Genomic DNA, 72089 nt, shown 5'->3' on the forward strand with positions numbered 1-72089 from the left:
TTCCAAGAGACAACATCTTTTGGATATGTCGTCAAATACTCCAAGAGCAATGTCTATATCACCACATTTAGAGTACATTTCAACTAGTGAATTCTTCAAACTTGTAGAATGCTCTAGTCTAACCATCTTGATATATTCATGGATCCAACTCCCTAAATCTAAATCACCAAGTTGGGCACAAGCTGAATGTGCTGCCAAAATGTCGATATGAGGCGTATTTGAAAACAATGTAGATCTGAGTGCATGTGTGAATGTGGTAACTATGCATCTATCTCTCCAACAAGGCTTAGAAGTGGATGGAAATATAGATCTATACCTCCCACAAGGGATAGAAAAATATGTTGATGGTTTTTAGACCCCTTAAAACACAATTGATTTAACCTAGGTAATTAGCCAAGTTGTTACTTAGTCCAATTTAACAAATCTAGGTTATCACAATTACAAAGATCATATCATGCAAAGTAGTGGAAAAATAAATAACACAAGATATGATCACCTAGGAAACCAAACTGGTAAAAAACTGGGGAGGATTTGACCTAGCTATTCTCAAGGTAAACTTGAATCCACTATCTTGAAAGAATCGAAGTTCATACAATAAGACTTACAAGCACCCACGCTCGACTTCTTATTGCTACCAATCAGTAGAACTTACTGACACGACCACGTGTAAGCTCCGAATCCACGGACTCCTTCTTTCTTGGATTCACCATCAGATACAAGCACACTCGCTTGTATTTTCTTTAAGCTTCAATGGCAGCAATCGAGTTGATCATCAAGGTGTAGATAAAATCTCCTCCTTGAAAACCCTAAGTTTGTGTATAGGAAAGCTCCTCTATATCTCACAAGAGATTTACACAAACCGCAATATGAGCAACAATAAAACGTGGCTAGGATTTGCCTTTTATACTTAGGACAAATTAGAAAACCCTAAAACGTTTTAAACAACTAGGGCTGAGTTGGAAATTTGCAAAAAAAACATTCTGCCCGAGCTTCGATCGATCGAGCCAGGCCGAAATGCATAATGCTTTTTGCATTAGCTCGATTCCAACTTTACACAAAATGTACAACTTTGAGCAAGATTAAAACACTTCTAAACACATTGTTTTGATCATGGTTTGCCAACAATACACATTAGAGTTCTAAATATATAAATACCTAAGTCTTTAGAACCTAACATATGTGAATGTGAGAACTTACATTAAAAAAAAAAAAAAAAAAAAGGTTGTTGAGTATGCAGGAATTTACATCAAGAAAGGGAACTCACTACGTGAGAATTTACACTAGATGGAACTACTTGCGATCAGAGAAATTATGTCATGGAAAATGCTACTTGAATAAATTTTCACCACCACCACCACCCATGATTATCTACACAAAAAAGACCAACCAGAGGAATATACAGTATGAAAAAGGTGCTTAAGAGCATTCAAATTAGTTTTTGGCATGTCAACCTCAAAAAACTCACACATCAGTTTATATATCCATTGTGTAGAAGGAGATTTTTTACAGTGCTTGTGTAAATATACTTAAGCATAGTAGCTTATTCAAAAAAAAAAAAAAAAAATTCTTTGCGTTTCCCTATTGTGACGGAAGATATAGTTGATGTGTGAAGAGAGATAAACATTTAAAAAAATAAAGAAAAATCAACATTTTAATAAAATATAGTATTTAATAAATAATCATGTGTGAGTATTTTGTAAAATAATTAATCAAATCTTTTTTTTTTTTAAGTTTTTATTCTAAAATAGACCATTATTTTTGCATAAGCAGATGTAAAAGTAAAATGCATTTTCATCCACTCAAAAAAAAAAAAAAAAAAAAAAAAAAAAAAGAGTACTCTAGAGAGTTGTCATTTCTATATATAGGTGAGCTTAAAATCCCATACCACCGAGCTTATCAGCACGACAATTCACAGAAAGAAAGAACCATGGCTCCGCTCAATTCTACCAAACCCAACGACCTTCAGCTCTCTCTCTCTCTCTCTCTCTCTCTCTCTCTCTCTCTCTCTCTCTTGTATAAATCATTTCCATTTCCACTTCCATCCTTTGTTTGGTTGCTGAGAAAATATACAATAATTGAGGAGTAGGACTTTAGAAACTTCTCTTACGAGTCAAAGTCTTGGCAACTAAATAGAGTCTTAGCTGTTGAATATTATAGAAAACATGGGGTTTTTTTTTTTTTTTTACCTTAATAATTGTGGTGTTGGAGATGTCTTAGAGGGCATTTTGATTGTTAAGTTTGCATGTTTTCGATTCTTATATCTGTTTTTTGATTGATTGTTTGACAGGTTCTGGTTGAAGAGAAGTTTTTTGCAAGAATATTGACATTGAACAGGCCTAGCAATTGAATGCCCTTTCTTTTCAAATGGTATCATGCCTAACTTACTTTTCGATTATGTGTTTTTATTTCATTATCATATTTATTATGCTTTTTAATTGAAATATATGTATCAATGTATGTATATATATAAGTTTGGTTCTACGTAGTCTCTTTTTGGTCTGTGTACTCTAAATTGTTGTATCCTAATGCAACTCTAGAAATTTGGGGATAACCATTCTATAACATTTCCATGTGGGAGAAGTTGCGAGATTACGCTCAAGTTTAAATGGTGAATCAATAGATCATGTAGAATGCAAGGGCTGACCTGTAGAGGGGGCATCCGAATTTTTAGGAGATCAAATAGGCACCTTGAGTTTCTTATTTGAAGACACTTCTGCACACAAAAGAGCACTGTTTCGCCTTAACCTTGCGTTTCTAAGTTTTGGAATGCACTCATGACATATTCTTCAAGAATTCACCACTCATCCACCGAAAAGGACATTGCCTTGTCTCCAACTGTTTCCTTAAGTTTTCTCTTTGCAAATGAGAATTTTAAATGATGGTGTCCAAAATCTTCATTCTGCTCGACAATAAGAAATTTTGCTTTAATGTTTTGAAATATTGGCAGAGATGCTTGAATAGTAAATAGAGTGTGTAAAAGTTTGACTAGCTAGATAATTTTAGCTAGATAATTTTCATTGTAATGGTCAATTGTTGCAATTTAATCTTTGCTATGGCTTAAGTTTCTGGTTTCCTTTCCCCTTTTTTTCTTCAATGCTATCAATTGAAATGTTATCATTCATTTGTTTTAAAGTGGTATGTAATTTTGGTTTGTACATTCTATAATTTGTTGATGGGTTCCATATGGATACAGGTTTGTATTTACATATAGAAATAGGATTGAGCAATATTGTTTTAATTTAGTAGTTCTAGTTGACAGTTTTTAGACCCCTTAAACAATTGATTAAACCTAGGTAATTAGCCAAGTTGTTACTTAGTCCAATTAAACAAGTCTAGGTTATCACAATAATAAAGATCAAATCATGCAAAGCAGCGGAAAATAAATAACACACGATATGATCATCTAGGAAACCAAATCGGTAAAAACCTAGGGAGGATTTAACCTAGCTATCCTCAAGGTAAAAAGCAAATCCACTAGAAAGAATCGAAGTTCATATAATAAGACTTACAAGCCCCCCCGCTCAATTTCTTATTGCTACCAACCAGTAGAACTTACTGACACGACCACGTGCAAGCTCCGAATCCACGGACTCCTTCTTTCTTTGGCCTTTGCAAAACACAAACACCCCCGTTTGTGACTTTGAGATCCCACTCAAAGGTTTAGCAACACAAACTCTCCTATTTGTGACTCCAAGACCACCCTTGAAGGTTTAGATCATCAACACCTTTGATGACAAGAGAAGGCAGCAACTTCTACAATACCGGATCTTGAGATTCAACAAGGAATAGCACCGGTAAAAGACATAAGAGAGTTTTTTAGAAACAAAACCCTAAATACTAAAGAGGCACACTCTTTTCTCTCTGAAAAGCCACACAAAAATGTGCTTAGGGTTTCCTTTATATACTGGGAGAAGTAGATTAGAAACCCTAATCCTAAATGGGCTTGGACTGCTGTTTGGGCGTAATTAAAATTCTGCAGATTCGACTTTCGATCGGTCGAGCCTGTCTTTCGATCGGTCGAACCAGACAGATTATGAAATCTTCTTCCCGCAGCTTGTATGTTCTTGAATCTTGACTTGAATCACATTGAGCATTGTCTAATAGAACCTATAGACTCTAAGATCTATATCTAGACAAGTTTGTGTTCATGATTTGCCAATCGTTCTAAACATTTAGAACCTAACACTAGTTTTCTTGAGTGTAATCATAACAGCACTAAGGGTACATTAGATTGGAAGGGTGGAAAAGTGGAGGGATAGAAAATGGTGGAAAGGTGGAAAAGTGAGAGGATAGAAAAGATTTTAATTTCCCTCATTTTTGTTTGGTTGGAAGTGGAAATATGGAGGGATAGAAAAAGTGAGTTTGTATAAATATACTCTTATACTCTTGTTAAAAAATGATGCCCAATTAAAACAAATAAGTGACCAACAACCAAAAAAAAAAAAAAAAAAAAAAAAAAGACCCAAATTTATTATTAAAAAAAAATGTCTAAACCAAAAAAAAAAAAAAACAAAAAAGCACTATTATGCCCATGACCCTAGGAAATCAAAAGAAAAAAAAGAAAAAAAGAAAAAGGAAGAGGCAACGTCCAAGAAAGCAAAAGACAAGAAAAAGAAAAAAGAAAAAAAAAAGAGCACAAAAAAGCACTTAAAATTGGAACTGGTTGCAAAGAATATAAAATAAAATAAAATAAAAAACGTACGGGACGAAGCGCATGTATCTTACCATCATTTTGGTGGTAGGGCCTAGGGAGAAAACACCCAGGCCCTACCATCATTTTCCCCTCTCATTGTCCCAACTAAACACCTTCCAAAAAGTTTTTCCTCCTCATTTTCTTTTATTTGTTTTCCATCCTCCCTAAAATCCACTATACCAAACACACCCTAAAGCATTGAATCACTTTAAAACTCCAAAAGAAGTGTGCTTGGGCAATATTAGTGTTAGAATAAGTGAGCTTTTTACTTAACCCAGAAAAAAGGTCCTAGTGTTACACACCTTCATAAGATTCCATTACGGTTTAACGAAGAGAGTAACAATAGGGGGTATTTACTTGTTTCCATAATATAAATGGTGAAATTTCTCAATTTTAAATTTAGGAGGGAAACTGTGAACTAACCTAAGCATAAAATGGAAAAGTGGTTTCTTTTAGAGAAACTATGTCGATGCACAAAAAAGACAAAATAAAAAGGCTAGCCTAAGAATATTGTGACAATCCACTCTCCTTCTTCATCCTTGAGAAATGCAAAGAAATAAGAAAAATTGAAATTCACAACAACAATCCTGATGTATATTTGCACAAGAAATATAGCTAAAATGCATTTTGCACAATAAATGCATAAGTTGATGTGGGTGACTTTTCGGGTTGATTAGAAAAATGGGCTCTTATACCATATTGCATGAGTGGATAGGAATGTTTTAAGAAACTTAAATTGTTCATAAGTTTATTACACCTAATTGTGAAAATACTATGACAACAACAAAATGTCACATTTTCACAATACCTTTATTTTAAGTTGGGCACATCCTAGTATGATATTGTGACAAGTGACAACACCAAAATTTCATAATATTTTCACAAGATTTTTATTTTTAGTTGTGGTTGGTCTTGGTATGATAGTTTATTAATATTTTATATTTTATTTTGACCTATAAAGAACTGCACCTTGACAATTGTAAAAATATTATGACAATTTATTATGTAATATAAGACTCCTCCACCAAAATACTGTATCACTGCGTGTAAATATTTAAAGAAAAAAGAAAAAAGAAAAAAAAAGAGCTCAATTGGAAATTGGTATGAATGGTGATTTGCAACCTAACTACACATAAAACATGAGTTTTTTTTTTTTTTTTTTTTTTTTTTACTTTTTCCTCACCAAACTGACTCAACCAAAAATACCATAGACATGTCGTAATACATCAAGTTTTGTTTTGGTCTATCACTGAAAATGAGAGAGTCTTGCTTTTTTGCAACAAAACACAACATGTTAAATATGTTTTGAATTATAGGCCACTTACTACCACCATGTTTAAGGACTATTCTACTGTACATGAAATTTTGGAGGCACGTAGGAATAATTCATGTGGTTGAAAAAGATCACTACCTAAGTAGTTACATTACAAAAAGCCAAAAAGGCCACCAACTATAGAGAAATTATGCCCAAAAATGGGTCACTCGCTATTGGAAATTTTAGAGGCCAGTAGGAATTAATAATTCACGTAGTTGAAAAAGGTCACTACACTTTACATCACCATGTTCTCCAACCAAAGCCTTTCATTCATCGTGTATGTCACGTTTTGGCCAAGGCTCGGCAAACTCGAACCAATGTACAGGATCAAGACTATGACAGTGACTCATCAATGCATCACTTGATCCATAGTGATGACGCCGAGGACCTTAGGGAGGGTCCCCAATGATTATCTCAATCCAAACACATCATCCATGAAGATAGTTGCCTGGAATTGTCAGGGAGCAAGAAATGAAGCTTTTTGTACCCATGCACACGAACTTTATCATCTGCATCACTCTTAAATTCTAATTATCGTTGAACCCAAGATTGCGGATGAACGTGCCCAAGCAGTCATAGACAGTCTTCCATATTCTCATTCCCAAAGAGTTTTTCCTATAGTTTTTTTGGGTGGTATCTGGATTATGTGGAATGAGGATAGTAGGCTTATTGTGGAGATTCTCACCACTAGTGAATATTCATGCACTTGTCAAGTTACCTACCAACTCTTATAATTTTCTTCTTATGGCTATATATGCTTCCCCAAATTTTAATAAACGTAAAATTTTATGGAATTATTTAAAAGATTTATCTCCATCTGTTAATATGCCTTGGGTCCTTTTAAGCGATTTTAATGATATGCTTGTTGAAGACGAAAAAATGGGGGGCTTCCTCTTAACAGAAATAGATTAAATGCATTTAGAGATTGTATTAATTCTTGTGGTCTTATGAATTTAGGTTTTCATGGTCCCAAATTTACTTGGACCAACAAGAACCCGATTTGGCATCGAAATATTAAGGAAAGATTAGACAGAGGCTTAGGCAATACAGAATGGAATATTTATTTCCTAGGTCAAAAATTCATCACCTTCCTCATACCAAATCTTATCATTGCCCCATTTTATTAAAATTTGAACCTCCCTCATATAAATTGACCAAACCTTTTAAATTTGAACAACTGTGGCTAACTGATCCTTCTTTCTCAACTTTGGTTGAGAATAGTTGGAATTCCTTGGCATTTATACCATCTTCTTCCTCCCCCATTTCTAGGTTACAACATCGTCTAAAATTTTTAACTACCAACATTATTGACTGGAATAAAAATCATTTTGGCAACCTGTTTCGGAAAAAGAATCACTTATTAGCTAGACTTAGAGGCATTTGGATAGCTTTAGCATGCAAACCCATAGCTTATCTTTATTCTCTGGAACACTAGCTCATCCTAGATTACAATCATACACTCCATCAAGAATTCCTTTTTTGGAAACTTAAATCCCGTATCACATGGTTAAACTATGGAGACACTAATACCAAATTCTTCCACTTAAAAAATTTGCAGAATCACAGTCAGTTTCGTATTATGACTCTTAAAGACTCCACTGGTTTATGGTTATCGGGAGATATGTTAGTTACCCACATCAGAGATGCATTTACCAAAATTTTTACATCCACGTCTCCTCAAACTGGAACTCTTTTCCCTTTGGTTAGATATTACCTTCTGTACAATCCCTTTATTGAACATCACCAATGGCATTCTAGTACTCCACTACCTCCACTACCTGAAGAAATTTATCGGAATGTTTTTTCAACCCTCCTTTAAAAGCACTAGGTCCAAATGGATATCACATGATTTTCTTTCAAAAAAATTGCACATCCTGGGATCTAGTATTATTCAAGCCATTCTAGAAATTTTTGAGACTACAACTATTCTTGAAGATTGGGGTGCAACAAATCTCATCCTTATTCCCAAAATAAATCACTTGGATATGATCACACAATTTTGCCCTATTAGCTTATGCAATACCCTTTATAAATTGGTGTCTCGTATTATCCTGCAAAGGCTAAAGCCTTATATCGCAGACATTATCAATCCATGCCAAGCAGGTTTTGTTTCGAGTCGCCATACGAGCGACAACATTATTATTGTCCAAGAAATTATCCATACGATGGTTAGAAAGTTTGGACCCAAAGTACACGTGGCTCTCAAACTTGATCTTGAAAAAGCATATGACCGTCTTGAATGGTCGTTTATTTAGGAAACGCTTGAATTCTTCCAAATTCCCCCTAAACTAATTCATCTTATTATGAATATGATTTCCTTAACTTGTTTTAATATTATGTGGAATGGTACACTTTATCAACTATTATTCCATCTAGGGGGATACGTCAAGGAGATCCTATATCCCCATACTTATTTATTCTTTGTTTGGAAAGATTATCCATCCTTCTAGAAGAGGTGGTTTGAGACAAAACTATTCATCTTGTTAATTTTAGGGGACAAATTAAAATTTCCCATCTTTTCTTTGCTGTGATATCTTTCTTTTCTCGAAAGCAAAAATTATGGAGTGCCAGAATCTTAAAAACATTCTCCAAATATTTTGTAAGTGTTCCGGAAAAATTATTAGCACACAAAAATCACGTCTTTGGTTTTCACCAAACACGTCTAAGCAAACAAAAGAACTGATAGCTGGCATATTTGACATCCCCACTACGAATCAACTCGGAACTTATATTGGAACTCCTATTTTCACTACTTGTCGAAAGGCATCTGCTTATCAATATATAGTGGATAATATCCAGAAAAAGATCGAAGGTTGGCAAACTAAATACCTTTCTATTGTGGGCCGGGTTACTTTAATCAATTCTACCTTGGCATCTATCCCTATTCATGCCATGCAAACCACCCTTCTCCCACAAAAAATTAGTAGGCAAGTGGATAAATTAAATTGCAAATTTTTATGGGGAGATATCGCTAATTACAAACACTGTCATACAATGAGTTGGGAAACCATCACTACTCCTAAAAATGTGAGAGGACTGGGTCTAGAAACTGCATGTCATATGAATGTGTCTTTGCTTATGAATTAGGCTTGGAGGCTTCAACAGAAGTCATCCATGCTATGGGCTCAAGTCTTAAAAGCCAAATACTTTCCTCATACAAATCTGTATGATAGTGGCATAAACCCTAGAGCGTCTCATATTTGGAAAGCATTACTAGTAGGAATAAGATGGCTTCAATGAGGTATGAATTGGGTATTAGGGGACAAACAGAACATTCGTATTTGGGAGGATCACTGGATACTTGGAGGGTCACTACGAAGTTATATTCATGGCCCTTTTCTGCCCAATGAAGAAAAGAGGTTAGTTAGTTCCTTATGGGATAATAATATTTGTAGGTTATAAAATTTACAATTTCCTATCCCAACACATATTGAACAACTTATACAAGGCATCCTTGTAGCCCAACTGACTAGGTTATCGGATACCTTTGTATGGCCTTAGAATAACGGTTTTTGTTCAGTTTGATCTGCATCAAAATTTTTATACCAACAAGCTAATGTTCCTTCTGAAGAACCTATTGGAATTGGATTTGGAAACTACAATGTCCCAAAAATAGTCAATTTTTTATTTCGATATCCATACAAAATCATTTGCCTACCTGTTTACATCTGTCATTTTCTCATCCGGAAGTAAATAACTGTTGTCCTAGGTGTAACAATCCTGAAACTACTATTCGTATTTTAAGAGATTGTCCTTGGGCTAAGAGGATATGGTATCATTCTCTAGGTATTTTACCACTATCCTTTTTTTCACCTTTCACTTCAAAACTGGCTACATACCAACACTACATCAAATTCTATTATCTTCCTCTATCAACTACCTTGGAAAATTTACTTTACCTTCCTATGTTGGAACTTATGGCTGGCAAGGAATGAACATATATTTAAAAAATCAATCTTATTCTCAAAATCAGATTATGCAGAAAGTGGTTCAGTGTGCTACTGAATTCTTCTTTTTTGTATGCCCAGCAAAGAATATTAAAATTAAAATTCCTAGGATTATTAAATGGAATGCTTAGCCAGAACCTTTTATAAAATTAAACACTGATGGTAACTCATTAGGTAATCCTAGTTTAGCTGGTGTAGGCGGATTGTTGCGCAATAGCTCAGGAGATTGGATTTCGGTTTTTTCACTACATATGGGTATTACTTCCAATAATATCGCTGAGTTGGGTGTAATTCGCCAGGGACTTTTTTGGCATGGAACTTGGGTTTTAGATTTATTCATCTTGAAATAGATTCTATGAGAGTTCTTTCCCGGTTAACTAATAATAATGATATCCCACCAATTATTAACTCAATATTATGTGATTGCAGGAACCTTATGGAGCGCGACTGGACCATCGAAGTGTATCAAATATTCTGTGAAGCTAATGGCTACGCGGATGCTCTAGTGAAGAGGGGAAATTAGCGACAATGTCTTTTGGAAACCTATGATACTTGTCCTACGTTTGTATATATGGCTTTTGTATGAAATATGGAACATATAGGAACTACTAGAATGTGTAATGTAAAGGCTGTAATGCCTGCTGTTGTTTGACATTATATATAATTAAATAATACTCATCCATTTATGCAAAAAAAAAAAAAAAAAAAAAAAAGATCACTACCTGAGAAGTTACATGAGAAAAGACAAAAAAGGCCACTGCCTATAGAGAAATTATGCTAAAAAATGGCACGTCACTCGCTATTGGAGAACTTAAATCACTCACTGCATAATAATTTACACTAGAAGTGATCCACTTGCCATGTGAGTTTTTTTTTTTTTTAGAAGAAAAAATGAGTGGATTCTTATTAAGTTAAATTGCCTATATTAGCCTGTAGTCCAGAAAAAAAATTACGGTGGAAACCTATGATACTTGTCCCACTTAGTATGAGAGTAACGTAACTAAGAAAAAGATCTAGAAATAAACCTAGCATCATTTAGTAGGTTTGCATAAGAGGCCATAGAAGAAGCATGGTCACCCAATGCCTTAATCACCATCTCATAATCATAAATTTTAAACCCGGGATCGTACAGTCTGACCCAATTAACAAGGAACCTTTCACTATTATAGTTTTTTAACCCTAGAAACCAGTCTAGGAAAGAAAAGAAGGGATCTGTTCAAACCATGGTTGAATCGCCTAGGTTTAAAAACCGTGGACAGTTTACACGGTTCAAGTTAGAGCTATTTTTATTTTGAAAAGCTAAAAACATTACAATCTCATAGCACCAAATCACCATAGTTGAAGCTTCAACCATAGATTTTGTCAAATGTTGAACTCGCATCAACGTTTCAGTTTCAACTGAAAAATTCTTTCCGGCAATGAATGCTCTTGCGAGATTTTTTTGACCCCAAAAAAAAAAAAGAAAAAAAAAAGGAGCAGCCACAACATGGTGATGATGCAAAGCTCTGCAAGATTTTTTGACAAAAAAAACAACCGTAATTGTTTTCGTAAGTGAGACTAAGAAGGAGGCAGAGGAAGAGTTTTGTGAGGAGATTTGTGAAGAAGAAAGAGAGAAGAGGGTTCATCAAAAAGAAAAAAGAGATAGAGAAGGGGAAAACCTGAAGAAATGTGTAGGCATTGGGAAAGTAAAAGAGGCATTTGGTGGATGAGAAAAATTAAAAGATAGTAATATAGAAAAGAAAAAAGAAAAAAGAAAAAAGAAAGAGATAAAGATGTAGAATTATAAATAGTTGGGGAGATAAATCAATCAATCAAATGGTGGAGAAGAAGGGAAGAAAAAAAAAAAAAGAAACGAAAAAGGAAAAACGGATTGGACTTAGCTTAGACAATTTAAAAAGTATAAGAAATTTAAAAAAGACCCCTTCTTACGTCATTTCCTCTTCAATAGTTATCATTGATTGATTTTTTTTTTTTACTAATTATAAAATGGGCTAAGTCCTAATGGATTATGTATAACTTATAATTGAGGATAAAAAAAAAAAAAAGGAATTCTTGATAATTTATAGGAATTTTTACCAAATAAATAAATTTATGTATATATGAAAATAATATATATTCTCAATGTTTTACTAATTTAATTATTTTTTTATATTTTAAATAATAATTAATTTAATTATGACATATCACGGTTCAATTTCAGTTCGACTTTGGTCTGACCTCAAAAGCCTTAAACATCTCTCTTGCCAAGTTTTTTGAACCATCTGAGTTTCAAAACCATGTCCAAAATCTCCTTCCAATATAGCATCTATTATGCCAATCTCCAGAGCAACCTCCAGTGCACAGATAGTTGCAAAAAAGGCCATCCAAATTTTTTTTTTTTGCCACAGTCAGCCATGCATGAGAATTTAACCAAAAAAAGATCAATCAAAGGAATTTAAATCATGAAACGGTTACTGAAGGAATTTACGTTTTAAGAAAAAAAAAAAAAAAAAAAAAACTATGATTTACTTTTTAATAAAATATTTAAAAAATCAAATATTTTATTTATATCATTTTTCGTGATAAGAACAGTTTGTGCTATATATCATAGAAGTCCTTACTTCTTAGCAAGACAATTGTTTGATTATTTTATTTGGTGAAAAAAAAAGGCATATGTCGGCATTCAATTCAATCCCAACAGTGAAATTTTTCGTGATACATGTGTCATGTGTGATTTTGTAATATATGTTGGCATTCGATGCATGTACGTACTTTTGCATGTTACGTGCTTATGTAGTATTCTTAGCGTTTCTCAAAAAAAAAAAATGTAGTATTCTTAGCACGTGATACACACTGTTCAGCAGGAACATCACGATCACCAATTAGCTAAGCACGTGATACACAAATATGTAATTTGTCATTACTTTTTCATGTCTTTTTATGTCCTTATAAAGAGGACCAATGTAACAGGCTTATCAGAACAGCACACAGAGAGAGAGAGAGAGAGGCATGGATGCACTCAATTCTACTAAACCCGACGACCACCAGGTAGTCTCTCCAACCAGAGTCTTGCTTCACTTATCAATCTTATCTATTAATATTGATTTCACACTTTCATGTCATTTCTTTTATAATTTTTTAAGAGGTGGCAGTGTGGCATACACATATATATTATAATACAATAAATGATTACTGTTCTTTTTTTTTTCTTTTTAAAATTTTCAAGGATAGTGTAGTTGCACGATTTCTCTGGCCCACGTTCTATTGATTGGGCTTAGGTCCAAAGCGCAACCCACAATGAATGTTCGTAGAGGATGGGTGAAAGAACTTGGCCTCAGTGAGCCTGCTCGGTCGGATGCATGGATAAGGAAATGGCGGAAGATAAAAGACACAGGAAAGATTTCTCAAGTCTCCTTCTATTCCTTATATTCCTCTTTTCTTTAGGTCTTAATACAGTTTTTCCGTCCCCTTCTTTGGGGGACTGCATTACATTATATAGCTCTCCTCTTTTCATCTCCACCTTACACCTGTTGATCATCTAAGCATCCACTTGAGCGCCTGTCCCATCAGCCGCCCACACCACTCCTATTGTGAGTTGCAGAGGCCAAGGCGGTACTGTTCAGGGGTCTTTTCCTCATTAATGCGGCCAAGAGGTTGGTTGGGGTGCAATTAATGTGGTGGTAGCTTTTCGAGGGATATTTTGGATTTTATTCATTTTATATGTCTGGAGGGTGAACTGAATTGGCTGGGGACGGCTCTTGGTCTGGGCTTCGTGATGTCCGAGGAGGAGTTTCTCCTCGGACAGGCTCATGGGTGCTGTTGGGATTGAGTAATGCTTCATGCGTGGCCTCCCCTTGGAAAGGACACTCCTCGGATGGGCCTGGATTTGGAGTGGCCCATTATTTTTGGGCCGGGCCCCACAATAGCCCCTCAAAACTCCGGTTTTTATCTCCTTCCGAGGAGAAAAGCGGGGTTTTGATGTAATGAGTGGATAGGGATAAGGAGGACCTGGGGCGCGTGTGCAGATCGTGACCTTTGACGTGCCACAATTCTCGAGGCGTGGTCATTAATTTCTGGAGGCGTTATGTTCCCTTCATCCAACGGTGCGGCACGGATCGAACGACCATCGTTCATTCGCGTATTTTTAGGCAGGAGTGATTTCTTCTCTCTCCTCTTGGCTATATAAGGCGCCAGGGGAGGTTCAGTTCCTTCTTTTATCTGCGTTCCATAAACCTCAAAGGGCTCCAAAGATCTACAGCGAAACCCAGAGACATACAAACGCTTGCGCCCCTTACGCCGCCGTAACCATTTTCTGCGAAACGTCTCGTCCACGAGAGGTTTTCAGGCGTCCCCTCGAGCATCTTGTGAAGGTATCCGTTCATTTCGTTCATCTCGTCGTTTCAATTCTCTCCTCGGACCCTTCTTTTCTGCTCAGTCTTTACTTTCGTTTCCCAGTTCAGTTCAGATGGGTAGATTCGAGAAATTAGTAAAAACTCCGGCCGCTATGGAGGCTTTTAGGGCTAAATACCACATTCCCCCGGGGGTTGGGCTGCGGTACTGTCCTCTTGAAGGAATAGTGACAGATAAACGTCTGGGAGAAGTTGTCATCCCCATGATTGCCTTCATAGAGGGAGGGATGACACTTCCCATGCGTAGGATTACCAGGGAATACCTGTTCAACCATAGGTTGGCGCCGCATCAGTGTGCCCCAAATATGTTCAAGATACTAGGCTGTGTAGATGTCTTAGACGAGCGGATGAACCTAGGCCTTACTTGGCACGATGTGGCCTACCTGTACGAGTGTCACCGCCTCAAGGAGGAGGGGTATTACCTTAAATCCCGGAACGAGGACGTTAGGTTGATCTCTTGTCTCCCGGTATCCAATAAGACCGTGAAGAATGACTTCCTCATTGCTTCCGGGGAGTGGTTCGATGGTATTCATTGTCCGACTCGGGCAGGGAACCCAGGTGCGGCGTCTTTTAGGATCGGTCCTTGTTGGGAAAGGATTTAGTGTTGAGGGTCTATTTTTACTGTTTTCCTTGTATCTGGTAAATTTCTTGAACTAACCCCACCCTTCTTGGTGGTTTGCAGATAAATCTCACGTAGCTCCTCGGCTTAGCCTTGTGAACGTGCCAGCGTTGAACTATCTTCTCAGGTCGGAGATTTACGTTTCCGAGGACGGACAGTTGCGTGCGGCCCATCTAATTTTGGGCTATCAACCTCTGAGCAGCGCTTTCCAAGCCATCGGTCACGCTATAAGGGCTGGCAGTCCGAGATTGGCTAGAATCGACGTGTCCAAAGACGGGTTCCTAGCCGCACGAGATCTGCCACCAGTTGTGTTGCCCGATGTTAGAAATCCGTATCTAGCCGAGCAGCTACCTCCGCCGAACGAGCCTGGTGTTGCTGCTCAGTTTGAAGAGGAAGCTGAATCATCTCGTCTTTCCCTTGAGGATGAGATAGACGAGTTTTATTTTGAGGAGGAAGTTCAGCAATCCCCTTTGGTGGAATTTTCCGATCCCGAAGGAGAGCGGGACCGACATTCTGCAGTTGGTTCTCCTTCCCTTGTTATTTGCTCGGACGATACTTCGGACGAAGAGACGGAGCCTATGGCAGGAAAGGGAAAGAAATCTCTGAAGAAGCTGTTAGGTTCCCGAGGCAAGGGTCAACCATCGGTGGGTCAGTCATCGAAGGGACTCCCTTCACCACCAGCCAAAGTGCTTCCTCATGCGGCCCCTCGGGGCGCTTCAGAACCGGGTCTTAAGGTTAATCCGGACCTGAAGAAGAAGAGGCCGGTTGGCACTTCTGAGGAGGGTGAGGTGGTCGCCCAGCCGACCAAACAGCAAAAAACCACCCGTGCCCCAAGGAGTAGATGGGGCAGCTCCTCGGAGAGGCGGGACGAGGAGGATACTGCTGAAGTGCGCGCCCTTCCGCGTACATGGAGCCCCAAGTTGGAGCTAGAGGGGGTTGCCATCCCCTATAATGCCTCGATCAGAGAGTACAACCACGGCCGAGCTGGGTACGTGGCCGAGGCCCTGGAGCAGCCCCTACTCCTTCCTCGGGACATGGAGGCTTACAGGCGGTTCTCTCAGTCTGAGATCTTCCTATCCCTTAAAAGGGATCTCGCGATGGTAAGTGATCCTTCTACTGTTTCATTAACTCTTTTGGTCTCGTTAGATCTTTTTAAAGCATTTTGGTTTTGTCTGTAGATTACTCAGCAGGTATTTGTGACTGAGGAATTCTGCCGAAGTGAACGTAATCGGACTGAGGCCGAGATCCAGGCTCGGACGGAGGTGGAGAAGACCTTGGGGTCCCTTAAGCACGATCACCTTATACTCACGAACGAGTTCAAGGAGTCGGAGCACCGTCGCAAGAGCGCAGAATCTGGTCTGAAGAGCGCCGAGACCCAGGCGGAGGACCAGCGCAAGGAGCTGTACTCGACGCAGCTCAACCTTGTCACCGAGAAGCAGGCAGTGCAGGATCTTAGAACTGCCCTGCAAAAGGTCGAGGATGAACTGAGAAGGGTCAAAGAGGAGGCTCAGCTGATCCGAGAGGCTACAGAGGCTGAGAAGAATGCTGCTCGCCAGCTGGGGGCTGAGGAGACGGAGGCCAGGCTATCTGAGGAGGTCCCAGAGGTGTGCAGGGATTACTGCAGTATCACATGGGCTCACGCTCTTGATGCTGCAGGAGTTCCTGCAGATTCGGCATTAAGGTTGCCCGAGAACATCTTCTATCCTCAGGAGATCCGGGCGAATCCTGATGAGGCCCAAGTGGCTCCGGAGCAGGACTTGGCGGTGCCTGATGCCGTCCTCGTACCTGGGTCGGCGGAGAATCCTGCCGCAGACTCTGCCGTTGAAGCTCCTCTTCCTCAGCCCGAGCAGTAGGAAGATCCTCCTGCCAAGGCTTAGCCTTTTAGGCTTCTGTTTTTTTTTTTGCGCTCTTTTCCTCTCTTCTTTTTTTTGTTTATGAGAGCTGTCCTATTTTCCATCCTTTTGTAAAGACCTCTCTTTCTACTGTACTCGGAACAGTGATATAAAACGTTAATTTCGCTTACTGTGTATGTATGTTAGTAGCGTTTTTCTTTAAATACATGCAATGATGCAGATATGGGTGATCGGTTAGAACAAAACGAGCTTGTGGTCCCCGCGTAAAAATGATTTTCTTTAAGTAATAACCTCCCAATGTATCATAAATAATAATTTCCTCTACGTCTGTGGTCCGAGGAACCATGCAGGACTTGGGTTTTGTTTAAAACTTATAAAATTTCTTTTTGTACTTGGTTTCCCCATAGGCTTGAGTCCGAGGACCATGCAAGACCTTGGTTCTGTCCAAGACTTACGCGATTTTGCTTTTTTGTACTTGGTTTCCCCATAGGCTTGAGTCCGAGGACCATGCAAGACCTTGGTTCTGTCCAAGACTTACGCGATTTTGCTTTTTTGTACTTGGTTTCCCCATAGGCTTGAGTCCGAGGACCATGCAAGACCTTGGTTCTGTCCAAGACTTACGCGATTTTGCTTTTTTGTACTTGGTTTCCCCATAGGCTTGAGTCCGAGGACCATGCAAGACCCTGGTTCTGTCCAAGACTTACGCGATTTTGCTTTTTTGTACTTGGTTTCCCCATAGGCTTGAGTCCGAGGACCATGCAAGACCTTGGTTCTGTCCAAGACTTACGCGATTTTACTTTTTTGTACTTGGTTTCCCCATAGGCTTGAGTCCGAGGACCATGCAAGACCTTGGTTCTGTCCAAGACTTACGCGATTTTGCTTTTTTGTACTTGGTTTCCCCATAGGCTTGAGTCCGAGGACCATGCAAGACCCTGGTTCTGTCCAAGACTTACGCGATTTTGCTTTTTTGTACTTGGTTTCCCCATAGGCTTGAGTCCGAGGACCATGCAAGACCTTGGTTCTGTCCAAGACTTACGCGATTTTGCTTTTTTGTACTTGGTTTCCCCATAGGCTTGAGTCCGAGGACCATGCAAGACCTTGGTTCTGTCCAAGACTTACGCGGTTTTGCTTTTTTGTACTTGGTTTCCCCATAGGCTTGAGTCCGAGGACCATGCAAGACCTTGGTTCTGTCCAAGACTTACGCGATTTTGCTTTTTTGTACTTGGTTTCCCCATAGGCTTGAGTCCGAGGACCATGCAAGACCTTGGTTCTGTCCAAGACTTACGCGATTTTACTTTTTTGTACTTGGTTTCCCCATAGGCTTGAGTCCGAGGACCATGCAAGACCTTGGTTCTGTCCAAGACTTACGCGATTTTGCTTTTTTGTACTTGGTTTCCCCATAGGCTTGAGTCCGAGGACCATGCAAGACCCTGGTTCTGTCCAAGACTTACGCGATTTTGCTTTTTTGTACTTGGTTTCCCCATAGGCTTGAGTCCGAGGACCATGCAAGACCTTGGTTCTGTCCAAGACTTACGCGATTTTGCTTTTTTGTACTTGGTTTTCCCATAGGCTTGAGTCCGAGGACCATGCAAGACCTTGGTTCTGTCCAAGACTTACGCGATTTTGCTTTTTTGTACTTGGTTTCCCCATAGGCTTGAGTCCGAGGACCATGCAAGACCTTGGTTCTGTCCAAGACTTATAAGAATTGTCATGCAGACCAGCAAGCGGTGGATAATCACGAAACAAAAGGTGGGCGAAGCCACTTTCATTAATAATAATATCTTCTGAGGTTATTTACATTCCATGGTCGTGGTACAGCTTTCTCATCCAAATCTTCTAGATAATAGGCGCCTATTCCAGCTACGGACGTTATACGGTATGGTCCTTCCCAGTTGGGCCCCAACTTGCCCCAAGAGGGGTTTTTTGCACTGCCAAGAACCTTCCTCATCACGAGATCGCCGGGACCGAGGGGTCGCAGCTTGACATTGGCATCGTATCCCTGTCTCAGCTTTTGATGATAATAGGCCATATGAATTGTTGCTTTTTCCCTTCTTTCCTCGGCTAAGTCTAGATTTTTCTCCAACAACTCATCGTTACCGTCCGGAGTAAACGAAATAGACCTTAGTGTGGGAAAGTTGTTCTCAATTGGGAGTACGGCCTCCGCCCCATAAGTCAACGAAAAGGGGGTCTCACCAGTCGACCGTCGTGGCGTTGTCCGATAGGTCCATAGAACGTGTGGGAGCTCCTCTATCCATCTCCCCTTTGCCTCATCCAGCCTTTTCTTTAGTCCGTTCACTATGACCTTGTTCACGGCCTCCACCTGCCCATTTCCTTGGGGATATGCAGGGGTGGAATATCGATTAATGATCCCAAACTCGCGGCAGTATTCCCTAAAGCCTTTACTGTCGAATTGAAGACCATTGTCGGATATGAGTGTGCGCGGGGTTCCGAAGCGGGTGATAATATTCTTCCAGATGAATCTCTGGGCATCTACGTCCCTAATATTGGCCAAAGGTTCGGCTTCCACCCATTTAGTGAAGTAATCGGTCCCGACTATTATGTATCGCTTGTTCCCCGCTGCTTTGGGAAAAGGTCCGACGATATCAAGACCCCACTGTGCGAACGGCCATGGGCTAGAGAGGGGGTTGAGAACCCCTCCGGGTTGGTGGATATTCGGAGCAAATCTTTGGCACTGGTCACACTTCTTGGCGTACTCCTGGGCTTCTCTTTGCATGTTCGGCCACCAGTATCCTTGGGTGAGTGCCCTATGCGCCAGCGACCTTCCTCCAGTGTGACTCCCACAAATTCCCTCGTGTAACTCTTCGAGCAGAGACTCGGACTCTTCTGGATGTACACAGAGTAGGTATGGTCCAGAATAGGAGCGCCGATATAACTGGTGGTCCTCGGATAGCCAGAATCGAGGAGCATTCCTCCGTATCTTATCAGCTTCCAGTTTTTCCTCCGGCAAGACGTCATTCTGGAGGAAGTTCTTTATGGGATCCATCCAGCAGTGATTCTTTCTGATCTGATGGACTCTGGCCGGGTTTCCGCTGATTGGGCTTGCCCGGGCTAAATCTTCAACCAGGATCATTCGCGGCAGATTGTGCGCTGAGGACGTGGCGAGAGTGGCCAGCGAATCTGCATGGGTGTTTACACTCCTAGAGATGTGCGTCAGATTGAAGGATTCAAAATTCGTCTGTAGCCGCTTGACTTGTCCCAGATACTCTTGCATCCTAGTATCTCTAGCTTCCAGCTCACCCATCACTTGTCCGACCACTAGTCTGGAGTCCGAGAATGCTTCTATTATCGTACCGCCCAATTTGTGAACCATCGTCATCCCTTGGAGTAAGGCTTCGTATTCGGCTTCATTGTTCGTGGCCGAGAACCCGAGCCTCAAAGATTTTTCAATGGCGGCACCGTCCGGGGATATTAAAACTATCCCAACTCCCGACCCTCTTTGGTTAGCCGCTCCATCCACGTAGACCTTCCATGGCCTGGTCTCGACTGCTGAAATTACGCCAACCGATTTCTCATCCATGTCTTTTTTCTCAGTCATTGTTTCTAAAGAGGGTTCAGCAAATTCCGCCACCAAGTCCGCGAGGACCTGTCCTTTGATGGAGGATCTGGGCATATATTTGATGTCAAAGGCTCCCAGGAGTGCACTCCACATGGCGATCCTGCCTGTATAGTCAGCGCTGCGAAGCACTGCTCGAAGGGGAAGCTGGGTTAAAACGATGACCGTATGCGCCTGAAAGTAATGAGGGAGCTTACGGGTCGCATGCACTATCGCCAGAATTGCCTTCTCCAAAGGAAGGTACCGTACCTCGGCTTCGTGCAAGGATTTGCTCACATAGTAAACCGGCCGCTGCACCCCATTGTCATCCCGTATCAGCACCAAGCTCACAGCATGGGGGGCTACGGCGATATATGCAAACAGCACCTCATCGGCCTCAGGACTGGACATGATGGGTGGTCGAGACAGGTAATCCTTAAGCTGCTGGAAAGCCTGAGCGCAATCCTCCGACCATTCAAACCCTTTCCATTTGTTTATCAGGAGGTAAAAAGGCCGACATCGATCCGCCGATCGTGATATGAACCAGCTTAGTGCCGCAATCATGCCAGTGAGCTTCTGCACTTCCTTCGGATTCCGAGGAACCTGTAGGCTGTTAATGGCTTTGATCTGGTCGGGACTTACTTCTATTCCCCTGTGAGTGACCATGTACCCTAGGAATTTCCCAGACCCGACCCCAAATGAGCATTTGGAAGCATTCAGCCGCAACCGGTGCTTTCTTAAGATAGCGAAGATCGCTCCGAGGTCATTCACGTGCTCGGAAACCCTTTTGCTCTTCACAACCATGTCGTCTATATAAATCTCGATGATCTTGCCCAGCTGCGGCTCGAACATCCGAGTCATCATCCTTTGGTAGGTTGAGCCTGCGTTCTTCAGCCCAAACGGCATCACCTTATAATGATAGTTTCCGATGGGAGTCATGAAAGCCGTTTTTTCTTGATCGTCAGGCGCAAGGGGTATCTGATGATAGCCTTGAAAGGCGTCCAGGAAGCTCATTCGAGGGTGGCCCACGGTTGCATCCACCAATCGGTCAATTCGGGGTAGGGGGAATGGGTCCTTCGGGCATGCCTTGTTCAGGTCCGTGAAGTCCACACAAACCCTCCACTTCCCTGTCTTCTTTCTTACCACCACTGTGTTTGCCAACCATTCGGGGTAAAAGACCTCTTTGATAGCCCCTGCCCTTTTTAATTTCGCCACCTCGTCCCTTACGGCACTGGCGTGTTCCTTCGAAGGACGTCGAGGCGGCTGTTTCTTCGGAGTTGAAGAGGGGTTGACGTTCAGGTGGTGACAAATAAAGCTGGGATCAACTCCCGGGGCGTCGTAGGCGTCCCACGCGAACACGTCGACATTCTCTCTGAGAAATCCGACCAACTCCTCTTTTTCCTGGGAAGGTAATTCAGATCCGACCTGAAAGAACTTCTCTGGGTCGTCACTAACTGCAATCCTATCCAGACTTTCGCACCTTATCTCCTCGGCCAGCCCCTCGCCTTGGCTTGCCGAGGAAGTTGGTTGCTATAAGCTCTCCGGAGCCGAGGACTCGATTGGGGGCTGACGTAAAACGGCGGCCACCATACACTTCCTGGCCACGGCTTGATCTCCTCGGAGCTCTTCCACTTGTCCTCGGGAGGGATATTTCACTTTTTGGTGAAGCGTGGAGGTCACGGCCTCCAGGGCATGGATCCACGGCCTTGCCATTATCGCAGTGTAAGGCGAATAAGCGTCGACCACAATAAAATTTACCTCCACTATCTCTGCTCCAGTCTGTACGGGTAGTCGGATCTGCCCTTTTGGCGTGACCATCCTTCCTTCAAAACTGAGAAGAGGGGAGTCATAAGCGGCCAAATCTTCTGGCTTCAGGTTCAGCCCCTTGTATAGGTCGGGGTACATTATCTCTACCGCGCTTCCCGAATCCACCATCACCCTCTTCACGTCGAAGCCCCCGATCCTCAGTGTGACCACCAAGGCGTCATCGTGGGGTTGAATAGTTCCTCTCTTATCTTCGTCTGAGAATCCCAGTATTAGAGAGCTTCCCTTTCTTGACCTTTTGGGTTCTCCTTGCCTACCCTCAGAGGGGAACCGATCAACAGCTAACACCCTGGGAGTGGGTGGCCCCGTCCTTCCTGGTGCAGCAAGGATGACATGTATCGTCCCGGTGGGGGGTCCCAAGGACACGTCCTTTCGGGGCTCTTGTGCTGTTTGGCCGGGATGGCCACTTGACGGGTGCAGTAAGTGACGTAGCTTTCCTTCTCGGACCAACTGATCTAGGTGATTCCATAGATTCCGGCAGTCCTCCGTAGTATGCCCATGATCCTGATGATAGTGGCAGTACAGGTTCCAGTTACGCCTGGAAGAGTCTCCAGCCATCTTTCCTGGCCACCTGAAGTAAGGCTCATTCCGTACCTTCTCCAACACCTGTTGTACTGGCTCCCTGAATACGGCATTCACTGCTTGCGGGTTGCTCTGGCCCGCCTGTCGCGAAAAATCTCTCCTCGGCTGACCAGGATTGTGCCGTTCCGACCTGAAATCATTTGCTTTGGGGGGGATAACTTTCTCCTTACCCCTCCCTTGCAGTTGATCTTCCTCCACTCTTTTGTACTTGTTAATCCTATCCCTCAGTTGATCGATGTTGGCAACCGGTTTACCAGTGAGGGATTTCCTTAAGCCATGGTCGGTGGGGAGCCCGCTTTTGAACGTGCTGATAGCGACCGCATCATGGTTGTCATCCAGGTCGTTGTATACTTCCCAGTATCTGTCCGAGTACGCTTTCAAAGTCTCTCCCTCGTGCATGGACAAGGACAATAGCGATCCGAGGGGCCTGGGGACTCTGGTGCTGGTGATGAAGCGGGTGCAGAAATCCCGAGTGAGCTGCTTGTATGAGCTTATGGAATTTGCCTTTAGGCCATTGAACCACCTCATCGCCATTGATCCCAGGCTGGAAGGGAAGATTTTACACATCAGGGCCTCATCTTTCGAGTAGATCGCCATCTTTTGGTTAAACTGGCTCACGTGTTCTACCGGGTCCGTTCGACCGCTATAGATGGTGAATGTCGGCTGGTTGAACCGTCGAGGCAGCTTAGCCCCTTCAATTCTATACGTGAAGGGGGATCTTGAGACCTGGTCCAACGCCTTCTTCATGGCATCGTTTCCCGAGCCCCTGCTGGATGTGCTCTCATACTTCCGCACGTGGCGCGGCTCCTTTACGTAGGAAAAGGTTTCACTTGGGGGGGTCTTTGACCTCCGTCGGTAACTCACATCCTCCGCATTAGAGGACCCGTCTGAGTCTGAAGGAGATCGTTTTCGCTGGGTTCGTCGCAACTTTCTCTTCAGATCATCTATCTCTCTCTGCATGTCCTGGTGACTCATTCGCCTCTGGGAAGCGTGGCTTCCTACCTGAGTGTGACTCTGGCTTGTCCGGATAGTTTGCACACTTCCCTCACGATCTCCCCTGTGGCCTGGGTTGACGGGGTTATTCTGCCTCTGGGACTCGACGGGTTGTGTCCGTTGGGAGTCAGCCTGGTGAGGATTCCCCTGGTGCGGATTTAGTTCTGCCATGCTTGACCGTTGTGCTTGCTGATGCCCTAGTTCTTCCCACAGACGGCGCCAATTGTAGTTGCACGATTTCTCTGGCCCACGTTCTATTGATTGGGCTTAGGTCCAAAGCGCAACCCACAATGAATGTTCGTAGAGGATGGGTGAAAGAACTTGGCCTCAGTGAGCCTGCTCGGTCGGATGCATGGATAAGGAAATGGCGGAAGATAAAAGACACAGGAAAGATTTCTCAAGTCTCCTTCTATTCCTTATATTCCTCTTTTCTTTAGGTCTTAATACAGTTTTTCCGTCCCCTTCTTTGGGGGACTGCATTACATTATATAGCTCTCCTCTTTTCATCTCCACCTTACACCTGTTGATCATCTAAGCATCCACTTAAGCGCCTGTTCCATCAGCCGCCCACACCACTCCTATTGTGAGTTGCAGAGGCCAAGGCGGTACTGTTCAGGGGTCTTTTCCTCATTAATGCGGCCAAGAGGTTGGTTGGGGTGCAATTAATGTGGTGGTAGCTTTTCGAGGGATATTTTGGATTTTATTCATTTTATATGTCTGGAGGGTGAACTGAATTGGCTGGGGACGGCTCTTGGTCTGGGCTTCGTGATGTCCGAGGAGGAGTTTCTCCTCGGACAGGCTCATGGGTGCTGTTGGGATTGAGTAATGCTTCATGCGTGGCCTCCCCTTGGAAAGGACACTCCTCGGATGGGCCTGGATTTGGAGTGGCCCATTATTTTTGGGCCGGGCCCCACAGATAGTATAGTTGCATTGATTTTTTATATATTTTTTGATGAATTCATGAAATAGTATGATGCAGTTTCAAATGATTTAGTTTTAAAAAAAATTAATTAGTTAATCGGTTTGAAATTGCTTGATTTATGATAATAAAAAAAAAAAATCTTATATGAATAAAAGTGTGCAATAATATGTTTGTTTCAGTGATAATATTTTATAAAAAATGAATTATTTTCCAAAAAGTAGTGTTTTTTATAATACTAATTTATCTTTTTTAACTTGCTGTGAGATATAATTATTTTCCAAAAAATTTAGTGGAAAACAATCTTTAAAAATAAGTTATACTTTTTATGTTGATCAAAGATAGTTTTCCTTTAACTCATTTTTTATGATGTTACCAAACATTGGAAAACTATTTTTACACAAGAATTTTCATCGAAATAATCGAAGGACAAAGTTTAGCTACAATATCTTCACACAAGATAAATAAACGAAGGACAAATTTTGTCCTTTCTCAATATCTTGTTTATCTACAATATTGAGGAAGGACAAAGTTTAATCACAAAATTGGTTGTAGTTTTAAGTTACAAGCTTACTCAATATCTTTTTATTGTGAGTGAATTTTGACAAATCCACCATTGGATTATATCTTCTTATTATATCTTTCATGTTTGCAAAATTTCTGAAAAATTAAAGATTAATAGCTATGTCGTCAATAAATTGTTTAAATTGCAAGTTTTTGTAATTTGAAATTATGCATAAAATATATGTTTATAGATCATATAGTAAATAATATTCGATTAACACAAAATTTGACATGTATATTAAGAACGTAAAGAACATGCAATTCAACTGTTAGATTTTCAAAATATGTAGTAATGTTTATTTTATTGAGTAAGGTTGTAATCTTATACTACAACTAATTTTGTAGCTAAGCTTTGTTTGCCTAGGAATTATCATTAGCAGAATTATGCAAATAAGCTACTAAAAATAAGCAATTCCAAAACAGACATTCTATTTGGATGCTTGAATAAATTACCTTTAAATTTTCAATAATGGCAAGAATTATCATTAGCAAAAGAACTAAGATCGTGGCCAATTTATGCGTAAAGTGTATTGTGTTTGGTCGTTTTCAGTAACTTATATATATTCCTTTCTTGTTTGACAGATTTTGGTTGAAGTGAAGTTGTCTGCAAGAATATTGACATTGAATAGACCTAAGCAACTAAATGCCCTTTCATTTCAAATGGTATGACACCTAACTTATTGAATACTTTTGATGTGTTTTCTTGCATTGTCTTTTTTATTATACTACCATGTTATGGATCAAATGCCTCAGTTATCTTATGTTTTTAAATTGATATATATAAATATATATATATATATATATAAATGAAATCAAATGAAATGCGATGGCAGGGTGCAAAGCTATGTCTGCTAAATGTGGTGTTGTTTCTTTGTTTCAAAATGGCTGGACTCAATAATCTATTAAGTATAATTTCTATAATATGGATGTGTTGGGTTCTAAAACTTTAGGTTTAAATATATTAGAACTTCATTTTGTAATGTTGGCAAACCATGATTAAAACGTTTAGTCTTGTTTTAGACTTGCTCAAAGTATGTTTATATGTAAAGTTGGAATCGAATGTACTGCAGGATTTATTGCGTAAATCTACCTGGCTCGATCAACCGAAAATTAGACTCGATCGATCGAACCTCCTGCAGATTATTTTTCTACAAAATTTTCCAACTCAGCCCAAGCCCGTTTGACGTGTTGGGTTTTATGTTTTGCCTTAAGTATAAAAGGAAAAACCCTAGCCATATTTTGATGTTGTTGATGCTGTGTGTATGAATCTCTTGTGAGATATAGAGGTGTTTGCCTTCATACATACTTAGGGTTTCCAATCTCAAGATTGATGTCGAGAGCTTGGTGATCGTTTCAATTGCTGCACAAAAAGCTTAAAGAAAACATAAGTGGGAATATTTGTGGTTACTGTGAATCTAAGAAAGAAGTAGTCCGTGGACTCAGAGCTGTCACGTGGTCATGGTAGTAAGTTTCCTACTTGAGATAGTAATAAGATGTTAGAGGTCTAAGTCGCTATTGTGTAAACTTCAATTCTTTCATAGTGGATCTGTTTTACTTTAAGGATAGTTAGGTTAAATCATTCCCAGGTTTTTTATTGGTTTGGTTTTCCTGGGTCATCATATCTTTGTGTTATTTATTTTCCGCTGCTTTACATGATATGATATATTTGTGTTAACCTAAATATGATTAATTTGACTAAGTAATCACTTGGATATATAACTAGGTTAATCAACTTGTGTTTTTAAGGGGTCTAAAAACGTACAGGATGATTTTGTATTTCTAGTCCTTTAAGTGGATCAACCTTATTCCGTTTCTTTGTTCTTTTGAATATACATTCCCTTTTGTTATATTTTGTAATGTCAATCACAATTTTACTTGGGGAATTTTTGCTATTTCCAGATCTTGTTATGTGGTTTCTTGCATTCCATTACCTGTCATGATATTTTGCTTTGTGTAAGATAATGATATGCATGTTGGGGATAATACACAAAATAATCAAGAAAGAGCAAAGTGAACACAAAAGATAAACAGAAAAATAGATAACTTTGAGGCACAAAATTGTTATCCTTAGACAAGATTTGCCCTCACACTATTTTTGCTAAAGAGTTATCACAAATTCGTCTCCTAGATACAACCAAGTTTGTTGGATTCTACAAACAGGAATTTTGGAGATTTTTTTTGTTTCTTAGAAACTGATTTTGGGAGAGAAAGGAATTAGTTATCAAGTGAACATGAACCACTATTTATCCCCATGAGGTTATAATCCTTTAAAAGACTCAAATGGAAAGTTTAAATGTTTCATAAAACCATTCACAAGGCTTAAAACCTTTTCAAACATTCAAAACAGTTACTAGAAAAATTCTGCAAAAATTTAGTTTTTATAAGTCTTGAAAGATCGAGAGGAATTGAGCATCAATCGAAGGTTCTTCTCAATCGATCAAACGTGAATCAAACATCAATCGAGGGAGGCAAAAACTCTAGATCAAATTTCTTGATCATTTCAATCGATCAAGAAAAATCTCGACCAATCGAAAATTCCTAGACTTGAATTTTCACATAGAAAATTCTAGAACTTGAATTTTCATTTTATCATCTTTATAAATCAATACTCTTTAATCTTAAATATCATTATTGCAACCTATTTGTTGAATTAGCGGAAGCTCTGACGCTAGAATATTGAATAAATGACTGAACAAAGAGCTTTTATTTGAAAACTTGACTCTTTGAATTACAACACTTTACAAGCACTAATGCTTTTACAAGACACACACACCAACTCTCTAGACACCTATGTATTGACACTACACAATAACTCTTACTTATTTCTTCACTTCACACTCTTCACAAGTCTCTCACACATCTCACTAATCTCATACACACTAGTCTCTCACTAGTCTCACACACTTCTTCACATACCACCACATCTATTTATACTAGGTGTATATTGGTTAGGAAACCAACTTGAATCTTCTAGCATCTTCTTTTTTAATACTTTATTTGCTAAGCTTCTAGACTATTCCATAAACATGTGGTTGAGTTTTACTTCTACATAGAAGTCTCTAGAGATATCTCATAGAGAAATCCGGAAAGAGCATCATGAAGAAATTTTCGGAATGCAAGAGAACTTTTTAGAGAATTCCGGAAAGAAGTAAATTGAGTGGAACTCTAGAAGTTTCTAAAGAGAGAGATTGTGTGAAAAGTTCTAGAAGTTTCTAGAATACTCTAGAAATTTCTAAAGACAAGAGAGTTAGTGTTGATTTCTAACACTCCCCCCTCAACACTAACTCTCTCTCAATTCATCCTTGGTCGTCATATTCTATAAGTGCCACATTTGCATACTTGGGATTGGATTTTCGTTGTCTTGATGACCTTCTAGGTTGTTACTGTGGACTTCTGTCTTCTTCCTCAACTTCTGAAATTCTTGGTCGATCCTCCTCTGGCGTCCTATGGTACACACCAGTTTGCCAAGGACTTTGAGTTATTTCTCTAGACTCTGGCTCACGATCTTCAAAAAGTTTTACTTCATCAATTGTTGTGAGCTGGTCTTTCCTTGATTGCTCCCCCGTGCTCTCAAGATTTTTATCTTTGATTTCTTTTGGTAATGTTGCTTTTTCTTCCAACCACCATGAAGATGCTTCATCAAATATCACATCCCTTGAGGTGTAGCAATGACCATTCGTTGGATTATAACAACTCCAACCTTTCCTTTGGCTATCGTAGCCCACAAAGATGCAATGAACCGCCTTCTTATCAAACTTACTACGTAGATGATTAGGCACAAATACATAGCAAACACAGCCAAAGACTTGAAAATGGCTTACCATTGGTTTGGTGTTCCATAGCTTTTGGAAAGGTGAGACAAACCCAAGTCTTGCTTGTGGAAGTCTGTTGATCACATGAGCCGCTGTCTTCATACACTCTGCCCAAAATCTACCTGGCACATTTTTTGTGTGCAACATGCTTCGGCATGTCTCTGCAAGATGTCTATTCTTCCTTTCAGCCACAACATTTTGCTGTGGAGTTGTTGGACAAGTAAATTGTCGTCGTATGTTGCACTCTTGTAGATACTTGCAGAATTCATTTGAAGTATACTCTCCCCCATTCCCATTATTCGTGCGTAGACATTTAATCTTTCTTCCAACTTCTTTTTCAATTTTCATTTGGAACTCCTTAAATTTTGACAAAGTCTCAGATTTTTCTTTCATAAAGAAAACCCATACGTACCTTGAAAAATCATCGATGAAGGTCATCATGTAGTGCATCCCACTGATAGATGCTTGCTTTACAGGTCCAAAGACATCTGAATAGATCAACTCTGAAAGTTCAATTAGTGTATAAAACACTATGAACGTCGTTTTAGACCCCCAATAAACAAATTACCAATTCAAGCTTAATATCAAACAATTAATGTGTGGAATATGAACATAAGCTAAACACAGAATTGATAAACAATCTAAACCAAATAAAATCACATCCACAGCTGAAATTAAATGGCAAAGATTAAGGGAAGAGAGATGCAAACACAAGGACAACAAAATGATGTGTTATTGAAGAGGAAACCGAAGCCCTCGGCGTAAAACCTCTCCGCTGTCTTCCAAGCAGTAAATAATCCACTAAAGAATATAGTTGGGATACATGAACAGTAAAAGACCCTCCAAGCCTAATCTACCCAATGTACCTAAGCCGTCCAAGCTCCTACTCCAACGAGGTTACGCCGAACCTATTTCTTCTTTAACTTACCGGATTCTGCTACTTGACCATAGTATCAACCAATATGAAATTAGTCCCTTCTTAACTGCTTCCCAAACACCAAATGGACTTCTCACAGATATGGGTATGATAAGACAAAGTTTTGGTAATGTACCTCTCAAGGATTTGACAATGGAGAGGAAGAGAGTAGAGGAATTTGAAGAGTCTCTATGTAAAGATTGTGGATGAATCAATCTTGTTTTTCTCTAGGGTTTCTCTCTCAAAATTCTCTCTAGAAGCTCTCATATTTCGTGGGTATAAGGGTCTATATATAGTGGGGTGAGAAAGGAATACGAAGAGTCAGTTTTTCCCAAACAGTGTGGTCTGGTGACTTGGCCTCGCGACTGGACTAAGTCGCGAGTTTAAGTTGCGAGCTAACAGCCTGGCCAGCCTGGGACTTTTGTCCTGTAGTGGAATAGCTGGCATGACTCTGTAGTTCCCCTGCATGCTTTACACGTGTGCCAGATTTGGCGACTTGCCAGTCGTGAGTCAGCCGCGAGACTCTGTATCTTTGCATAATCTTGAGCATTTCTTCACACTCTCTCACTCACTACCCTTACACGATTTCCACCTAAAAACAGGATTACTAATTGCTAAAATACAAGCAAATTTGGTACGGAATAAAGCGAACAAGATGGTTGATAAAATTCAACCTTACAAACTCTAGCGGCTCCTTTGCTCTAAACTTTGACTCTTGATACGGCAGTTGATGTGCCTTCCCGTATTGGCACCCAGCATAAACTGTGTCTTCTCGACACTCCAGTTGAGGTAGACCCTTGAGCATAGACTTGCTCATCATCACCTTCAATTTATGGTAGCTAACGTGCCCCAATCTTGCATGCCAAAGATTTGCAGTTTCATTCTTCCGAGTTTTATCCACATAGGCCAATTCGGTTGACATCACATACACGGAGTCCATTCGTTTGGCTTCCATGGTTGGTGTACCAATAACTATTAGCTCCTTGTACACCTTGACATCTTTAGGACCAAACAAAAGCCAATTACCTTCATCTACTAGTTGCGTGACTGAAAGCAGATTTTTCTTCACTCCAAGCACATGATATACCTTCTTCAAAGGTACTTGCTTATCGTTGTTGTTGTTGCGAGGGGTGTTACTGTCTCACCAATGTGTGCTATTGGCAGTCTTGTATTATCAGCCGTTACTACCACCTTCATTCCTTTATACTTGGACATGTTTTGCAATTTCTCCTTGTCGCCAGTCATATGGTTTGTGCATCTTGAGTTGACAACCCAATGCTTTTTGTAACTTGCTTGATTGTGATTGGCCACTGCAAGTGCCTTCTCTTCTTCTTCTTCCACAATGGAGGCTGCTAATTTCTCTTTTTCTTCAATAGGCTCTATCACAGCAAGAGATGCTTCAACAACCCATTCTCCTTCGCTATCATCTTCTAGGTTGCTAAACGTTGCTGTATTTCCTTGAGCTGTTCTCCACTTAAATCGACAGTCTCGTGCAAAGTGGCCCATTTTTCCACACTTGAAACACATGACATTACGTCTTTTAGGACTAGTGGATCATCGTTCATTATTGTCGCCACTTCCTCGAGCTCCTCCATCTTGAGAGCTCTCTTTATCTTCTTTATCTTTATCATTTCTATTCTTAGAACCTGCATTAAATCTTCTCTTGGGTTGGTCTTTATATTGACCGCTAAAGAGTGCCTCTTTATCACTCTTTAGTGAGACCCCAACCATTTGCTTGACCAATACTTCTTGGTCAGCTAGCAAAATTTTCAATTCTACTAATTATTGTTGGATAGGCCAACCTTGAATGGCAGCTAGAAAACTTCTATATTCAGGTCTCAACCCATGAATGACTATCCTTCTCATTCTTGCATCATAAATATTTGATGCAGGATCTAATTCAGAGATTTCGCAACAGAGAGACTTTACCTTGGTGAAGTATTGTGTGATCATCATATCTCGTTGTGCCACCGACATTAGCTCGTTTTCAAGCAACTATAGCCTTACATCATTCTTCTTTGAAAATAGTGTTGAAATGGTGTCCCACACAGCCTTTGGTGTGTTTACATGCCTGATGTGCTCTAGCATCTCTTCCTCAATGCTTGTCTTGATTGCAAACAAAGCCTTCCCGGCTTTAATCTTCCACTTTCGCAAAGCTTTGGCATTCTCAGTAGGTGTGGTTTCACCACCAGCCACGATCTCCCACAGATCTTGCCCCTGCAAGTACGACTCCATACAAGTCGACCATGTGTTGTAATTCTGGTTATTGAGCCTTCTAATGCTACTGACAGCTTGGAGGTCCACCATCTCCACTTGGTGAAATCTCTCGCTCTACCAAATAAGCTTGGTCCTAGACCACGAGCTTCACAGTCCCAAACTGTACACGAGCAGAATGAACACCTCCAAAAATACTGTTCGAGACACCACAAACACGGTCCCTGACCGCCTTGCTCTAATACCAGATTGTTGAGTTAGCGGAAGCTCTAACACTAGAATATTGAATAAATGACTGAACAAAGAGCTTTTATTTGAAAACTTGACTCTTTGAATTACAACACTTTACAAGCACTAATGCTTTTACAAAACACACACCAACTCTCTAGACACCTATGTATTGACACTACACAATAGCTCTTACTTATTTCTTCACTTCACACTCTTCACAAGTCTCTCACACATCTCACTAGTCTCTCACTAGTCTCACACACTTCTTCACATACCACCACATCTATTTACACTAGGTGTATGTTGGTTAGGAAACCAACTTGAAGCTTCTAGCATCTTCTTTTTGAATACTTTATTTTCCAAGCTTCTAGACTATTCTATAAACATGTGATTGAGTTTTACTTCTACATAAAAGTCTCTAGAGATATCTCATATTGAAATCCGGAAAGAGCATCATGAAGAAATTTCTGGAATGCAAGAGAACTTTCTAGAGAATTTCGGAAAGAAGTAAATTGAGTGGAACTCTAGAAGTTTCTAGAGAGAGAGATTGTGTGAGAAGTTCTAGAAGTTTCTAGAAGACTCTAGAAATTTCTAGAGACAAGAGAGTTAGTGTTGATTTCTAACACTATCCACGTATATACCTATATATACAACAATGCATACTAATATCAATATTGCAATACTTATGCATGCATGTCATAGTGCAAATGAAGTAACCAATTTGCTATAACATTTTACCTGGAACTTGTTTAATGCAAAATTCTAGATTTCTCGGCTATTGGAGCTTTTCGTTGCATATGAGGAGGATTCTAATGTGAAGTTGGTAATTGTCAAGGTATGTCCATTCTTAAGAGACAATCTTCATATCTTACCTTCAAATTGCATTGGAAATAAATCAAAAAGAAAGTCATATCTTTCTGACACTTTATTTTGGCTGATCCTCTCAAATGAATGTGTGGGTACATGGCAGTGGATATTACATTTAATTTTCTTAATTCAGGTAGTGCTAATGAATCATTGTGATTGCTGTTTTGTTATGCAGGTTGTAAGGATTTTGTTGTTAAATTAACCCTCAGTTATTTATGTTGGTTCTAAATGAAAAGCCAGTTTTGTGGTGAGGGCAGAAGTTATTTTATTTTGGCTAAGTAAAACAGATTATCTTCTTTAATCCTCTAAAAAAAAAGGCAACCTTCTTAAAGTTGTTAACTTGTAAACTTCATCTAGTTCAATTGTAAATTTACTTAGTATGGCTAGTAAAGGCTGTTCGTATGGAGGAGTCTCAAGACATTTTCTTGTGCATATATGATAGATAGGCATTTTCATTTGTTTAACTAAAGTTTATAAGTAAAGAATTGGGCACGTTTTCGATTGTTTCAGCCTTGCAGAGAATGCAAACTGATTGCATGTCCTCCGTGGTCATTTTTTTAGGGAAAGGGAAGAGCATTTTGCGCTGGAGCTGATGTTGCAGCAGGGATTCGGGATATTAATGAAGGTGTAGGCTCTTTTTATTACTCATTGGACCACCCTCACTGGTCCTCAACATCTAGATTATTCATGACCTACCACCACAGATAAGATTCAACTGCTATTGTGGAGTCTTTCAGTCATCTCTTCTTTACAAGATGCTCAACTTATGTGAATTTCAAGAATTTATTTTTTAAGAAGTAAAGGACATCAATGCTAATCCTGTAATACTTCCCCCCGTCCCCCCCAATATTTTTATGTATTAGGTACCTGGAGATTAGGTGCAAAATTGTATTGGACGAAGTTCACCTTAATTTACATTTTGGCAACATATCGTAAACCCCAGGTGACCCTGTTCACCATGAATTGTAAATTTTCATTATCTTTTGTTTATATTGACTTTTGACTGTGGAGGCATTCTTGGTCAAGTTAGTTTCATGAATATATTCTTTCTTACTATTAGCATGCAAATATTGTTGAAGGTTTCAATCCTTAATGGAATTGTCATGGGAGGTGGGGCAGGGGCTTCAATACATGGTAGATTCCGGGTTGCAACAGAAAATTCGGTATTTATCTCTCTTTATCTCCACTTTTTAAGTCCTACAGAATTTTACTTTCTCCTATTAGATGATTATGAATTACACACTTCCCTAAGATTTTATAGAGCAGTAACATATTTCCATTATTTTATCCCATTCAATTGATGATAGTCACTTTGAATGTCCAAAGTAGGGAATTGAATATTGTTAGAAATACTGAATGATTGTATATTGTATTTCACAGTAAAAGAATACACATGAGTGCCTTTATATAGGAGGCCTATGAGTGCAGTACAAGTAAGAGTATAGTACAAGAATGTGTATTATACAAGTAATCTAGTTGGGCCTAAAACCCATAACATTATACACATTAACAAGCCCACAACACCATACACATTAACAGCCCCTCTTAAACTTAAGGTGGATGTGAGACCAACTTGAAATTGTCAAACAAAGTACGAAGGCGTCCCTTAGGATGTGACTTGGTGAAGATATCTGCAAGTTGATCTTTAGAGGAGACTGAAATTAGCTTGAGAGCACCATGGACAAGATGATAACGGATAAAATGACAATCAATCTCGATGTGTTTAGTCTGTTCATGGAAGACATCATTGTGAGCAATATGAATGGCACTTTGGTTGTTACAATAAAGAAGAGTAGCAGAGGATGTAGACACACCTAAGTCTTTAAGAAGCCATCGTAGCCAAAGGAGCTCAGATGTGATATCAACAAGAGCACGATATTCTGTTTCAGTACTAGAGCGGGCCACATGAGTTTGTTTCTTACTTCGCAAAGAAATTAGAGAAGAACTAAGAAGAAAGCAATAACCAGTAGTGGACCTACGATTAGTGGGATCTCCTGCCTAATCAGCATCAGAAAATGCACGGAGAATAAAAGGAGACTGAGCAGAGTAGAAAAGACCATGGAAGAGAGTGCCTTTTAGGTATCGAAGAATACGCAGAACAGCAGCATAGTGAGTCGATCATGAAGTAGACAGATACTGGCTCACCTGATGAACAACATAGGAAATGTCTAGACGAGTAACAGTGAGATAAACTAGGTGGCCAACCAAGCGTTTGTAAAGAGAGGGATTAGACAATGCTTTCCCCCCTAAGGGAGTCAGATGTGCATTAAACTCAACTGGAGTGTCAACAGTCTTGCTATCAGTGAGTTCAGCTCGAGACAAGAGTTTAGAGGCATACTTGGCTTGAGTAATGTAAAGTCCATTTGTAAAATGAGTGATATTTCAAGACCTAAGAAGTAGCTAAGATGTCCAAGATCTTTCATCTCAAACTGCTAATTGAGAAAATCCTTGAGTTCTTGGATGCCACTGAGGTCATCACTAGTTATGATTGTATCATCTACATATAGGAAAAGTAAAATAGTGCCTTTGTCAGTGCGACAAAGAAATAAAGCAGAATCATAATGACTGGCCATGTAACCCAAGCGAGAGATGGTAGAGCTGAATTTGGCAAACCAAGCTCGTGGAGCTTGTTTAAGGCCATAAAGTGCACGTCGAAGGTGACAAATCTTGCTTAATTCAACAGAGAGACCAGGAGGAGGTTGCATATAAACTTCTTCACTTAAATACCCATTAAGGAATGCATTTTTGACATCCATCTGAAAAAAGGTCCCATTTACTAGCAGCAGCAACAGCTAAGAGGGCACGGACATATGAGATACGAGCAACCGAAGCAAAGGTCTCTTCGTAATGAATCCCATACTCCTGTGTAAAACCTTTTGCAACAAGACAAGTTTTGTAGGGCTCAATGGATCCATCAGAGTGAGTCTTAATCTTATAGATCCACTTACAACCAATCACAAATTTCCCAGGAGGGAGAGCCACCAAGTCCCAAGTATGGTTTTTAGATAATGCATCAAGTTCCTCTTTCATTGCAATCTGCCATAAAGGGCCAGTGGAAGCCTCATGAGAGGTGTGAGGCTCATGTAGTGTAGCAAGGGTAGTGTAACAATGATAGTCAAGTAAATGTACAGGAATGGATCTTACTTGAGTTGAGTGACGAGATGGAATGTCTTGTGCATGATCTTCAGGCGGAGCAAGAGCAAGGGACCCAAGCTCAAGGTTGGGTAGTTTGTCTTTAACCTGTTCATCTTCCACTCGTTCATTAAAGGGTGAACTAGGAAAGGGATCAAGAATATTTGGTGGTTAGACAGAGAAGTCTACGGGAGAATCAAGAGCAACTACAGGAGGATTAGGAGCAGCTACAGAAGGAATATGTGCCTCATCTAGAAAAAGATCTAAGACAGAGGAGGAAGATAGAGAGGCACGAAAGTGAGAGAGCTCAACAAAGAGGTGATGTTCCTAAAAGATAACATTGCGGTAGATACGAAGACGATGATAAACAGGATCATAACACCGATACCCCTTTTGAGTTTCGCCATAGCCAAGAAAACAACAAAGCCTTGACCGAGGCAAGTTTCTTATGCTCATGTGGTTGAAGAAGAACGAAACAAGCAGAACCGAAGGAGCGAAGGTGGTGATAGTCTTGAGGTGACCCAAAAAGGCGCTCATATGGAGTTTGATTTTAGGACAGGACTTGGAATGCGAATAATAGCATGAACGGCATAAAGAGCAGCTTCGCCCCAAAAAGGAGCAGGAACTTCGGCAGAAAGAAGGAGAGCACGAATAGTGTCAAGAATATGACGAAGTTTTTGTTCGGCTCTACCATTTTGTTGAGAGGTACCTGGACAAGTTAGTTGATAAACAATGTCATAGGAATGCAAAACAACTTGGAAAGCATATTGAGTGTACTCAAGAGCATTATCCGATCGAAAAGTTTTGATATGTTTGGAAAATTGAGTTTCAACCATTTTTGCAAAATTAGAATATACTTGCAATAAATTAGAACGATATTTCATATTAAAAATCTAGCTATAGCGAGAGTAATAAGATGCATTATGAGGGTGTGGTGCAGGTTTAAGTTCAGAAAATCTAGCTATGCGAATATTAAGAGGGTGTGGTGTAGGTTTAAGTTCAGAAAATAAAGACAAGTGAGGTGTCATGTGATTGCAACAAGCAGAATCCATAAGCTAAGAGGAAGGAGACATACTAGATAAAGCTGAGAGAGAAGAGGAATAAGATGCATTACCAACCATATGAATGACATTAGCGATGATGTTTTTAAGGTCATCTGTGGTCATGGTGAAAATGCAACCTGAAGACTTAGACTGTGCAGAGACGGGAGCCATTGGTTGGACACTTTCAGTGTTAGCAACAGTAGCAGCAGCAGAAATTGAAATAGCTGATTTGTTGCGATGATAGCAAGTCTCAATATTGTGGCCAAAACGTTTGCAAAAACGTTTGCTAGATTATCGGTGACGATTATTGCAACAAGAAGAAGACCTGTCCTTATTCTTCATTTAGAAGCAAAAAATGCAAAAATGAAATCTACGCAAAAAACTGGGTAATGAGCACCTGGGTTGCAAAAGTCAACTCTGAGAAAAAAGTCAACGGTCGAAGTTAATGGTCAACAGCACAATCAACTCCCAGTGATGAAGTCAGCAAGATGACGTAAGTTGATGACATAAGCTAGGGCTTACGTGGATGCTGACGTGGCAGGGATGACGTCAACGATGATGTCAGCAGGTGACCCAGCGGCACGTGGAGCGCGTGAGGCGCGTGGAGAGTCTGATGAGGCCGATTCTTTTCCGACGATGTAGATTGGAGAAAGAATATTCCGATGACGGCAACGATGAAATGATCAGAGCTATACTAAAGGCACGTGAGGCGCATGGAAAAATTGCCGAATCTTTAACCGCTGCGTGGCAGCATGTGTAGGGTCAGATGATGAAGATTCCGGTGGAGTTGTGTAGATCGGTTGAAAATCTACATGGTGATGTCTTATGTCTTAATCGGAGGTCCGATGTAGAAGATCCGACGAAGGTAGTGATCTTGGTGGTAGTGTTCAAGCTTCTAGCAGTGAAGATTCAACCTTTGGCACCTCTGACGGCGGTGGAGCAGTTAGAAGAGGGCACGGAAAAGGTTTACTGACCAATGAAGTCGAGGCAGCGAAAAATACCAACAAAGACAAGACTGCAAGACACAAGAAAATTAGAGCAATAGCTCTAATACCATGTTAGAAATACTGAATGATTGTATATTGTATTTCACAGTAAAAGAGTACACATGAGTGCCTTTATATAGGAGGCATATGAGTGTAGTATAAGTAAGAGTGTAGTACAAGAATGTGTGCTATACAAGTAATCTAGTTGGGCCTAAAGCCCATAACACTATACACATTAACAAGCCCACAACACTATACACATTAACAAATATGGTTGTTTATCTCATGGTTCACTACTCTCTCCCCCCACCCCTTTTATTTTAATTGTTGCAAATGTTCTTCTTTAATTAATATGTATAGTTGCAGGTACAATAGTTGCTAAATTTGGCTAGGAACCTTATAGTTCAATCGGCACCTCTTGGTGTTTCTAATGGAGATATATTGAGTACAAATAAAAATGAAAAAAGATGCTAAACTTAATTTATTACAACACTTATTATTTTCTTTTTTGGATCTGAAAATAATCTCAATGCTTCCTGTATCAATAAGAAAAGAAGAAAGAAGAACTGTATTGTTAAATCTGATCAAGCAAAAAATGCTGATGCTGTCCACTATCATCACTTCTGTTTTGAACTCCTTAAAAGGTTCTTAAATTTGGTTTTAGGTTGTTCCTCTTTGGCCTGCGTACACTAAATTGCAGTGTCCTAATGCAACTCCAGGCACTTGGGGCTAGCTATTCTATACCATATTTATGTGCAAGAAGTTGCCACATGATGCTCAAGTTCAAATGGTCCTTAAATGACTTCACCTTTCCTTTGGCGGTGGCAATTAGAATTTCTTCTCGTTTTACGGATGAGAATTTTAAATGCATTGGCAATTATGGTGCCATGTGTTCCATATGGATACATGAGTTGTATTTAATTTTCAATGGAATGACCAATTGTTGTAGCTTCATCTTTGCTATGACTTAATATTCTGTTTTTCTTTCCCCTTTTCTTCTTCAATGCTGTATTATTCATTTGTCTTAAAGTGGTATGTAATTTTGGTTCCATATGGATACATGAGATGTATTTACATATAAAAAGAAGGATTGAACTGCTCTCTTTTTTTTTTTCAATGTTTTTTAGCAGTATTGTTTTAATTTAGTAGTTCTAGTTTTTTTGAGTTTGATCATAGCAGCACTAAAGTATAAAATCACATCAAAACTCCTAAACAAGTGTGCTGGGCAATATTAGTACTAAGCAAGTGACCTCCTGGGATGGGAAGTCCTAGTGTTACACTAATTTAAAAAAAAAAAAAAAAAATTTGTAGATCTAAGTTTCTTGGATAACTTGCATTTTGATAATGGACTTTTTGCAGGTCTTTGCAATGCCAGAAACAGCTTTGGGATTCTTCCCAGATATGGGTGCCTCTTATTTCTTGTCAAGACTCCCTGGATTCTTTGGTAATGGCAATTACATCATTGACCTATATAGTAACTCTTTGGATACCAAATCTTTCCTAGAAAGGGGGTGGAGTTCATTTTCTTTTGTAGTTTGTAGGAGTTTGGATGGTATGTTTCTTTAGCACTTAAATTTTCTTGAGTAGTTCAATTCCTATTTTTAGGTTTTAATGTATATGACTGATTGATACAATTGCAAACTAGCAGTATTGGTTAGAGTATTATATGTGCTTGTTATCATGATATGGGACTGTGACCGATAGTGGAGTGGACGGGAGGAGGATACATAGGTCATTTGATTTGTAGAAAGAGGGAAATTATGGTAAAAACAGAAATTGAAAGGAGGAAATACTTATGTAGTTCAATAGTACAAATAAGACCATTAGACCAACCCCTGGGGTTAAGTCTAGGATATACTTTCTATTTACGAATTATTTTCTACAATATTTATCCTCATGCTATTAAGATGAAATGCTATGCATGTGTAGTCATCACCATTATGTTTATCTGCCAAAATTTTTATTTTTAATTTTGTAATACATTGCCATTTGAATGCCTTATGTGTTTTTAATTGTTGGCCAGAGATTGTCTTTGTTGGAAGAAGCACTGTGCAAGGTAGATTCAAGTGATCCAGCCATAATCTCCGCAGTTATTAATGAGTACTCAAAGCAACCTTATATGAAAGAGAAAAGTGCATATCACAGGTTATTTTTGCATTCATAATTATAAATACTAGTCGCCAACCCGTGCTATGCACGGGAACCTACCTATTTATGTGGTAAACTAAATTGATTTTATAAAATTTTAAATTGATTAAGAAACTACATTATTGCATGAATTGTTCTTGTATAACTTCAATTTGTGTTACAATTTGATAAAGAAGTCATTGTTTGAACGTGCAATGACTTACGAAAAATATTAAAGAATAGTTCATGACTATAAACTTATAACTATTGAAAAAAATCAAAAGATTAAGAGCTTAAAAATTATAAAAATATATATGTGTGTGTGACTACACAACAGAGAAATATAAGAGAAAAATTTGCTACACTCAAAATAATAATTCATGGTTATAATTATTGAAATTTTCCAGATAGTTTTGGATATTACAAAAATATAACTCAAAAAGTCAGATGTTAAAACTTCCAAAAGGCCAAAAAATATTAAGGAATCATAAGATTTACATCCTATAAATTATTGAAACAAAACTATATATATATATATATATATGATTTTATAATAGAGAAATATAAAAGAAAAATTGATTACCTTCAAAAGAATAATACATGGTATAGTTGTTGAAATTTGCTAAACATGTTCAAATATTGCAAAAACTAACACAAAATATATGACTATTCAAAAGAGAAAAATAAGAAGAAGAAAAAAGTACATGAACCTATAAAGTAATAAGTTTTAAATTTTAATGGGTCTAAACTTTAAACAATGAAAAAAAATCACATGTTAGGTTGTGTTCCTAGCAACCTTGAAAGTAAAAGTAAAGGGAAAAAAAAAAACATGAAATACCATCAGCCAATAAGTTTTAATGGGTTTAAACTACAAACAATGAACAAAAATAATCATAAACAATCATAGGTGCAAGGTTTGGTTACCAAGATCAGATGGTTGTAAAACACAACATTTCAACATTGATTTAGGGTTATGCAGAAGGCAATAAAAATGACAGAAAATTGTTTTTACGTTATCTGTTATGCCAACCATCTAAATATATTAATTCCAAAAAAAATTAAATAAAATAATTCCTAGAATTATATGAGATAATTAAGAAGAACATCAAGCCCTTGCGTGGATGTTATTTGTGGACGGCTGTCCATCACTGCAATTCATAGACTTTGTTATTAATAAGACAATCGAGTTCAAAACTAAAAGCAATTAGGTGGCCTTTGTACTACAGGATTTGTTCTCGTTGAAGAATCAACTTGCTTCCTGCTATGGCTTCAATTTGATATGTGTGTTTTCTTTGTGAAAATTTGAGTGAGTATGAAGGGTTTCGACCTTGGCAGAAGTTTATATTTGTGAAAATTTTTGTTATAGAATTTTAGTTGAAATAGAATTTTCAAGCTTTTGGAACATATATCTAATAGAATTTTATTTAAACTAAACTATTGTAATACTTGATAAGATATAAAACCAAAAATAAAAAGAATCTAAAATAAAAAGAAAAATAAAAAGAAAATAGTGATGACGTGGAAAATTGTGGGAGCTCCAAAGGCTATTTTCAAGCTTTTGAAACATATATCTAATAGAATTTTATTTAAACTAAACTATTGTAATACTTGATAAGATATAAAACCAAAAATAAAAAGAATCTAAAATAAAAAGAAAAACAAAAAGAAAATAGTGATGACGTGAAAAATTGAACCAAAAATAAAAAGAATCTAAAATAAAAAGAAAAAGAAAATAGTGATGACGTGGAAAATTGTGGGAGCTCCAAAGGTTTCTGTTTTATATATATATATATAGATTAGCCACAAACCTGCGCGTTGCGCATGATAATTATTTTTATGGTAGTTTTATTAAATTTTTTTTATACAATTTAAACTAATTTAATAAAGAGTAATGTATTTTGTAATTATATTTTTATTCATTATGAGAATAATCATAAATGTAATATAGAAACAATCATAAATCATAAATTTAATAATTTTTGTCATACTAAAATGAAAAAAAATACAATTTTTCTCAAAAATTCAAAAGGCAAATTAATGAAAATATTTATTTTTTAATAAAAGTTATTTATAACATTTTGTGAATCATTAAAAAGAAAATAAAATTTAGAAATTATTCTTTTAGTTTTAAACAAACTTTCTCAAACTTATTTTTTCTGCCTACAATCCAAAACACTGAAAAAAGTAACTAAAAAAATTAATAAAACTTAACTATGATTAATTGGACCAATTAGGAAAAAAAATTGTTATTTATAATCTACTAAGGTTATTTTCTTTGCGGAAATTGTAATTTCATCCACCCAAAACATATTATCAAATAATCAATTATTAGCAAAATCTAAGAATTAAATTTCTATATATGCATTGTTATAAAATAATAATAATAATAATTAAAGTAAAATTGAGAAAGATAAAATTTGTCTCTCATCCAATAACTTTTGTTTAGCCAACCTTTGCTTTTCTCTAAATAAATTGCATTATAGAGTACTTTGTCTACCACAAAGGATTAAAAAATAATAAAAAATGATTAAAGTCTCATAGTTTAACATCTAAATTGAGCACTATAAAAATCATGCTATCAAATTACAGTAGCTACCAAATTAAATTATCCAAATCATGCTATGTATTAGAATAATATTATATTTTTATATTTAATCCTTTACAATGCAATAGGATAACATTTAACAATCAGAGAGAGAGAGAGAGAGAGAGAGAGAGAGAGAACTGAATTGCATTAATCTAAAGTAGATTAAAGAATATAAAAAATTATAAACCTAAAGCGAAGATGCAAGAAAAATAAAAAATAAAAATCCACTCAAAAATTGTGTGTGTGTGTGTGTGAGAGAGAGAGAGAGAGAGAGAGAACCTTTTTTTTGTAAGGGAAAACTATGCATGGAATGAATGAGATAGTGACAAATTTATAGTAAGAAAGTGTGAATAAGAAGAGACAAAAATAGAGGAAGATGAAGGGAAAAATGAAGAATGATATTAATGTAGAAAGTAGTGGGGAGATGAGAAGGTGAGAGAATGAGAGAAGGAGAAAGGTTAGAGAAGTAGTGGGGAGATGAAAAGGTAAGAGAGGAAGAAAGGTTGGAGAAGTGTAAATATGAAATAAAAAAAAATTATAAATAATTATAAGAAAATGGAAAAAAAAAAAAAAAAAAAAAGATGATGATGTGGACGTTGACGTGGATCAACGTGAGCGCAGCAGCATTAAACGCTACGCTTCAGCTTTTAGTAATATATTGATTGATTGATTGATTATACTTCTTGTTCTAATTAAACGGCCTCTACAGTTTTTATTCATTAAACTGTATTCTATGTATGCCAAGGATTTTTAATACTTATGACGTCAAGGATAATCAATCATGAAATAAACTTCTCTCAGTAAACGGACATATGAAAAAGCTCTGTTAGTTTATTAACTAGCTGTATGTATCATCTTAACATACAGTGATAAATGAACTACATCTCACAGATTGAGTGCTAGAAGGTTCTATCAGAGTTGATTTTGTATTAAAGAACTAATGTTTTCATTTTCTGAAATGCAAACCGATCTTTCTGTTGTCCAAGATCCTCAAATATATATTTTTAATCTTTTCTCAGTAAACTCGAAATCCTTATTTTTTTTTGCAATCACTTGGCTACAGATTGAATGTCATTAATAGGTGCTTTTCTCGAAGAACAGTGGAAGAAATTATATCTGCCCTTGTAAGTTCAATGATATTGAATTTTATCCATGATGAGAATATTAATTTTCTGCCCTCTTTGTCAGATGTCTTTGAAACGTTTGCTAGTGCTTTGAGTAATATTCTTTTATTTTTGGTGTTTACATGTTTAGCACTTACCTGACCATGATCTTGTGGTGGCAATTTTAGGAGAGAGAGGCCTTGAATAAGAAGGATGATTGGATCTCTGAAACAGGCCTTAAAATTTGTCTGAGATCGGTAAGGGAGCAGCAAGCATTAATACTGCCATTCCAGTCACTATTTAACTGCTTAAGACGGATTGACTTGTAGTTAAGATATTCATGACATCTTCTGTTGACATTTAGCTCTGTAGGATTTTCATTATGTGCTCTAATCATGTGAGGCTATAGAAATCTCTTTTTCTTTCCTTAGCAGAAGTATCATTTATTCCAGTTTCCGAAGGTTAGAAATTCAATTTCCAGAATTATAAACTGGTAAAAGTGGTTGACAACTGAAAACAGTGTCCTTATTCAAGGCATTTTTATAATAAGCTCAAAGGTTTAATACAGGTGATAAGTGCAACAAGGACCTATATAAAGTTATCAAAGAGGGGATATGGTGGCATTTATTTTTTAATGGACACTAAAATGTTTGAAGTGCCTATGTCAGATGCAACATTGACTCTTGTCAGCAAGTGTTATGCTTTCAATGATCAGCCATTAAACATGTAACTCCTCTTAATAAACTAAGGAATGAACAGAATTGAATGCTCAAATAAATCAGATGTTTTCATTTCTCTCTAGAACAGTCAATTAAAAAAAATAGATAAGGCTTCATTTCTGAGTAAGGGGTATGAATTTTGAAATTGGTTTGATGCCTAGATACACATCAGCATCCAGCACATGCTACTTTGTCCTTGTGAATTGCGACATAGGTTGGTACTGGTCCATCGGGAATTAGGATGTGCTATGGCCATTGGAGAACAGTTGATAGTTAAACATTTTTAGCCATTGTGCAGAGGTGATTGTGGTAGAATTCGAAGGAGCATCCAAAAATGTATAGAGAATTAAATTGAATCCAAAGAAAGAGAATGTCCTTATGTTATTATTCTCTATTTTGTTTCAAAGGCCAATATGTATCTTGATCAAAAATAAATAATGCCCTTGTACTTTCTGGCTTCCTTTTTTCATAAGGGCATAGAACAGATTTTTTTATAAGCATGGTGAATTTCCATTTTTTCGTAGCTGTATATATGTGAAGTCATAGTTGTAATAGTAGTACAAAATTTTTTATCACTATGTGCAAGAATGCATATCATTTCAGGTATGAAGATGAATGTGGTTATTGTGTGTCACTTAGGATCCAAGCTTGACTTGGTTATCTGACATATGATCCCCTCTGTTATACGATATTTAGTCCCGCAATAACTTTATAACTAAAGACAAAACTAAGCTGCCATCCAATTTGTCTAAATCTTGTGAGTTTGTTTCCACTTTTTAACGTTTATTCTCCTCTTGCAAACAGATTAGACAAGGACGGCTCCAAGGTGTTGGTCAGTGCCTTGTTCGTGAGTATAGACTGGTTTGTCATGTCATGCAAGGAAAACCAAGCAAGGATGTCTTTGAGGTTTCAGCTTACTCAAATATTTATCTTCTTCTAATTTATTCTTTTGCGGAGTATTTTAAGACTTCCCCTTTTCACTGTAGGGCTTCAGAGCTATACTATTGGATAAGGATAAGAACCCAAAGGTAGACATGCATCTTTTTCTATATCTTTGCCATTTAGATTTTTCAGACCCAATGATTTTCTTAAATATAGATTTCTGTTGGTTTATTTTTCTTATTTCATCTTTGGCTTCCTATCTCTCCCAGTGGGAGCCCTCTAAATTGGAGCTTGTTAGTGACGATATGGTTGACTCATACTTCTATATGATGGATGATGAAGGCTGGGAACATCTAAAGCTCCCTGCAAGATCTAATTTGCCTGCATATGCCATTGCAAAGCTTTAATGCATGAAGGTGAAAAATGGGGAAATTGTTGCACTTTTTAAATTATAATAAAACGGATATCAACACATCGTCTGGAGACATATATGACCACAATGATATTCTCATTATCTTTGTGCTATTAGTCGATCCTTGATAAAGGGTGCCAATTTTAGCTGATGCTATAATTATGAAAGTTCAAAAACGTGTATAAACACCCTTGAACGTTTAGACCCCCAAATACAAAATAACCAATTCAAGCTTTATGACAAACAACTAGTGTGCGGAAAATGAACATAAGCTATAAACAGAATTGGAAATCAATCTAAGACAATTATAAATCACATCCACAACAGAAAATAAAAGGCAAAGATAAAGGGAAGAGAGATGCAAACACAAGGACAACACACGATGTGTTATCGAAGAGGAAACCGAAGCCCTCAGCGTAAAACCTCTCCGCCGCCCTCCAAGCGGTCAATAATCCACTAGAAAATGTAGTTGGGATACATAAACAGCAATAGACCCTCCAAGCCTAATCTACCAGATGTACCTAAGCCCTCCAAGCTTCTTGCTCCAACGAGGTTGCGCCGAACCTTTTTCTTTTCTAGCTTACCGGATTCTGCTACTAGACCGTAGCATCCACCATCCTTGGCATCTTCCAATGCTTCCCAAAGCTCCAAAAACACTCAACACTCTAAATTGGTGTGGGTAGTGTTTGGATAGAGATCTCCTCTCAATAGGTATGACAATGAGAGAGGGAATGAGAAGAGACTACAAAGGTTTCTCTCTAAGAATGAGTAGCTCTCTCTAATTGGGTGGGTGTTTTGAAGAAACCTCTCTTAGGGTTTTTCTTTCTGAATAGCCACACATATCTTGTGGGAATGAGGGGTATTTATACTGGTATGAGAATGGAATGCGAAGAGTCAGTTTTTCCAAAAACAGGGCTGGCTGGCGACTTGACCTCGCGACTTGATTGAGTCGCGAGTTCAAGCCGCGAGCTAGCTGAATGGCCAGTCTGGATTTTTGTCATGTAGTGCTCCAGGTGGCATGACTGTTCAACTCCCCTGCATGCTCTGCACGTGAGCAACTTTTAGCGGCTTGCAAGCCGCGAGCCACCCGCGAGTCCTAGCCACGAGTCTCTGCTTCACTGCACTGTCTTGAGCATTTCTTCACACTCTCTCACACACTACCCTTACATGATTCCCACCTAAATACAGGGTTTCTAAGTGCTGCATTACAAGCAAATTTGTCATGGAATAAAGCCAACACATGGTTGATTAAATTCAACCTTACAAATTATAGTATATAGAAGATAAATTTCCAGCGTATGCTTCAAATTATTTTCTCTGGTAATGTTTGCAAGAATAGGAACCATCTTTGACATGATGGAAATGACCCTTTGACTCTTACTTTTCGTTTGTAAATCTTGGAAATAAGTTTAAATGCAGAATGACAGTCTGAGCAGACCCTGAGGTTCTTTAGAATAAGATTCTTGGCCCTTGGTTGTGTTTTCAACAAACCATATGAAATTTCCAGTCTTTCACTTCTTTATGTTCGTCAACACTTTCGATGTTTCTGCAACATTGCTAATCTGTTCAACTTTTGAGTCATTTGATTTAGCATCAAGTAAATTTATGTAGTTTCTAGATGAGAATGATGTTCGACCAGGAATAAATGAGAAACTCCATTTATGACAATTAAGTTGCAACCCGGTGTCTTTCGAATACATTTTTTGTGCATAAGTTTTCTCACTCTTTTTACTTCTTCCCACTTTCATAGATGTTCGAAAGAAAAACGTAGATTCCATCATTTTCTGATTCAAGTTTTAGCAAGTGTCTAGCTGGTTCCTCCCCTAAATTGATTTTTATAAACAATTTGCTGCACTAAGCACAACCCCCCAGATTGCTCCATTGGGTTCCATGGGCATTTTTTTTTTTTGGATAAAATCTACATCTTCCTCCAATAGTCCTATAAAAGATCAATCATGCATCCATAGTGCTCCAACTTAGGGCTTATTCCATATTGTGCCCTCATGATGTTGAAATGTTGCCTACTTTCTTGTATCACTTATCACCCTTGCACGGCTAAAAGCTGATAATAGTATAATACTCCACTGAAGCTTATATCATATGGTTGAATGCATGTCCTTGTCATCAAATGGAATTGAGGCAAAGCCTCCTCACCAAGGCCATGAAGAGCTAGTACTTGGGTCATATCATTTCAAGAGACAACATCTTTTGGATATGTCGTCAAATACTCCCAAGAGTAATGTCTATGTCTCCACATTTAGAGTACATTTCAACCAGTGAATTCTTCAAACTTGTAGAATGCTCTAGTCTAACCATCTTGATATATTCATGGATCCAACTCCCCGAATCTAAATCACCAAGTTGGGCACAAGCTGAATGTGCTGCCAAAATGTCGATATGAGGCGTATTTGAAAACAATGTAGATCTGAGTGCATGTGTGAATGTGGTAACTGTGCATCTATCTCTCCAACAAGGGTTAGAAGTGGATGGAAATATATATCTATACCTCCCACAAGGGATAGAAAAATATGTGAATGCAAGAACTTACGTTTAAAAAAAAAAAAAAAAAAAAAAAAAAAAAAAAGCTGTTGAGTATGCAGGAATTTACATCAAGAAAGGGCTCACTACGTGAGAATTTACACTAGATGGAACTACTTGCTATCAGAGAAATTATGTCATGGAAAATGCCACTTGAATAAATTTTCACCACCACCACCACCACCCATGCATGATAATCTACACAAAAAAGACCAACCAAAGGAATATACAGTATGAAAAAGGTGCTTAAGAGCATTCAAATTAGATTTCGGCAAGTCAACCTCAAAAAACTCACACATCAGTTTATATATCCATTGGGTAAAAGGAGATTTTTTACGGTGCTTGTGTAAATATACTTAAGCGTAGTTGTAACATCCCGTGAGTTTTTTTTTTTTTTTAAAAAAAAAAAAAAAAAAAAAAAAAAAAAAAGGGTTAAGTCAGAATTTTTGTGGACCAATATGCCCCCACCTAACCCCACTACCCATCACACAATCCTCTCCCTCTTTTCTCTCTTTGGCCGGTCACTCCCACTCTTATTCTCCTTTTCTTTTTCTTTTTCAGTCAACACAACACTCACACACACTCCTCTCCCTCACCCTCCCACCGGTACATTCCTCATCCTCACCTCTACCATTTTTTCTTGCAAATCACTAGAGAATCCTCAAGAACATCACACCTTCACATAAGTAAATTGAGGTAAAAGTTTTAATCTCTTTTGATGAGTATTATGTTCTTATTTGAGGTTATTTTACCCAAGCTTTAATGATGATTTTCATGTGATTTAAGAGCTTTGGAAATGATATTCATGTGTTATACTTATGGGTTTTGGTCTTGGTGGATGTAATTGTTGAGTGAGTTCATGCTTTTTACAATGTTAGGTATCTAGGGCTTGTTATGGTGAAAATTTAGGGGTTTTGAGGTATATCTTGTGAAATGAAATTGTAAATATAATTTTATGGTTTATTTGGAGCTAGTTAAAGATCTAAATTGGTTGTTTGAAAGGATATTGTGATTTTGGTGTCATGGGTCTCTTGATGATGTTGTGAAAACCATGTGGAAACTATTTATAAATTATTGAGGTTTTGATGTTAGAAATAATACCTTGTATGATTCATAAGTATAATGGGAGTCTATGTCTTGTAAAGTAATTGGTTGAGAAACTTTGGAGATGGAAAATATTATTTGTGAGGCTAAATCTAGGCTTGCCTAATTTAGTGCTTATTTGGTAATTCCTAATATGTAGCTAGATACAATTTCAAGTTTTGTGCTCATTGTGATAGATTTGCTTGACATTGTTTAGGTTCTAGCTAATCTCCCCTTGGAGCTTGGAGAATTAGGATTTTGCGGTTGCTAGGTAAGTAGCTTTTTAATATGTATTTTTGAAAAATAACCATATCTTATAAACATTGTTTTTGGGTCAAACACATTTTGGAAAATTAATGGTGGAACTATGTTTTTTAAAAGGTGTTGTGTTATGACCCTAGTATATATGATTATATATGAAAATGCATATTCTTATTGCATATGGGGGATTTGCATGATTTGTTAGCAAAGAAAATACTAGCATCTTTGATTAAATTCTAGAAAATGCGTATTATGGATTTATTGCATTATTTGCAAAAATATAAAGATGCTTTATCTTGGCCTATGTTATTTGGGAAGTTAATACAAAATCTCTTTGGCAAGAAATAAGTTGAAGGCATTGAGAACCTTGTGAATATCTTGGGCCCTCAAATGTTTTATGAAACTACCTAGAAGTGAAATTATGTATTTTGAATTAAAGTTATGTGAGCTCTTTATGTTCTACCCATGTGCTGTGACATGTGATTACTCGGTGAATACCTAGCTAGATACTATAGTCTGTGTGATATTAGTATCTTAGCACCCGTCTTTGTGATGGTTATGAGTTCCGGCTTTGTGTCGGCGATGAGTTCCGGCTTTGTGTCGGCAGTTTAGTTCCGGCTTTGTGTCGGCAATGAGTTCCGGCTTTGTGTCGGCGATTATAATGTGGCCTTGGGTTAGATTTTCTAGTTTGGAACGGTGTGTTATTGCTCACAGTATAGTAAGTAGTTTCATGTTGAGATATTTTCAGGAATGTATAGTATGTAATCTCATGAGAACATTTTGAGAAGCTTTGTGCTGTGTCAATTTATTCATTATTGTCATATTATTTTTGGGAAATAGTTTTGTAGAAACTATTTGGAAACTCCTGAATTAAAAGCATGATTAGTAAATTGTTACCATCATGAAACTTGCATTTCCCCACCCCCCTTTAATTATGCTACTTACTGGGCTTTGTCTCATTCCATTATTTTTTTATAACTTTTCAGAGTAGGCAACAATCTTTTGAGACAGCATTTTTGGTGGCTAATAGTAGTTAGACTAACTACTGATGGAGGCTGAATTTTTGTGTAATGGATATATTAGATGGTGTACATCTTAGTCTAGGCTTGACTCATTCTTTTGTATATTATAGTGGTTATGACTGTATTTTCCACTGTTGGGACAAGCTGTTGTTATGTAATGGTTGTTTTCAGACCTCTATTCTTTTGTGGCCTATGATCCTTGTAAATTAATGCTTAGAGCTCTGACTTACTCTGAAAGTATATTCTATGGGATGATTAGGAAAAAAAAAAAAAAAATTTTACAGGTACTTGAGACGTCTCTCTCATGTTTTGGACCCTTTGGGGTTTGGGGCGTGACAGTAGTAACTTGTTCAAAAATAATAATAATAATTCTTTGTGTTTCCCAATTGTGAAGGAAGATAATGAAAGGCAATTGCTGTGTGAAGAGACATAAACATGTAAAAAAATAAAGAAAAATCGTCATTTTAATAAAATATAGTATTTAATGAATAATCATGTGTGAGTACTTTGTAAAATAATTAATTAAATAATATTTTTTTAAATTTTTTTTATTCTAAAATAGACCGTTATTTTTGCATAAATAGATGTAAAAGTAAAATGCATTTTCATCCACTCAAAAAAAAAAAAAAAGAAGAAGAAGAAGAGTACTCTAGAGACTTGTCGTTTCTATATGACCTTATCAGCATGGCAATTCACAAAGAGAAAGAACCATGGCTCCACACAATTCTACCAAACCCGACAACCTTCAGGTCTCTCTCTCTCTCTCTCTCATACTCTTCTATAAATCATTTCTATTTCCATTTCCATGCTTTGTTTGGTTGCTGAGAAAGTATACAATAATTGAGGAGTAGGACTTTAGAAACTTCTCTTACAAGCCAAAGTCCTAGCAACTAAACAGAGTCTTAGCTGTTGAATATTATAGAAAACGTGGGGTTTTTTTTTTTTTTTTTTTTTTTTCGGGGGATAATATGGTTTAAATGATTTTTTTTATTTTTTTTATTTATCTTGATAATCACGGCGTTGGAGATGTCTTAGAGGGCATTTTGATTGTTAAGTTTGCATGTCTTCGATTCTTATATGTGTTTTTTGATTGATTGTTTGACAGGTTCTGGTTGAAGAGAAGTTGTCTGCAAGAATATTGGCATTAAACAGGCCTAAGCAATTGAATGCCCTTTCTTTTCAAATGGTATCACGCCTAACTTACTTTTTGATTATGTGTTTTTCTTGCACTATCATTTATATTATGCTTTTTAATTGAAATATATGTATCAATGTATGTATGTATATAAGTTTGGTTCTACGTAGCCTCTTTTTGGTCTGTGTACTCTAAATTGTTGTATCCTAATGCAACTCTAGAAATTTGGGGCTAACCATTCTATGACATTTCCATGTGGGAGAAGTTACGAGATTACGCTCAAGTTTAAATGGTGAATCAATAGATCATGTAGAATGCAGGGGTTAACCTGTAGAGGGGGCATCCAATTTTTTAGGAGATCAAATGGGCACCTTAAGTTTCTTATTTGAAGACACTTATGCATACAAAAGAGCACTGTTTGGCCTTAACCTTGCGTTTCTAAGTTTTGGAATGGACTCATGACATATTCTTCGAGAATTCACCACTCATCCACCGGAAAGGACATTGCCTTGTCTCCAACTGTTTCCTTAAGTTTTCTCTTTGCAAATGAGAATTTTAAATGATGGTGTCCAAAATCTTCATTCTGCTCGACAATAAGAAATTTTGCTTTAATGTTTTGAAATATTGGCAGAGATGCTTGAATAGTAAATAGAGTTTGTAAAAGTTTGACAAGTTTGAGATGTGTAATTATACAAAAATGTTTAATTTGATCCGATTTTGTTATTTTTCTGGTCCTGCTTGGGATCAACTGAAAGTTCAAATTCAACCTTACATCAACTATGTGTTTCTATTCTGGAGGTAAAACATTTAATTAGCTAGATAATTTTCATTGTAATGGCCAATTGTTGCAGCTTAATCTTTGCTATGGCTTAAGTTTCTGGTTTCCTTTCCCCTTTTTTTCTTCAATGCTATCAATTGAACTGTTATCATTCATTTGTCTTAAAGTGGTATGTAATTTTGGTTTGTACATTCTATATATTGTTGATGGGTTTCATATGGATACAGATTTGCATTTACATATAAAAACAGGATTGAGCAGTATTGTTTTAATTTAGTAGTTCTAGTTTTCTTGAGTGTAATCATAACAACACTAAGGGTATGTTTGGTTGGAATGGTAGAAAAGTGGCAGGATAGAAAATGGTGGAAGGGTGGAAAAGTGAGAGGATAGAAAATATTTTAATTTCCCTCCTTTTTGTTTGGTTGGGAGTGGAAATGTGGAGGGATGGAAAAAGTGAGTTTGTATAAATTTACTCATATACTCTTGTTAAAAAATGATGCCCTATTAAAACAAATAAGTCACCAACAACCAAAAAAAAAGCAATCACTCAAATTTATTAAAAAAAAAAATCACGTCTAAACCAAAAAAAAAAAAAAAAAAAGCATTGTCACGCCCACAACCCTAGAAAAACAAAAAAAAAAAAAAAAAAAAAGAGAAAAAAAGGAAGAGGCAACGTCCAAGAAAGCAAAAGAAAAAATAAAGCACAAAAAAAAACGCTTAAAATTGGAACTGATCGCAAGGAATAAAAAATAAAAATAAAAAACGTACAGGACGAAGCGCATGTTCCCTACCATCATTTTGGTGATAGGGCCAGGGAGAAAACACTCGAGCCCTACCATCATTTTTTCCTGTCATCATCCCAACTAAACACTTTCCAAAAAGTTTTTCCTCCTCATTTTCTCTCATCTTTTTTCCATCCTCTCTAAAATCCACTCTACCAAACACACCTTGAAGCATTGAATCACTTTAAAACTCCAAAAGAAGTGTGCTTGGGCAATATTAGTGTTAGGATAAGTGACCTTTTTACTTAACCCAGAAAAAAAGTCCTAGTGTTACACACCTTCATAAGATTCCATTACGGTTTAAATAAGAGAGTAACAATAGGGGGTAATTACTTGTTTCCATAATATAAATAGTGAAATTGCTCTGTTTTAAATTTCGGAGGGAAACTGTGACCTAACCTTAGCATAAAATGGAAAAGTGGTTTCTTTTAGTGAAACTATGTCAATGCACAAAAAAATAAATAAATAAATAAAAAGGCTAGCATAAGAATATTGTGACAATCCACTCGCCTTCTTCATCCTCAAGAAATGCAAAGAAATAAGTAAAATTGAAATTCACAACAACAATCCTGATGTATATTTGCACAAGAAATATAGCTAAAATGCATTTTGCACAATAAATGCATAAGTTGATGTGGGTGACTTTTCGGGTTGATTAGAAAAATGGGCTCTTATACCATATTGCATGAGCGGATAGGACTGTTTTAAGAAACTTGAATTGTTCATAAGTTTATTACACCTAATTGTGAAAATACTATGACAACAACAAAATGTCACATTTTCACAATACCTTTATTTTAAGTTGGGCACATCCTAGTATGATATTGTGACAAGGGACAACACCAAAATGTCATAATATTTTCACAAGAGTTTCATTTTTAGTTGTGGTTGGTCTTGGTATGATAGTTTATTAATATTTTATATTTTATTTTGACATATAACGAATTGCACCTTGACAATTGTAAAAATATTGTGACAATTTATTATGTAATATAACACTCCTCAACCAAAATACTGTATCACTGTGTAAATATTTTTTTTTAAAAAATAAAAACAGAAATGAGCTCAATTGTATATTGGTATGAATGGTGATTTGCAACCTAACCACACATAAAATATGAGTTTTTTTTTTTTTTTTTTTTTTTTTTTTTCACGTTTTCCTCACCGAACTGACTCAGCCAAAAATACTATAGACATGTCGTAGTACATCAAGTTTTGTTTTGGTCTATCACTGAAAATGAGTGAGGCTCTTGCTTTTTAGAAACAAAACACAACGTGTTACACATGTTTTGAATTATAGGCCACTTACTACAACCATGTTTAAGGACTATTCTACTGCACATGAAATTTTGGAGGCACGTAGGAATAATTCACGTGGTTGAAAAAGATCACTACCTGAGTAGTTACATTACAAAAGGCCAAAAAGGCCACTGACTATAGAGAAATTATGCCCAAAAATAGGTCACTCGCATTGGAAATTTTGGAGGCCAGTAGGAATTAATAATTCACATGGTTGAAAAAGATCACTACACTTTACATCACCATGTTCTCCAACCAAAGCATTTCATTCATCGTGTACGTCACGTTTTGGCCAAGGCTCGGCGAACTTGAACCAATGCACAGGATCAAGACTATAATAGTGACTCATCAATGCATCACTCGATCCATAGTGAGGATGCCGAGGACCTTAGGGAGGGTCCCCAATGATTATCTCAATCCAAACACATCATCCATGAAGATAGTTGCTTGGAATTGTTAGGGAGCAGGAAATGAAGCTTTTCGTACCCATGCACACGAACTTTATCATCTACATTGCCCTTAAATTCTGATTATTGTTGAACCCAGGATCACGGATGAACGTGCCCAAGCAGTCATAAACACTCTTCCATATTCTCATTCCCAAAGATTTGATCTGATAGGTTTTTCGAGTGGTATCTGGATTATGTGGAATGAGGATAGTAGGCTCATTGTGGAGATTCTCACCACCAGTGAATATTCATGCACTTGTCAAGGTACCCACCAACTCTTATAATTTTCTTCTTACGGCTATATACGCTTCACCAAATTTTAATAAACGTAAAATTTTATGTAATATTTAAAAGATTTATCACCATCTGCTAATATGCCTCGGGTCCTTTTAGGTGATTTTATTGATATGCTTGCTGAAGACGAAAAAATGGGGGGGCTTCCTATTAACAGAAATAGGTTAAATGCATTTAGAGATTGCATTAATTCTTGTGGTCTCTTATGAATTTAGGTTTTCATGGTCCTAAATTTACTTGGACCAACAAGAACCCGATTTGGCATCGAAATATTAAGGAAAGATTAGATAGAGGCTTAGGTAATACATAATGGAATATATTATTTCCTAGGTCAAAAATTCACCACCTTCCTTGTACCAAATCTGACCATTGCCCCATTTTATAAGAATCTGAACCTCCCACATATAAATTGACCAAACCTTTTAAATTTGAATAAATGTGGCTAATTGATCCTTCTTTCTCAACTTTGGTTGAGAACAGTTGGAATTCCTCGGCATTTATACCATCTCTTCCTCCCCTATTTCTAGGTTACAACATCGTCTAAAATTTTTAACTACCAATATTATTGACTGGAATAAAAAACATTTTGGCAACCTGTTTCGGAAAAAGAATCGCTTATTAGCTAGACTTAGAGGCATTCAGATAGCTTTAGCATGCAAACCTTCAGCATATCTTTATTTGGAACACTAGCTCATCCTAGATTACAATCATACACTCCATCAAGAATTCCTTTTTTGGCAACTTAAATCCCATATCACATGTTTAAACTATGGAGATGCTAATACCAAATTCTTCCACTTAAAAACTTTGTAGAATTGTAGACAGTCTCATATTACGACTCTTAAAGACTCCACTGGCTTATGGGTATCGAGAGATATGTTAATTACCCATATCAAAGATGCATTTACCAAAATTTTTACGTCCACGTCTCCTCAAAATGGAACTCTTTTCCCTTTCGTTAGATATTACCTTCAGTACAATCCCTTTATTGAACATCACCAATGGCTTTGTAGTACTCCACTACCTGAAGAAATTTACCGGAATGTTTTTTCAATCCCTCCTTTAAAAGCACCAGGTCTAGATGGATATCACGTGATTTTCTTTCAAAAAAATTGGCATATCCTATGATCTGCTATTATTCAAGCCATTTAAGAAAATTTTAAGACTATGACTATTCCTAAAGATTGGGGTGCAACAAATCTTGTCCTTTTCCCAAAATAAATCACCCGGATATAATCACACAATTTCGCCCTATGAGCTTATGCAATACCCTTTATAAATTGGTGTCTCGTATTATCCTGCAAAGGCTAAAACCTTATATCACAGAAATTATCAATCCATGCCAGGCAGGTTTTGTTCCGGGTCGCTGTTCAAGCAACAACATTATTATTTTCCAAGAAATTATCCATACGATGGTTAGAAAGTCTAGACCCAAGGGACACTTAGCTCTCAAACTTTATCTTGAAAAAGCATATGACCGGCTTGAATGGTCATTTATTTAGGAAATGCTTGAATTCTTCCAAATTCCCCCTAAACTAATTCATCTTACTATGAATATGATTTCCTCAACTCGTTTTAATATTATGTGGAATGGTACACCTTTATCAACTATTATTCCATCTAGGGGGATACGTCAGGGAGATCCTATATTCCCATACTTATTTATTCTTTGTTCTAAAAGATTATCCATCCTTCTAGAAGAGGCAGTTTGAGACAAAACTATTCATCCTGTTACATTTAAGGGACAAATTAAAATTTCCCATCTTTTCTTTGCTGATGATATCTTTCTTTTCTCAAAAGCAAAAATTATGGAGTGCCAGAATCTTAAAAACATTCTCCAAATATTTTGTAAGTGTTCTGGACAAATTATTAGCAAGCAAAAATCATGTCTTTGGTTTTCACCAAACACGTCTAGGCAAACAAAAGAACTGATAGCTGGCATATTTGACATCCCCATTGCGGCTCGACTCGGAACTTATTTAGGAACTCCTATTTTCACTACCCATCGAAAGGCATATGCTTATCAACATATAGTGGATAATATCTAGAAAAAGATCGAAGGCTGGCAAACTAAATACCTTTCTGTTATGGGTCGGGTTACTTTAATCAATTCTACCTCGGCATCTATCCCTATTCATGCCATGCAAACCACCCTTCTCTCACAAAAAATTAGTAGGCAACTGGATAAATTAAATTGCAAATTTTTACGGGGAGATACTACCAATTACAGACACTGTCATACAATACGTTGGGAAACCATCACTACTCCTAAAAATGTGAGAGACTGGGTCTAAAAACTGCATGTCATATGAATGTGTCTTTGCTTATGAATTAGGCTTGGAGGCTTAAACAGAAGTCATCCATGCTATAGGCTCAAGTCTTAAAAGCCAAATACTTTTCTCATACAAATCTATATGATAGTGGCATAAACCCTAGAGCGTCTCATATTTGGAAAGCATTACTAGTAGGAATAGGATGGCTTGAACGAGGTATGAATTGGGTATTAGGGGACAAACAAAACATTCGTATTTAGGAGGATCACTGGATACTTGGAGGGCCGCTATGAAGTTATATTCATGGCTCTTTTCTACCCATGAAGAATAGAGGTTAGTTAGTTCCTTACGGGATAATAATATTTAGAGGCTAGAAAATTTTCAATTTCCTATCCCAACACATATCGAACAACTTATACAAGGCATCCCTGTAGCCCAACTAACTAGGTTATCGGATTCCTTTGTATGGCCTCAGAATAACGGTGTTTGTTAGGTTCGATCTGCAACAAAATTTTTATACCAACAAGCTAATGTTCCTTCTACAAGAACCTAATGGAATTGGATTTGGAAACTACAATGTCCCAAAAATATTCAATTTTTTATTTGGAAATTCATACAAAACCGTTTGCCTACCCATTTACAGCTGTCATTTTCTTGTCCAGAAATAAATAACTGTTGTCCTAGGTGTAACAATCCTGAAACTACTATTCATATTTTAAGAGTTTGTCCTTAGGCTAAGAGGATATGGTATCATTCTCCAGGTATTTTACCACTATCCTTGTTTCGCCTTTCACTTCAAAACTGGCTATATACCAACGCTACATCATATTCTATTATCTTCCACTATCAACTACCTTGGAAAATTTACTTTACCTTCCTATGTTGGAACTTATGGCTGGCAAGGAATGAACGTATATTTAAAAATCAATCTTATTCTCAAAATCAGATTATACACAAAGTGGTTCAGTGTGCTACTAAATTCTTCTTTTTTGTATGCCTAGCAAAGAATATTAAAATTAAAATTCCTAGGATTATTAAATGGAACGCTCCGCCAAAACCTTTTATAAATTTAAACACTGATGGCAACTCATTAGGTAATCCTAGTTTAGGTGGTGTAGGCAAATTGTTGTGCAATAGCTTAGGAGATTGGATTTCAGGTTTTTCACTACATATGGGTATTACTTCCAATAATATCGCTGAGTTGGGTGCAGTTCACCAGGGACTTCTTCTAGCATGGAACTTGGGTTTCAAATTTATTCATCTTGAAATAGATTCTATGAGAGTTCTTTCTTGGTTAACTAATATTAATGATATCCTACCAATTATTAACCCAATATTATGTGATTGCAGGAACCTTTAAGGAGCGCGACTGGGCCGTCCAGTTGTATCACATATTCTGTGAAACTAATGGCTGCGCAAATGCTCTAGTGAAGAGGGGAAATCAGCAACAGTGTCTTTTGGAAACCTATGATACCTGTCCTTCTTTTGTATATATGGTTTTTGTATGGAATATGGAACATATAGGAACTACTAGAATGTGTAATGTAAAGGCTGTAATGCTTGCTGTTGTTTGACATTATATATAATTAAATAATACTTCCCCTTTTATCCAAAAAAAAAAAAAAGATCACTACCTAAGAAGTTACATTAGAAAAAACAAAAAAGGCCACCGCCTATAGAGAAATTATGCCAAAAAATGGCACGTCACTCACTATTGGAGAACTTACATCACTCACTGCATAATAGTTTACACTAGAAGTGATCCACTTGGCAAGTGAGATTATTTTTTTTTATTTTTTTGAGAAGAAAACATGAGTGGATTCTTATTAAGTTAAATCATCTATATTAGCCTGTAGTACATAAAAAAGTTACGGTGGAACATCTTTCATCCACACTAAAAAATTTGAAATATTAACATTATATCGAGCTAGACTATGAGCAAGTAAAAATTTTGAGATATTAACATTATATCAAGCCAGACTATGAGCAACTTTGTTACCTTACCACTTAGTATAAGAGTAACGTAATTGAGAAAAAGGTCTAGAAATAAACCTATCATCATTCAATAGGTTTGCATAAGAGGCCATAGAAGAAGCATGGTCACCCAATGCCTTAATCACCATCTCATAATCATGATTTTAAACCTAGGATCGTACAGTCTGACCTGATTAACTGGGAACCTTTCACTATTACGCTTTTTTAACCCTGGAAACCATTCTAGCTAAGAAAAGAAGGGATCCATTCAAACCACGGTTGAACCGCCTAGATTTAAAAAATGTGGACAGTTTTCACGATTCAAGTCAAAGCTATTTTTATTTTAAAAAACTAAAAACATTACAAACTCACAGCACCAAATCACCATAGTTTAAGCTTCAACCATAGATTCTGTCAAACGTTGAACTCGCATCAACGTTTCAGTTTCAGGCGAAAAATTCCTTTTGGCACTAAATGCTTTTGCGAGATTTTTTTGACCCAAAAAAAAAAAAAAAAAAAGAACATGGTGACGACGCAATGCTCTGCAAGATTTTTTGACCCAAAAAAAAAACTATAATTGTTTTTGTGAGTGAGACTGAGAAGGAGGTAGAGGAAGAGTTTTGTGAGGAGATTTGTGAAGAAGAAAAAGAGAAGAGGGTTCATAAAAAAAAATTAAATTAAAATTAAAAAAAAAAAAAAAAAGAGAAGAGGGAAAACCTGTAGAAATGTGTAGGCATTGGAAAAGTAAAACAGGCATTGGATGGATGAGAAAAATGAAAGATAGTAATATAAAAGAAAAAAAAAAAGAAAGAGATAAAGATATGGAATTATAAACAGTTGAGAGATAAATCAATCAATCAATCAAATGGTAGAGAATAAGGGAAGAAAAAAAAAACAAAAAAGGAAAAACGGATTGGACTTAGCTTTAGACAATTTAAAAAGACCCCTTCTCATGTCATTTCCTCTTCAATAGTTATCATTGATTATTATTATTTTTTATTAATTATAAAATGGGCTAAGTCCTATTGGATTATGTATAACTTATAATTGAGGATTAAAAAAAGTGGAATTCTTGATAATTTATAGGAATTTTTACCAAATAATTAAATTTATATATATGAAAATAATATATATTCTCAATGTTTTACTAATTTAATTATATTTTTATATTTTAAATAATTATTAATTTAATTATGACATCATCACAGTTCAACCTTAGATCGACTTTGGTCTGACCTCAAAAGCCTTAAACATCTCTCTTGCCAAGTTTTTTGAACCGTTTGAGTTTCAAAAGTAGGCTCAGAATCTCCTTCCAATATAGCATCTATTTTGCCAATCTCCAGAGCAACCTCCGGTGAATGAATAGTTGCAAAAAAGGCCATCCAAAATTTTTTTTTGCCACAGTCAGCCATGCATGAGAATTTAACCAAAAAAGATCAATCAAAGGAATTTAAATCATGAAATGGTTACTGAAGGAATTTACGTTTTAAGAAAAAAAAAAAAAAAACTACGATTTACAAAATTTTAAAAACTATGATTTACGTTTTAATAAAATATTTTATTTATAGGTGCTATATATCATAGAAGTCCTTACTTCTTAGCAAGACAATTGTTTTATTTGTTTTCCACATTTAAACAAAAAAAAAAAATCCCTATTGGTATTGAGGGCGATTATTTTATTTGGTGAAAAAAAAAGAAAAGAAAAAAAGAAGCATATGTCGGCATTCAATTCAATCCCAACAAGGAAATTTTTTGTGATATATTTGATTGGATAGGAATTTGATTCAATTCAGAAACCGCGTAATATATTCAAACTAGAAATTGGAAAATATCAGTATAAAAACAAATAAATTCCTATCCCAATCAAATAAAAACAATTTTTTTTTATTTTTTTTTTTCATACCAGCAAAGGAAGATACAGAGTTTATCAAATTACAAAAGACTAGGATGAACCCAAGTATGATGTAGTGGCATTCGGATTGCCATTTTTGCAGCAACATTAACAAAATCAAGGATACAATTGGGGACAACTAACAGATTACAAACAAAACCACTTTGATACAAAATATCCAAATCAGCCATCAAGGACCTCTCATGCCAAGCTGGAGTCTTAGACCTGTGAACAAGTTGGATCAGATTCTTGTTGTTTGTCAAAAAGAGAATCCTATTAAATCCGTAGTTGTTGGCTGTGATGACTGCTTCCATCAAAGCCTCCTGTACAGCCCCATTTGTTGAACTTGCATTGCTGCTAGCTACACCACACAATTTGATAACTCCTTGCATATCCTTAGCTTCATAAGCCCAAGCACTTCTATTACATCTTGAGTTTCTTACCCCTGCAATCTTGATTAGCAGCTGCCAGTGTCCTACTTCTATGTTGTGTTCAACTCTTGATCTGGAACAGCTTCTGTTTGGCTCGTAACTGATGGAGTATGCTTCTTTGTACCTGCAATACAGATTTTGAGCTGTAAGCACAACGTCCAAGGGATTTGGTTGTATTTCCTCATGAACCACTCTATTCCTATGATACCAAATTGTCCACAATGTGATGAAAATTTTCTGCATATATTCCATAAAAACCTCATCATCCAAACTATGAGACATAATTAATCCCTTTAACCATTGCTGCACAGAGATACCAAGAAGATCAGATGTGTGAACAGCTAATGGTGACCCATGCCAACAAGCTCTAGCAAAAGGGCAGATAAGGAACAAATGGGTTGTGGATTCTTCTGCAAAGTTGCAAAAAGGACAAGGACCAATATCAATGATTCCCCTATTCCTTAGAAGCTGTCTGGTGGGAAGACCCTCCTGAAAAAGCTTCCAAATAAAATTACAAATTTTTTGTGGAGTTTTTATCTTCCATATTAGCTTCCATACTTTATTATCAGCATGGGATTGGCTGTGATGATCATTATAAAGTGTCAGGTAGTCCTCTAGCAAAATATTATATGCTTTTTTAACTTCAAATTCACCACTATTAGAGTGCTTCCATAGTAACTTATCATCAACAGAATAGATCCTAGGTAGGGGAATTTGTAATATCTCCTTACATAAGGGAAAAGGATAAATATCTCTTATTAAATCTGAATTCCACTTATGAGAATGTTGGTCTATAAGGTTAGCAACTATACCAGTAGTCAAACTAGGGTGAAGTAGATTATGAGGTAGACCTTTACATCAATCTTGATGACTAAGAGGATGAAAGTTCAAATATGTGTATAAACACCCTTGAACGTTTAGACCCCCAAATTACAACTTAACCAATTCAAGCATTATGTCAAACAACTAGTGTGCGGAAAATTAACATAAGCTATAATATGGAATTGGAAAAACTATCTAAGCCAAATTAAAATCACAACCCACAGCAGATAATAAAAGGTAAAGATAAAAGAGAAGGAAGATGCAAACACAAAGACAACACGCGATGTGTTATCGAAGAGGAAACCGAAGCCCTTAGCGTAAAACCTCTCCGCCACCCTCCAAGCGGTAAACAATCCACTAGAAAATGTAGTTGGGATACATGGACAGCAATAGACCCTCCAAGCCTAATCTACCCAGTGCACCTAAGTCCTCCAAGCTTCTTGCTCCAACGAGGTTGCGCCGAACCTTTTTCTTTTCTAGCTTCCCAAATTCCGCTACTAAACCGTAGCATCAACCAATGTAGATTGGTTCCTTCCTAACTGCTTCCTAGAAATCCAAACAGCCCTCTCACAATGATGAATATGGTGAGAACAAGGTTTGGTAAAATGCCTCTCAAGGATTTGGCAATGGAGAGGAAGAGAGTTGAGAAATTTGAAGAGACTTTAATGTATAGATTGTGGGTGAATCAATCTTGTTTTTCTTTAGGGTTTCTCTCTTAAAATTCTCTCTGGAAGCTCTCTTACATTTGTGGGTAAAAGGGGTATTTATACTGGAGTGGGAGAGGAATGTAAAACGTCAGGATTTACAAAACAGGGGTGGCTCGCGGCTTGACCTCGCGACTTGACTAAGTCGCGAGATCCAGTCGCTATTTGTCCTATTTTGTCCTGTAGTGCTCCAGCTAGCATGAGTGTTCACCTTCCGGCATGCTTGGCATGTGTGCTGCATCTGGCGGCTTGCAGCCGCGAGTCACCCGCGAGGCCAAGCCGCGAGTCTCTGTTTTCTTGCACACTCTTGAGCAAACTTTACTCTATCTCACTTACTACCCTTACAACAAACCCACCTAAATACAGGGTTACTAAATGCTGAAATACAAGCAAATTTGGCACGGAATAAAGCCAATAAAATGGTTGATTAAATTCAACCTTACAGAGGAATATTGCATCCTTTTCCTACCCCCCATCTCCCTTCCTTAAGTTTAGGGTTATCAAACTTGATTATATTCCTCCAAACCCATGACTGGTGTGGTTTAGGGGAACAATCCTGTATTGACCCCCTAGGGAAGTACTTAGCCTTGAAGGTCCTTGCAAGTAATGAATTAGGGTGTTGACTAATTCTCCAATATTGTTTAGCTAACATCGCTTGGTTCATTAAATTGAATTTCTTAAGACCTAACCCACCCCAAGACTTAGGTTGACAAATCTTGTTCCAATTCATCACGTGCAACTTTCTAACCCCAAGGTCATGACCCCACCAAAAAGCACTGACTATTGAATCCATTTTTTTGCATATTGTTTCAGGTACCTTGAAACAGGAAAAGGTATATAAAGGGAGGGTTTAAAGAACAGAAGCTATAAGTGTGGTCCTTCCGGCTTGAGAAAGGAGGCTAGCTTTCCACCCTTGTAACTTAGATTGAAGCTTATCCACCAAAAACTGAAAGTTAGCCACTTTATTGCCCCTAAGCTTAAAGTTTTGTCCAAGGTATTTACTGGGATTTTGCACCAAGTTCACATTTATTGTGTAACTCATAGTTAATGCACTGTCCAGATAGGTTACAGTACCAATCTAGAATACATCTCAAATTTACTAAAGACTTATTATCATTCTTGAAGAAAAATAAGGAATCATCAGCATACAACAGATGAGTAAAAGTACAACCATTCCTACCAACCCTTACCCCATTTATTAACTTTTCCTGCTCAGCCTTTTGTAAAGACATAGATAAGACATTGGTACATAAGAGAAAAAGATAGGGAGAGAGGGGATCACCCTGTCTTAGGCCCTTAGCTGATTTGAAGGACATAGTAGTACTACCATTCACAAGAAGAGTTACACATTCCATAATCCATTTGATCCATTTATGGTCAAAGTTCATGGATATCAAAACAGCTTTCAGAAAATTCCACCTCACCCTATCATAAGCTTTTTTCATATCTATCTTTAAAGCTCCAAAACTATTTTTCCTCCCCTTTTTCTTTCTAAGGATATCCATTATCTCATGCGCAATAAGAATATTGTCAGAGATGTTTCTACCTTTTATAAAGGCATTTTGAAAGGGAGAAATGAGGCTGTCCATAAAAGGCTTAAGTCTATTAACAAGAATTTTGGATATGACCTTATAAATCACATTACATAGACTAATAGGCCTAAAATAAGATACATCATTAGGAAAAGAGATTTTTGGGATAAGGGTGATAAAAGTATGATTAAGAGGCTTGAAAAGGGACCCCGAATGAAAAAAGGCATGGATAGTATTAAACACATCAGTTTTAACAATCTCCCAATAATGTTGAAAAAAGAAAGCAGGGAGACCATCAGGGCCAGGAGCTTTTTGAGGACCCAACTGAAAAATAGTGTCCTCAATCTCAAGATTAGTTATCGGTCTATTCAATTCTAGGCATTGATTATGTGAGAGTTTAGGCAAATCCACTTTTTGGAGTTCATTAAGAATAAAACCAACATCCATCGGATCTGTATCCTCAAAAGAAGCCTTAAAATGATTAACCAATCTGTTTTCCACCTCCAAAGGATCCTCCAAAAGAATTCCATCTTCATTTTTTGTATGAACAATCCTGCTCCTAATTCTTCTTTGTCTAACCACAGTTTGAAAGTATCTAGTGTTTCTATCTCCAAACAAGGCCCAATTGTTCCTAGCCTTTTGTGTGCACATTATTTCTTCTCTATTCAAAAGCCCTTCCAATTCCTCTCTCAAGATTTTCTCTTTCCTAACATCTTCTAAAGAAACAATTGAATCTTGCATCTCTTGTAGCTCAACCAATTTCTTTTTGATTTCCAACTCCACCTTTCCAAAGACCGATTTGTTCCAACCAATAGCTTCCTTTTTGACATTAGCTAATTTATTGTTCAATTGGGCTCCCCTAGAGCCTTTAGTATGTAAATTCCATGCCTGACGAATCATATCCTTACAAGAAGGGTGGTTGATCCACATTAATTCAAATCTGAAGGGTCTTTTCCTATAGGGTAATTGCTTCTCAAAATTCAGCAAGATAGGTCCATGATCAGAATCAACTATAGGTAGATTTAGGAGAGAGTACTGAGGATAAGAGTTAACCCAATCAACACTGGCAAAAGCCCTATCTAGTCTCTCCATCACAAACCCTTCCTCCTCTCTGTTATTCATCCAAGTAAATTTCTGACCATTAGCAACTAAGTTACAAAGATGTAATTCAGAAATAACTTGCTGAAACAGGTCAGCCCCTACAATGGAACCCATGTTAAAGGAAAGTTTTTCCTCTTTATACAATATTTGATTGAAGTCCCCTATGCATAGCTAGTTCTGATGGGCCAGGCTTTTTAAATTTCTTAGTTGATGCCACACCTCTCCTCTCTTAGCATGCTCAGGGTGACCATAAATGAAAGTAATAGACAGAGGATTACCCTTAGAGTCTAACAAGTCAGCACGTATAATATTATTAGAATGAAAAACTATATGCACATTAAGACCAGGTAACCATGCTAAAAGCAACCCTCCACCCAAACCATCCCTAGGTACTTCCCAGCCATCACTAAACCCACATTTGATCCACACTTGCTTACCCTTCTCTTTAGGTAATCTAGTTTCCATTTAGAACATTAAATCAGGTTTAAGTTCTAGGGCCTTTTTCTTACATTTAAGAACTGCAGTAGGTTTGCCCAGACCTCTGCAGTTCCAACTTAAGATCTTCATGGCCCTTGGGGAAGCTGCTTAGGGCCAGCTTCCCAATGCCCAATTCCATTTCCATTAACATAATTATCAAAAGAATCATCAGAATGAGAGAAAGGAAAATCATTAGGGTTTACTGAGAGTTCAGGTGTACCTTCATTGGGGAAAAAACCACAGAGAAGCCTTTGCCTTATGTTTCTTCCCAATCTTCCAAATTCCACTCTAAACCTTTTCCTTGAGACACCAGAAGTAGTGGAGTTTGTCGGATTCAAATCCTTAATTTCCTCTTTTTGCTTCTCTGATAAAGGATATGGATCAGAATTAGCTGACCCTGGTGAAGGTGGGCCAGGGCCCGATGACATTGGGCTTAAGTTGTTTAGATTGTCCAACCCTGTGTCCAAACTCCTAGATAGACCCTGAGAAATGGACTGTGGTGCACTTGTCACTATGCCCGATTGACCCAGTTCAGTTCCTGGGTTTGTATCACTGTCCAATGGACCGTGCAAATTCTGGCCCAAACTAGAGTTACCTCTTTCAAATCTAACCATACCTCTGTTAACTCTTTGAACTAAACTGTCCACTAACTCTTCAGGTGACTCCGGAATCTATCCACGTTTCCATGCAACCCCAACCAAAACCTCTAGTCTGTCTTCATTTAACTTATCCAAATTGTATAACCTTTCAGTAACAGAATCACTCTCAGTTTCAGAAGAATCCATGTTTAAACCTCTTATTTCCTCGTTTGTAATGAAAGGACCTTCACCCCCAACCCAAGTCCACCTAAGGTCAGAGGAAACCGGGAGTTGCCAAGGAGGTCTCAACAAGAAGGTAGAATCTGTTTGTTCATTGAGACTAATGGAATTTCTGGTGTGTTGAGGTTGAGAAGACTGCAGAGCATTTTGACCACACCCTTCTGTAGAGGGAGAATTAAGGGGTGTTAAAAGGTTAACATTGGTGCCCAAATTCAGTGAGTGTATGGCAGAATTTAGGCTTGCATGAGCATTCTCTGCGTGATTGCGTGTGTGTTGGGGTGAGTTAGGTGGATCATTTGCATTAATAGAGTGTACAGGCGTATCAGGTTCATGCAAGGTCTGATTATTAACTTCAGAAGTCTGATTTTGAGATGGTACTTCATTGTTTTCAAGATTGGGAGGTTGATCATGGGAATGCATGTGAGGATTACAGTCAAGGTTACCAAACCGAATCTGAGTAGTCCATCTCCTTCTTCTGTTATGGTAAGCTCTAAGATTATTTGCAAACAGAGGCTCTAAAACATCAAATCCAAATTGTACATGATGAATTTGTTGGAGGCAACGCCTTTGCCTGTGAATCCACCTCTCAATATCATCCATGTCTTGGGTACATTGTCCTCTGCTATGCCCAATTAAACCACACCTTGTGCAAAGCTTATGAACACGCTCATATCTGCATTGAACCCAAACTCTTGAACCATCATCAAGTCTTAGCATGAAACCTGTGAGCACAGGCATCCATGGATCCATACGAACTCTAACCCTCATAAATCTGATATTCCTAGGAAGTTGATCTTCCCAATCCACTCTTTCATAGATTCCAATCAATTGTCCCATTCTCTCAGCTAACTCCGGATAGTGATATTCCAATGGAAATCCATGCAGCTGAACCCACAAGGAGACATGATTGAGTTGCAATCTACTCAAGACCAAATTTGGTCTCCACTTTTCTAGTATAAGAAGAGCTCCATCAACGGCCCATGGACCCTCTGTGCATGCATGATTTAAATCATCCAGCATCTCAAAGTGAATCAAGTAAAAGTATGAATCTCTACCTACTACAGTAACTGAACCTTTGATCCTCCATGCAGCATTAATAACTTGTTGTAAATGCCTCACTGAGAATTTTCTATAGTCAAGAATGAACCCTATTGCACACATACCCCAGAAATCACGCTGCATGTTGACTTCTTCAGGATCTGCAGCTATGATAGGTCCATACCTTGCAAAAGGGATTTCATCTCCCTCAAAAGACTGTTGATCCGACTCAGATTCTTCATCAAAAGGGTCATTGCTTATTTCTGAGCCACTGCTTTCAGTCCAGCCATATTCACGTGTGGTGAACTGGTCTTCCATCCAAAGCAACAAAACAAGACTTAAAGAGGAAAAGACAGAAAAAAGACTAAGGGCCTGTTTGGGTAAGGAATTTTCGTCACTCAATTTCCGTCACTCAATTTCCATCACTCATCACTCATCACTCATAACTCATCACTCATCACTCATTTTTTTACACTCATTTGGCAACATCATTTTTATTTTCATCACTCAATTTTTTCACACTATTCATGGACCCCACACCTGTCAGCCAATACAGTAATTTTTTTTTTTTTTAGCACCCAACTCACCGAAGCTAATATATAAAAAAAAAAAAAAAAAAAAAAAAAAAAACCAAACCGAACAGCCAACCCCAGAAAAAGAAAAAGGAAAAAAAAAGGAAAAAAAAAAAAAAAAGAACAACGCCAACCCAGAAAAAAAAAAAAAAAAAAAAAAAAAAAAAAAAAAAAAAAAAAAAAAAAAAAAAAAAAAAAAAAAAAACAAACAACAACGCCAACCCAGAAACCGAACAGCCAACCCAGGAAAAGGAAAAGAAAAAGAAAAAAAAAAAAAAAAAGAACAACGCCAACCCAAAAAAAAAAAAAAAAAAAAAAAAAAAACTGAACGGCCAACCCAGGAAAAAAAAAAAAAAAAAAAAAGTCAAAAGGTGGTCAAAAGTTGCGGCTGTGGGTCCCTCATGTGTGTTTATTTACGGAAATGCCATTGAGTTATGAGTTATGGAAACTGAAAACAGCCTTTTGTTGTTTTCAGTTTCCATAACTCAAAAATCAGAGAATTGAGTGATGGAAACAGAGTTATGGAAACAGAGTTATCGTTTGGCCAAACAACCTTTTTACTATGGATCCCACCATTTTTGAGTTATGAGTTATGGAAACAGAGAATTGAGTTATCAAAAAACTCAATCCAAACAGCCCTAAACGTTCTTTTGTGATGACTTTTCTTAGTTTTTACTCTTCAGTCTTTTGTGCAATAAAATATTTTCCAAAAGACTGACTTTGCTTATGTACTATTCTTAGCACGTGGTACAGACTGTTCTGATGGGATTCTTAACTAGTGCAGCAGGAACATCAGGATCACCAATTAGCTTAGTACGTGATACACAAATGTGTAATTTGTCATTACATTTTTTTTTTTTTTTTTTTCATGTCTTTTTATGTCTTTATAAAGAGGACCAATGTAACAGACTCATCAGAACAGCAGAGAGAGAGAGAGGCATGGATGCACTCAATTCTACTAAACCCGACGACCAGGTTGTCTCTCCAACCAGAGTCTTGCTTCACTTATCAATCTTATCTATTAATATGGTTTCACACTTTCATGTCATTTCCTTTATAATTTTTTACTAGAGGTGGCAGCGTGGCACACACATATATATTATAATACAATAAATGATTACTGTTTTTTTTTTTCTTTTTCCTTTTTTAATTTCCAAGGATAGTATAGTTGCATTGATTTTTTTTTTTTTTTTTTTTTTTGATGAATTCATGAAATAGTATGATGCAGTTTCAAATAATTTAGTTTTCAAACAAAAAAATAATTAATTAATTAATTAATTAATCGGTTTAAAATTGCTTGATTTATGATAAAAATATATATATACTATGAATAAAAGTGTACAATAATATGTTTATTTCGGTGATAATATTTTTTTAGAAAATGAATCATTTTCCAAAAAGTAGTGTTTTTTATAATACTAATTTCTCTTTTTTAGCTTGCTGTGAGATATAATTATTTTCCAAAAAATTTAGTGGAAAAGAACCTCTAAAAATAAGTTATATTTTTTATGTTGATCAAAGATAGTTTTCCTTTGACTCATTTTTTATGATGTTACCAAATATTGGAAAACTATCTTTACACAAGATTTTTCATCAAAACAATCGAAGGAGAAAGTTTAGCTACAATATCTTCACACAAGATAACCAAACGAAGGACAAATTTTGTCCTTTCTCAATATCTTGTTTATCTACAATATTGAGGAAAGACAAAGTTTAACCACAAAATTAGTTGTAGTTTTAAGTTACAGCCTTATTCAATATCTTTTCATTGTGTGTGAATTTTGACAAATTTACTATTGGATAACATCTTCTTATTATATCTTCCATATTTGCAAAATTTCTAAAAAATTAAAGATCAATAGCTATGTCATCAATAAATTGTTTAAATTGCAAGTTTTTGTAATTTAAAATTGTGCATAAAATGTATATATTTATAGATCATATAGTAAATAATATCCGATTGACACAAAATTTGACATGTATATTAAGAGCGTAAAGAATATGCAATTCAACTGTTAGATTTTCAAAATATGTAGTAATGTTTATTTTATTGAGTAAAGTTGTAGTTTTATGCTACAACTAATTTTGTAGCTAAACTTTGTTTGCCAAGGAATTATCATTAGTAGAATTATGAAAATAAGCTACCAAAAATAAACAATTCCAAAACAGACATGCTATTTGGATGCTTGAATAAATTACCTTTAAATTTGCAATAATGGCAAGAATTATCATTAGCAAAAGAACTAAGAAGATCGTGGCCAATTTATGCAGTGCAGACATCGTAAAGTGTATTGTGTTTGGTCATTTTCTGTAACTTATATATATTCCTTTCTTGTTTGACAGATTTTGGTTGAAGAGAAGTTGTCTACAAGAATATTGACATTGAATAGAACTAAGCAACTGAATGCCCTTTCATCTCAAATGGTATGACACCTAACTTATTGAATACTCTTGATGTGTTTTCTTGCATTCTCTTTCATATTATACTACCATGTTATGGTATCAAATGCCTTAGTTATCTTATGTTTTTAAAT

The 72089-nt window shown here is 37.3% G+C and overlaps 1 protein-coding gene, 1 long non-coding RNA gene and 1 pseudogene across 3 annotated transcripts; all 3 read left to right on the forward strand.

Annotated features, from left to right (window-relative positions):
- Positions 1 to 12929: 12929 nt before the first annotated feature.
- On the forward strand, positions 12930 to 46301 carry LOC115986597 (3-hydroxyisobutyryl-CoA hydrolase 1-like). The gene is made up of 13 exons (XM_031109785.1): positions 12930 to 12982; positions 25833 to 25913; positions 33190 to 33258; positions 33852 to 33915; positions 34154 to 34233; positions 34370 to 34453; positions 39811 to 39981; positions 40475 to 40596; positions 44229 to 44289; positions 44457 to 44525; positions 45792 to 45893; positions 45974 to 46015; positions 46139 to 46301. The coding sequence occupies exons 1-13, from the start codon at positions 12944 to 12946 to the stop codon at positions 46274 to 46276; spliced, it is 1122 nt and encodes a 373-aa protein (XP_030965645.1). The 5' UTR covers positions 12930 to 12943; the 3' UTR covers positions 46277 to 46301.
- Positions 46302 to 49245: 2944 nt separating this feature from the next.
- Positions 49246 to 51367, forward strand: LOC115986598. 2 transcript variants are annotated; one of them, XR_004090800.1, is made up of 2 exons: positions 49246 to 49515; positions 51150 to 51367. It is a non-coding gene; the product is annotated as an uncharacterized LOC115986598 (long non-coding RNA). The 2 variants fall into 2 exon arrangements; XR_004090799.1 differs by lacking the exon at positions 49246 to 49515 and adding an exon at positions 50158 to 50173.
- A 528-nt stretch (positions 51368 to 51895) lies between these two features.
- LOC115984885 overlaps positions 51896 to 72089 on the forward strand; it is a 24049-nt pseudogene continuing 3855 nt past the window's right edge.

This window comes from Quercus lobata, chromosome 4, assembly GCF_001633185.2.
Source record: "Quercus lobata isolate SW786 chromosome 4, ValleyOak3.0 Primary Assembly, whole genome shotgun sequence".
Lineage (NCBI taxonomy): Eukaryota > Viridiplantae > Streptophyta > Magnoliopsida > Fagales > Fagaceae > Quercus > Quercus lobata.

Bases quoted from the DNA above. Each gene is read 5' to 3' on its own strand.
- LOC115986597 (XM_031109785.1), top strand. From the start codon at position 12,944: ATGGATGCACTCAATTCTACTAAACCCGACGACCACCAG. The intron at 33,916-34,153 runs GTGTAGGCTCTT...TTTATGTATTAG, and splicing joins GATTCGGGATATTAATGAAG to GTACCTGGAGATTAGGTGCA. The intron at 34,454-39,810 runs GTATTTATCTCT...GACTTTTTGCAG, and splicing joins GGGTTGCAACAGAAAATTCG to GTCTTTGCAATGCCAGAAAC.